General features: G+C 47.3%; 1 protein-coding gene across 1 annotated transcript; it reads right to left on the bottom strand.

The window, feature by feature from the left end:
• Nucleotides 1-31,722: 31,722 nt before the first annotated feature.
• MAFA (MAF bZIP transcription factor A) lies at nt 31,723-35,148 on the bottom strand. The gene has a single exon (XM_069220899.1). The coding sequence runs from the start codon at nt 34,444-34,446 to the stop codon at nt 33,508-33,510; it is 939 nt and encodes a 312-aa protein (XP_069077000.1). The 5' UTR covers nt 34,447-35,148; the 3' UTR covers nt 31,723-33,507.
• Nucleotides 35,149-72,089: the final 36,941 nt, after the last annotated feature.

The following is a 72,089-nucleotide window of genomic DNA, read 5'->3' as shown; positions in this document are numbered from 1 at the left end:
TGGCAGTCAAGATATTCTTCTGACAGTATCTTGTACGGCAATCTGGAGCGAAGGACCTCTCCTGACAAGTGGTTGATTATAGAGCCTTTTATACTATATCTTATTTGAGAATGGAATTTCTGACATAACATTAGGAATGTCTGACATAACCTATGTGCATCAAGATGCTAGTCTTGGAAACATTCTTATAAACAAATAAGGTAAAAACACGTCAATTCAGACAACATAGTTTATTTTGTTATTACTATTTGACCTTGAAATAGAGATAACAAGGCATATGTCCCAGACTAATGTCACATCAGGTGTTCTAGCGTGGTCATTGTCTGCCCATCAGGTGTTTTATCGATGTCACTGTCTGAATGACTGGACACTTTCACAGGTTCTTGGAAAGATAAAGACAGACAACATCTGGGTCAACAGCAGACATATCAATGATTCTGCAAAAAAATAGAGAAAATTGAGTTTCAGTCTGCTCAAGATGGAGTCTGGCCATATGGACTTTACATCAGTCCTAGGCTGAAGAGAGTTCCCTTCGTCAGGCTGATAGTATCCACTGCCTCAGAAATAGTAGTTGCTCATATGAGATAGATGTCCAATTATGGGTATACTATACAGGCCTCGAAAAATCATAAAAATTTTACTAGACCTGCAGATCAAGTAACTTGAATAATCTACACGACCATAACTGTAATGTACTTGACCCGTAAACAAGTCTCAAACTGTGTGATCCTAGGCAAATATTTTAGTTTATAGAGTCACCTTTCTCTTCATTCTCACTTATGAGTGCACCTCAAAAAATGTGAGCTCAGTATTTTGCTGTAGGAAAAAAAAAAAAATGTGTTTGATGAAATAGACTAAACATTTGCTCCATGTACAAAGAGTATCCAGCCCACATTTAGAGGACACATGATCCATGACTTGCCTCTTAGTTTACTAATAGCATTGCTATCAGGGCAGGACTGTTTCTCAGTTTATGTTAAAACACTCACTTTTAATAAATATATTACTAAAGCATGATGTGGAGGCACACTGTCATTTACAGACAGTAAATTTCCAAGAAATGTCGAAAAACCTTCCCACTAACTTGGAGCTCTAATGATAAAACTATATAATGTATTAACAATCTATGCAAATTGGGTTTCAGAAAACATTTATTCTTTGCACATCACCAAGTAAAGTGTCCTGATTTGTTTTCATCTTATTAAAATATTTTTTTCATCACACAGAAGTGCAAACAATGGACTTTCACAACTACTGAAATATATTTGGAAATGTCTGTAGAGCTGACTTAGTTATTTAAATGTCCTGTGTTGGGAAAAACCTGACACCGTATAGCCTTTCATTTCACATTCTTTCTACAGCAGGCCAGCAGTTCACCTTACAAAATCCTGAAACTCTGCAGTCAGAAGGAAAATGAATTGTAAGACAAATTGACTTTTGACCTCTGTCTTTGAACATATAGCAAATGTGACAAGAACAAGATTTAAAGGCGTCTTTATTGCCCCTTCACTTTCTGACTGAAAAGAACACCTGTTTTTTGTCAACTCACCAGAAGGGGGCAAGCAGGTCCTAAAAACCGCTCGACCTAATAAAATTTGACTCGCCATAGCAAATGGGCAAGCAGATTTTTCCAGGCCTGCTATACCTCCTTTTCTACTTATAAAGGCTGCTACTGGTGCCAGGAGTTTGGTGAAAACCCTCTGTGCCGATTTCAGGCCAAAGGTGAGTAAAAGCCTGAATTGGAAGTGGCAATATGCCAACATAAAGTGAGGAGTCTTGTATGTTTCATTCTTCTACAGGGATATTGAACTGAACATCTTCCAGGTCTATGGATGCTAAGAATTCTACTTCCTTAAAGAAAGGCAAAATCTCCTGCAGGGTGATCTCATAAAACCCTTGTGCTTTCATGTACTTGTTGAGATTCCTCAGGTCCAGGAATGGTAGCCAATCCCCCGATCTTTTAAACAAATTTAGAAAAGAATCTTGAGTAAAATCCTTGCATTCTTTCCCCAGTGGGTACCTCTACTTCTGCTCCTTCCTTTATTAATTGTACAATCTCAAACAACAACTGAATGAGGTGTTTGTATGAGCTGAAAAGCTACCAGAGGCTCCTCCAAAGAAAGACAAACTCTAGGGTATGACCATGGCAAACTTTGTGCAGCAACTATTTGTCTGATGTGATATGTTGCCAATTTTCTTTGAACAGTGATATTCTGCCCCCTACTGGCAACTGAGCTAGGCAGCGTACTTTAACTGGGAAGCCATGCTCATACTCTCCTCAAGCATTTATTTAAAGAACTGATTTCCCCTTCTTCTTTGTCATTTGTTGTGAATGTTGCCATTGTTTTGCAGCCTTTTCCATTGCCACTGTGTTCTGTACTGGCTGTACGGGCATAAAAAAGGAGCCTTCATTATACGACCTGCATCCTTGAGTTCTAAAAATTCTGTCAGTTACCTGTTTTACAAGACACCTAATGATCTAGCCACCTCAGTCACTGAATTAATACCTTGTAGGGTGTTGTCAACGTTTTTCCCAAATATGTTCCACCATCAAAAGGCATGCCCATTCCTTGCATATTTGACTGATGGCACAGGTAGACGTGTTAGACTTTTCACCCTTGGCGTGGTCTCCCTTAACTTTTTGCCTCTGTTCCCCAGGTTGTTGATATTATGCTGGACTCTGGTTTTACTGTTTTTGTTACTCTGGGCACTTTACCGCTGCTAACCAGTGCTAAAGTGCAAGTGCTCCTTTACAAAATGTGTATGTAATTGGCTTATCCTTGATTGGCATATTTGATTTATTAGTAAGTCCCTAGTACAGTGCACTAGAGGTGCCCAGGGCCTATAAATCAAATGCTATTAGTGGGCCTGCAGCACTGGTTGTGCCACCCACATAAGTGGCTCTGTAATCATGTCTCAGACCTGCCATTGCAGTGTCTGTGTGTGCAGTTTTAACTGTGAATTCGACTTGGCAAGTGTACCCACTTGCCAGGCCTAAACCTTCCCTTTTCTTACATGTCAGACACCCGTAAGGTAGGCCCTAGGTAGCCCCAAGGGTAGGGTGTAGTGTATGGTTACGGTAGGACATATAGTAATGTGTTTTATATGTCCTGACAGTGACATATTGCTAAATTCGTTTTTCACTGTTGCAAGACCTGTCCCTCTCATAGGTTAACATGCGGGCTACCTTTAAATCTGATTAAAGTGTAGATTCCCTTTGGGAGTGGATGGACATGTGGAGTCTGGGGTCTCTGAGCTCACAACTTAAAAATACATCTTGTAGTAAAGTTGATTTTTGAGATTGTGTGTTTGAAAATGCCACTCTTAGAAAGTGGGCATTTTCTTGCTTATACCATTTCTGTGACACTGCCTGTTTGTGGATTCCCTGTCTGGGTCAGTTTGAAAGTTGGGCTGGTTGCACCTCACACTAGACAGTGACACAAAGGGAGCTGGGGTGTAGCCTGCATATCCTGATGAGCCATCTGTGCTTGGAGGGAGGGGAGGAGTGGTCACTCACACCTGAAAGGGCTGTTCCTGCCCTCACACAATCCAGTATCCAACCCCATGGTGGGTGTCCGAGCCCTGGCCTGGGCAAGGCTGGATTTCACATTCAAAAGAGACTTTACTTTGAAGTAAGCCTACTTCAAAGGAGAAATTGGGTATAAGAAGGGCACCCAAAAGGCACCCAAAACCACAGACTTCAGAAACCCTTCTGGAAACAAGAGGAACCTCTGCCTGGAGAAGAGCTGAAGAACTGTGGAAGAAGATCTGCCCTTTCTGTGACTGTGCTTTGTGGAGCTATCCTGCAGTTGCTGCTTCTGCCAGAGTAAGAGGGCAAAGACTGGACTTTGTGTGCCTTCCATCCTGACAAGAAACCTCCAAGGGCTTGATTTAGAGCTTGCCTCCTGTTGTTTGAAGTCTCAGGGACAGCAAAGACTTCTCTCTGCCAGCACCTGGAGTCTCTGGAGAGACTCCTACTCTGCCCTGCGGTGCCCATCCAGTTCCTGGGACCCTGAAAGGAGAAGCTGGCAGCCTAAAGACAAGGAAATCCACGCACAAAGCGCCATGCGGGGAAAAGATCGATGCGACTCCGATCTGCGGCTGAAGAAACGACGCGCCGCCGGCTCCGCAGCTGAGAAACGACGCTTGCAGGAAACGCGACCGAAGAACCGACGCACTGAGCAGGAGAAACGACGCGCAGCATTGCTGAAGGAGGCTGGGAGATCACCACACGCGCTGCGGGGTTTTCGGATCATCGTGCGGCTGGATTTCAGACTCAAGTACCGCTGTGTGTGGAAAAACAACGCAAGGCCTGTCCAGACCCGAGTGTGCTGACCGGATCGACGAATCGCTCTCCTGCAGAAAGAGGAAACGACGAGCCCGGCCTGGCGAAAAGAGAAACGACGCACGGTCCCTCTCGTGAGTGGAATCAACGCATCGCAAGCCCTTTTTGACACGCACTTGCCCGTGCAGGGTTATTTTTGATGCCCCCAAGGCACTTTTTCACGCTGTCAGCGTTAGTGTGTGTTTAAAACTACTTAAAGACTCATTTTGATTTTTAATTGATAACTTGACTTGTATATTGTGGATTTTTTGTCTTTTTGGTCTTGTTTTGTTTAGATAAATATTGCCTATTTTTCTAAACCAGTGTTGTGTCATTTTGTAGTGTTTTCATTAAGTTACTGTGTGTTTTGGTACAAATACTTTACACCTAGCACTCTGAAGTCAAGCCTAATGCTCTGCCAAGCTACCAAGGGGGTAAGCAAGGGTTAGCTGAGGGTGATTCTCTCTTACCCTGACTAGAGTGAGGGTCCTTGCTTGAACAGGGGGTAACTTGACTGTCAACCAAAGACCCCATTTCTAACAAGAAGCATCTATGGTTACATCAATAACGGGATGCTGAAAGTGGTCACCTGTCTTTTATTAGCGCTTTAGCTTAGGCTTTGTCATCTTCCGATAACTTCTCTAATATTGGAGCTAATTGTCTGTCAAAACATGCCACAATGGCAGCAGCATTGGTAATTTCTACTACATCAGCAGCTAGAACGTTGACCCTTTTTCCCCATTGACTTCCATTTACATCCTTCCCTGTCTGTGGGCGCTGAGCAAGGATGTGTAGGGTTATGTGATATCCCCTGCACGGCAGCAGAGACTTTTCAATACACAAGCTGCTAAAGTTCTGGTAGCCTTGTATTTGTTCTCAATTCTTAACAAATTGACTGTAGCCGTCGCTGGGTACTGCATGGTTATCAGACTATCATCCCATAGATGATCTAATATTGTATAAATCTGTTGCTTCTCTGCATTGCTTCCTTAAAATAAAATAAAAAGCATGATTTTTCAACTGCTAAGTTTGGTAAACTAAAGTGCTGAGACACTTTCACAGCAAGAGCATTACATTTTCCAATATTATTGGGTGGGAAATTTCCAGGTTTTGGAGCAGGACTCGCATCCTCCAGAATCACAAGCCATTTCAATCAGAGTCTCTTGTATGGGTCTCTCGATTGCCCTGACGAGAGGAATCATCATCAATATCCATTCTGTGTAAACATGGAGATTCTCCTCCATCTGTATCATTTAATGCATCTGGGGCATCTGATGGTCCTGGACATTCATCTTCTGAGGAAGATACATCACCATTAGTGTCTAAGGATAATCTACATTTCAGATGGTACTTGTTTTTCCAGAGTTTTGGGTTCTGTAATGTGTTGCTGTCTCGCCTCAGCTGGTGCTGGAACCCCTGGCACCAGGTTCGGTGGTTGAGGCGTAGACAAACCTTCAGATCCTGGGCTTGAATGTGCCGGGGGCCTATTGAAGATGTCTCTGAACATTTCCTGAAAGTCACTGAACATACTCAAAGGTATCTGCACCACCTGTGCTGGAGGTTGTTTCCAACAGCTATTGTAATGGTGATTACTTGATAGTCTTGTCAAATTTAGTTCTCAGATGTGTACCAGAGTAAGGGGTTCATGTTCACTAACAAAGCTTATAGGTTATCAATGTTTGGGTCATCCTGCTCTTCATCTATCTCCGGACCTAATTGTTAGACCTGACAGCCTTAGGGTGGTCACCCCCAACTTTTTGCCTGCCTCCCTCCACTGTTTGACACTGTTTTTGCTGGCTTTAGGACTCTGCACACTTTACCACTGCTAACCAGTGCAAAAGTGCATATGCTCTCTCCCTTAAAAAATGGTAACATTAGCTCATACCCATTTTGCATTTTTAATTTATTTTTAAGTCCCTAGTAAAGTGCACTACATGTGCCCAGGGCCTGTAAATTAAATGCTACTAGTGGGCCTGCAGCACTGATTATGCCACCCACATAAGTAGCCACTTAACCATGTCTCAAGGTCTGCCATGGCAAGGCCTGTGTGTGCAGTTTCACTGCCACTTCGACTTGACATTTAAAAGTATTTGCCAAACCCTAGACTCCTGTATTTCTACATATAGGTCACCTCTAAGGTAGGCCCTAGGTAACCCGGAGGCAGGGTGCTGTGTAGGTAAAAGGCAGGACATATATCTGTGTGTTTTATATGTCCTGGTAGGGGAAAACTCCTAAATTAGTTTTCCACTGCTGGGAGGCCTGCTCCTTTCATAGGATAACATTATGGCTACCCTCTATTTGAGTGGTAGATTCTGATCAGAAAGGAGTAGACAGGTCATATTTAGTATGACCAGAATAGTAATACAAAATCCTGCTGACTGGTGAGGTTGGATCTTAATTTACTATTTTAGAAATGCTACTTTTAGAAAATGCGCATTTCTCTGCACTTAAAATCCTTCTGTGTCTTGCAGCCTGTCTCCAATCCACGTCAGGGCTGGGCTAGTTGACAGCTCCCTTGTGCATTTCACCCAGACAACCACAAACACAGGATGCTTAGTCACACCCGCACACATCTGCATACTGAATGGGTCTTCCTCTGGCTGGAAGAGTGGAGGGCCTGACACATACATTTCAAAGGACAGTGGCCTGCCATAACATATTGGACTGCCAAACCCCCTACTGGGACCCTGGCAGAAAGGGTTGTACTGAAAGGGGACCTTGTGCACTTCAAAACCACTCTTTGAAGTCTCCCCAACATCAAGGGCACATTTGGGTACATAAACTGGGTCCCTGACCCTACCAACTCAGACACGTCCTAGGACAGATACCCTGCACCAAAACCTGCAACCTACCAAGAGAAGCTGCCTGGCTGCCCAAAGGACTCACCTGGACTGCTTTGCTGTAAAGGACTGCTGCCTTGCTGGCCTCTGTCTCTGATAAGAAGTGCTCTTCAAGGGCTTGGATTGAGCTTGCCTCCTGTTTCCTGAATTCTCAGGGCCAAAAAGACTTCATCTCTGCAAAGAAACTCCTTGTGCGGTGAAAATCGACGCACAGCCTGCTGGAATCGACGCACAGCCTGCCAAGAGGTGAGAAAATCACTGCATCGCCAAACCGGAGCGACACAGCCCGGCTCCCCGAGTGGAAATCGACGCAGCACCAGCGCTTCGACCGGAACTTAGACGCACAGCCCACTGGATCTATGCATCGCCGAGCCGGAACTACACAGCCTGACTTCCTGCGAGAAGAATCGACCAAGCACCTGCCGTGCAACAGAAATTTGAACACATTGCCCATCGGATTGACGCATCACCTGTGACTTCGCCTTGCACGCCCAGGATTTACCCACATTGTCCCTGGGTGTCAAAAGACCCCGCATCGCAAAAGAGGATTCAAGCATGCAGGCTGGAATTCGACACAAAGCCCTTGCCGCGTGGAAGGGAATCAGCGCATCGTTTGTATGCGCCCGGAAATCTGATGCACACCTACCTTTTTCCACGCATCTCCTCCTCTGTGGTCCTCGTGGGTGTAATTTTGAAGCAAACCAGGTACTTTGTGCTTACAAGAGACAATTGTTGCTTTTAAGAACTTAAGACTCTTATCTTTACAAAAGTGATATTTCAACTTGTGATTATCAAATCTTGATCATTTTGACCTTAATTTAATCAGATAAATATCTTAGATTTTTCTAAACCTGTACGGTGTCTTTATGTGGTGTCTCACTGTGTTATTGCATGATTTATTGCACAAATAGTTTACACATTGCCTTCTAAGTTAAGCCTGACTGCTCAATGACAAGCTACCAGAGGGTGGGCACAGGATAATTTCGATTGTGTGTGACTTATCCTGACTAGGTTTGTGGTCCCTACTTGGACAAGGGTGTATACCTCTGCCAACTAGAGGCCCCATTTCTAACACTAATGAAACATCCTGAAGTAATATTTTGGCTAGAACTAATGGTACCGAAGACACCCTTACCCTTAAACTGTTATGTTGAATTGGCCTTTACCCAATTGGCTGCGCTAGCTTACCTGTAACTCCCTAGTAAATGCTACCCAGCGTACACAGGGGATTTCAATTAGAGGGTCCCAAATGGGATGGCAGCACTGGTTGTGCCACCCTGGGTGGGACACAAGTAAAACAGGACTCCAGTTGCAGCCTGGAAGAACAGTTTAAATGCTGGCCCAATTCTGCCATGTAAAGCAATGTCAAAGTCAGACTTACCCCTAGTATAATTATAGGTCACCTTATGGCACGCCTAGCGAATCTTAAAGCAGGGTGCAACGTATCTCATAGGCAGAATATGTATTTTGCTTGTGCTGATAGTAAGGTCAGTAAACTGTTGTTTTTACTATGGAAAAGCTTGGTCCCTCAATTGGCGAATGTAGAGTTAGACGCTGACCCCTCAGCTGTGCTAACTCTGGAAAGCTGCGACCAAAGTGGATCATCCAAGATATCAAACAACTTGTTACATTAAGTTCGACTTGATTCCCAGGACTAAATCAGTCTGAAAAGTTGTAGTGTGCAAGATTAGCAAAGTTGCCACTTTGTTGTCTTCAGTCCCCTGTGCCCATACTGGTTGCACATGAGGTTGTGCAGCAAACACAGCTTTCTGCCTTCCTGGGGGAGGCATGCTAACAAATCCCAGGAAAGGATACAATAGGGGCCTGCTCTGGGTGGAGATGTCACCTCTCTCTTGCAGAAAGCCACAAAGGTGTTGGCCCAAAAGTCAAGCTTCAAAGGAGAAGCTGCCTTTGAGGAGAACATTGGTACACTTGGGAGAAAGGCTGTTCCATTGTTCATGCAGTCAGGCTGGCACTAAAGACAGGAGGGGAGAAGCCAGCTGCCAAACCAGTTTTCTAGGGGCGTGTAGCACACTTGATAACCACACCTCTGGGTTGGGTTAGGGAGATCCACCTACAGGGAGAGGGGTCCTGACATACTGGAAGTGGTAGAATAATGCATCCTAAGATGCCCAGATGCCACACTTGGCAGGAAGTGGTCTTCAGGTTGGAGGGAAGCTGGTAGCCCACTGGCTACCTAACGCCTCCTCGTCTGAGGGCATTTTCTGAGCATAAATAAGGCATCCCTGGAACCCCCGAACTCAGATTTCGACTGAACTGGAAGAAGAATGAAGAAAGACTGCACTGCTGCACTGTGCAACCAGCAAAGAGAGGCATCACTGGCGTGGACTACAACTACTGAACCTGGTGAGTAGCAAAGGTCAGGGATTGTGACTGCTGTGTTCTGCATGAGAAGTTGTCTTCAGAGCCCAGCCAAATCCAAGAGACTCCAATGATCAGTAAACTAGCCTTCTGTTCACTGTACAGGGACACAACAGCTGAGACTCCTGCTGGGGCAAGTTGGTAGTCCAAAGTTCTCAACCTGCTGCCAACCTCTGCCATGCAGCACCAGGAACCTGACACACAAAGTTGCACCTTAGTTCACTGAGCCCGGGAGTGTTGTCAGAGTGCAGCTAGGGCCCACAGAGGATAAATGGTCAACCCAGGAAGGATTGGCCTTTGACCGCGAAACTGAGTGACCAGTAGTTCAGTGGCGACTGGTCTTCTGGCAGCACCAAGAGGACTTCAAGGAGAGTCGACCCTGTGACCAGGACCGCCTCACCCCTGTCATGGACTGAGAAGTAGTCGCGGCAAGACCCCTGTCAACCTCATCACATCCACAGCATCTTTTGAGCATCTTCAGCGTCCTTCATCCCTTGCATCAGGACAACTTCCACAGGAAAACCACGCAAAGGATAAAAGTTGCCTGGAACTGACTTAAGACAATTTCTCTTGTTGAAGTATCTGTTTCTGAGGATCCTGCTGGTCCCCTGATTGGCTCCCTACTAGAATTTGTGACCTAAAGTGACTCTAAGTGACTGCATTCCAAGTAGCCCAAACTTTTTGGTGAAACATTTTCCAAGTGTCATATTCAATGCATTCAATGCATTCAATGTGCTTCTTTGTAAAGTGAAATACTCTGGTTTACAAATACCTTACAAATTCTATAGCTCTGAAACTCTGTGGTAGATCTTTTGGTTGTGGTGTCTAAAAATACAGTCTATTTTTATAAACTGGTGTTGAATTTCATTTGGTGTCTTGTCGATTTCTTCTACAACTGTTTTGATGCTGTTTAAATACTTCCCACTTGTTCCTTTATGTAAACCTTGCTGCTCAGAGCCACAGCTACCCAGGGCAGGGATGAATGTTTGCCAAACGAAATTTAAGGATCCTAAAGGGGTTGGTATGTGTATTACACAGTGAAGTCTCACACCCACACCATATAATACACCCCATTTACTCACACTGAGTTGGAGGGTCTTAGAGTGTGCTTGGATGTCTTGCTGACAAACTTCCTTGTGAACAAGAGGGCTCTTACCTTGATTTAAGGGTTTTCCTACTTTTTCCCCTAAAATGAAAAAGGCAAATCTTCCTTCTTGGTCCTTTAGTGTTTTTGAAGTGAATGTGACACAGGTGTCAAATTTCTTCAGGTTATGGATGGGAAAGAGGCATTCTGATAGTGGATCATCCAAGTAGATCTTTTTTACCACAAGCTGTACAAGCCCTGAAGAGTGCTTTCTTCTGTTCCTACTCTGACATGATATAAAAGTGTCTACTTATGAAAAAGCTGTAGAAAAAGGTCCTCTTAGTAGAGACCCTCTTTTGAGGGGTCCTCACTATGATATGCAGTAAGCAATCTAACAGCTGGAAGGTTACTAACGTCTATGGGAAATTTCAATGTTATCGAGTGTAGGGCCTACACTGTCATATTAACATTATTATCAAGCGTTCCCAGATTGGTAGCAGGGAATAATTCAAACTTGTGAATCTATTAAAGTTCAATGCTGGACAACTGGTTCTTCTGATGGATACTTTTAACCCCCAAATCCTCACCTTAGGTTAGATACCTAAGCAGTATCCCGCCAGGTTGAGGGTCTGTGGAGTGGACCAAAGAGTCCTCTAGAAGCAAGGAGGCAGCCTATCTTTCCTACCGGACTTTGCCAACAAGGTAATAGTGCTTTGTGAATGCGTGCACTGATGCATACATCGCAGCCTGGCAGACGTTATAGACATGTACTGCCTGAGCCAACATAGTGGTAGCAATCTAAGCCCTGGAAGAACGGCACTCAAGATCAGGATCTGCTTTCTGGCACGTGCGTAGCAGATATTAATGCAGAAGACTATCCAACTCAACAAGGTCCTCTTCTGCAAAGCTTTCTGTTTCTTCATCCCAGAGAACCCCACAAAAAGCTGATCATCCACACCGTGATCCTAGGTACGATCAATGTAAAAGCTTAATGCCCTTTTGGAGACTAGATAATGGAGCCTCTCCTCATCTTTGGAGGGCTGAGGGAGGAGTAAAGAATGCAGACAAGGTGACGGATTGCCCTACATGAAAGGGAGTCACGACATTTCGCAACAAATGCTGCACAAGCCTTCTCCTCCATCTTGTCTGGAAAAAATTGGTGTATGGCAGGTGCAGTAAAAGTGCCTGGATTTCACTCATGCACCGAGCTGACATAATCATGATGAGGAAGACAGACACAAGTCAGGAGACGCAGCAAACAACTATGCATCAGCTTGAAGGGTATACACCTGAGAAACGTTAAGACTAAGTTGAAGCCCCACTGTAGCATCACAAATGGCTTGGGAGGGAACATGTGTGTCAAACCTTTATTAAATCTTATCACAAGTGATTTAAACAGGGACGGTTAGTCCGGTAAATATGGAAAGACCAAAAGGGATGAGCAATAACCTTTAATAATGCCCACTGCACGGCCATGGTGGACCAAAGATAAATCAAACCATATGACATCCAACAACTTTGCTTATAAGGAATAATCTTATAAGCACTACACCAGGTCACTAATTTGCCCCAGCACCAAGAATAAATTAATTCCGTGGAACAATGCCTGGCAGTAAAGATGATATTCACCACCTCAGGAGGCAGATCAAACACAGTCAGTTGCTTCAACTCAATCTTCACGCCTGGAGGTTTATACCGGCAGATTCAGGGGGAGGACCCTGAACTGTTGCTGCGATAGAGAAATCCTCCTGAATTGGTAGCCTAATGGGAAGACAGTTGCTCATGTCTACAATTTCCAGGTACCACACTCTCATGCCCCAATCTAGAGTGATTAGGATGAATTGGGCACAGTTGTTCTTGATCTTTTTTCAGAATTTGGAGCAGGAGAGACAGGAGCAGAAAGGCATACAGGAGCCCTATGTTTCAGTCCAGCCTGAACAAATCTCCTGAAGAATGCTTTTGTGGAGAATTCAACACACAAAATGTTTTGAGACAATGACAAATGTATATAACCAGAGTTCTCTCCACAGTTGGAAGGTGCCCTGCATCATCTCAGGATGAAGATGCCACTCATGATCTGCCAGACACTACATACTCAACTCATCCGCTCTGGCATCCAGGGACCCTGACAGGTAGCTTATGATCAGGCTAATGCTGTGGTGCTCCAACCAACACCAGAGGCGTAGGGCCTCCTGGCACAGGTCCCAGAACCCCACTCCGCCCTCTTTGCTACAATAGCGCATCGAGGTAGCGTTGTCAATGAGAACCCCCTGATGGACACAGGAAGACCCTGAAAGCCAGACGAATGGCCCACACCTTCAACAGATTGATGTGAGGCATAACTACTGTAGAAGACCAAAGTCTTCTGATCTCCAAGTACCCCAGATGGCATCCCCAGCACAGCAGGGACATGTAAGGCATTATCATCAACTCTAAGTGGGGAAGGTAGAGGGCCTGCCAGTGGACCAATTCCATTCTGACAGCCACCACTGCAAATCATGAGTTGTTGCCCCCGAAATCTGGATAATAGGAGTTTTCCTGGATGCTTGGCCTATTGGAACTTCAGATTCCATTGCAGAACACACCTATGCCACCAGCCACAGCTAACAAGAAGGGTGCAGGATGCAAAGAAGCCTAGAAGTCTCAGAGCTGTTGTCACTGTGATCCAGGACTGAGGCTGAATCACTGAGATCATAATCTGAATGTCCTGGACTCACTGAGGGGAGGGAAGGCCCAGAACTGCACTGTATCCAAGACAGCCATAATGAATGGAAGTCTCTGCTAAGAAGTATGGGGTGGCTTTCGCTGGTTCGAAGTAAACCAAAACGATGTCAGGATGGTCATCATCATATGGAAGTAGACCTCGACTATCAAGAAAGAGGAGTAGATGAGAGGAATTTAGGTCCAGCACACATCCTTCCAAATGGTAAGTGTCCATAAATTAATGTACAGTTCCGTAATGATGGCCCACCAGACCAAAGCACCAGTCCGGTAAAAGGTAGTCTACGAATGACTGTGGCAAGCCTGCCTTAAACAGTCAGTTATCTATGTAGGGGAAGGCTGGTATTCACAACCACTGAAGATGGGCTGCGACCACCACCATCACTTTTGTGAACACATGAGGGGCATTGGTGAGGCCGAAAGAGAGCACAGCAGGCTGAAAATGCTCTATGCCCTTCCTTGAACCTCAGGTAACATCTGTGGGACAGGTATATACAAATATGCATCCTGTAGATCCAAGGACATCACCCAGTCGCCAAGGAACAGAGGAGACATGATCTGAAACAGTGTGAGCATTGTGAATTTATGCTTCTACAGGAAGTCTTTCAGAGGTTGATAGGTTCAAATAGGCCAGAGACCACTGTATTTTTTCTGCACAATGAGAAAACAAGTGAAACAACCTTCTCCTCTTTTCTGACTCAATAACACCCTTAGGAAGTAATGTTTTCACCTTCAGCAGAGGACAGGTGCTTTTCAGAAATTCTCTCTGATGTAGTGGGAATGTCTGGTTGGGAAAAAAGAAAAAGTAGGGCATTGTCATGCTGAATAGTTTCTAAGATCTATTTGTCGGACATGATGGATCATCACGCTGGCAGAAAGATCCTGGACCCTCTCTGTGGGGTGACTGCTGTACTGGTAGGAGAGACTGTCTTTGCCTATACAACAGCCTTCTGGAATTGCCTCTGAACTTTTTGAACTGGTGTAGAAACTGCTTGTAGGGGTCAACAGACCCAGGGGGCATGCTGTGGTTCTACTTTCCTTAAAGCACATATCCATGACAGCGGCATGCACTTTGTTGGAAAATCCTGTGGACTGCACCCACGCATGTCGGTGAAGTACGACACTGGTACCAACTGCCCTCCCAGGCAATAAGTAGTATGTAGGCCAGTGCAGACGACAAATTTGGCCACATCGTCTCCATCACGAATTGTCTGAGCCAGGGAGGTTCTAAGGACCTCCAGCAAGATGTCAATGGCTATATCACACAGGGAATGCATGTAGCTGCCCAGTAGGAAGACAGCATTAACTAAGCGCAATGCTCTACTGGCGGACGAAAACATATGCTTGACAAATCCTCATAGTCTCCATATCTGTAGGAGTTGTGGGTAATGATTTGAATTCACTTTACTAGCTTAAACATGAACCACAAAGCTCACTGGAGTAGGATGATTAGTAAGAAAATCTGAATCCCCAGATGAGCAGAAACAGGGTATTGAACAGGTGACCATCAAGTTACCGGCCTCATTAAGAGAGAGCAAAGGCTCAGTCATGGCTGGCTCATGCTGCAAAATTTCTGTAAGGACAATCGTTTTTGTCTCAACTAAAGGCGGCTGTAAATCTAGGACCTCAATTGTCCTCCAGACCACTCTCTTCCGCTGGTGGACCAAGTGTTCAGTTAATGCTGCCTCAGAAGAGGAGCTAGGGGAGGTGTCAGGCCCTCTTGTGAATCCATGTAAAAATAATCATCAGTGCACTGAAGGGGAAAAAAACCATCCTCATACCCACCATCATCTTCCCCGTCCTGGGGAGTCACTGGCTCAGAGTCAGAGCCAAAAATATAATAAAGCTTCTCCTGGTGAGTCCACCCTACTGGAGGCACGAGGTTGGAGTCAGGATGTATGGCAACTGGTTACACTTTTGTAATCTCGGAGCGTGGCATCAGTCAAGTTCAAGTGGGAGTAGGTTAGCTGTCCAGCATAGTAATCAGCACTAGTTCCTCTTCCAGTGCCGATGCCATCAGTAACAGCATCGATGTGGAAGGACCACCAGTAGTAACCCGACTGGGTGCACCTTCAGTCCCTTGGGGCCCTAAGGTGCACCAAAGGGAGCAGTAAGTACACCAAAGGTCTACAGCAGGTCCTTCTTAAAGTCTTCAACCTGCTGCGGCGTCATCAATGGTCCTGGAAACTCAGGGCGCACAGGGGCCAGTTGAGGAATCATTGTGCAACCAGGAACCTTGAGGATGAACGACTCACATCACAACGCACTTGCACATTCTCTTTCAGTTCAGAGTGTTAAGACAGGGTAAAGTACTGCTTCATTTTTTTTGCACTTGGACTTTGACTTGGACTTTCCAGTTGACAATATGTGCAAAAACTTTCCAGTTGACAATATGTGCAAAGTTGACTGCTCAAGTTGGAAAGGCCATGGGAGCGGAACTGAGTCTGCACCCATGGGTGTCAGAATTTAACAAGGTGCTCATAATGAGGTCATAGAGACTAAACATGATCTCTTTTAAAGGGGTCAACTACTAGGGAGGAAAAAAGGGTTCTCTTCACCAAGTCTTGCATAAAGAAGCATGTAGGAAAGTGCCACTGTTCCTATGGTTACCCCCCACCTTTTGCCTAGCGTTGATGCCAACTTTGACTGAAAGTGTGCTGGGACCCTGCTAACCAGGCCCCAGCACCAGTGTTCTTTCCCTAAAACTGTACCTTTGTTTCCACAATTGGCAAACCCTGGCACACCATTAAGTCCCTTGTAAAAGGTACCCCTTGTACCAAGGGCCCTGTGGCCAGTGAAGGTCTCTAAGAGCTGCAGCATGTATTATGCCACCCTAGGGGACCCCTCGCTCAGCTCATGCCCACTGCCTTGGAGCTTGGGTGTGCTGGGGGAGGAGGAAAAGACAAAGTTGACATGGGACCCCTCTCAGGATGCCATGCCCACAAACCACTGCCCGTAGCATAGGTAAGTCACCCCTCTAGCAGGCCTTACAGCCCTAAGGCAGGGTGCACTATACCAAAGGTGATGGCATAACTGCACAAGCAATATGCCCCTACAATGCTTAAGTCCATTCTTAGACATTATAAGTGCAGTGTAGCCATAGTGAGTATATGCTCTGGGAGTTTGTCATTACGAACTCTACAGCAACATAAAGGCTTCACTGAATACTGGGAAGTTTGGTATCAAACTTCTCAGCACAATAAACCCACACTGATGCCAGTGTGGGATTTATTGAAAAATGCACACAGAGGGCATCTTAGAGTTGCCCCGTGTATGTTAGCCAAACTGCTAGTGTAAGACTGACCAGTCTGTGTCAGCCTGCCACTTTCAGACAAGTTTCTGACTACATGGGGTGAATGCCTTTGTGCACTCTGTGGTAAGAAACAAAGCCTGTACTGGGTTGAGGTGCTTCACACTTCCCCCCGTGCAGGAACGGTAACACCTGGCGGTGAGCCTCGGCCCATGCCTCGGGTTACAGTGCCCCAGGGCACTTCAGCTAGTGGATATACCCACCCCCCGGACAAAGCCCCACTTTTGACGGCAAGTCCAGTGAGAAAATTAGAGAAAACAGGGAGGACTGACCACCCCAGCCAGAACCACCCCTAAGGTGTCCAGAGCTGAGGTGACCTCCCCTCCCTGAAGAATCCTCCATCTTGGTTTGAAGGACAGGGACCAATAGGGATAGGAATGTGCCTCCCTCCCCAAAGGGAGTGGGCACAAGGAGGGTGTATCCACCCTCAGGGACTGTAGCCATTGGCTACTGCCCTCTGACCCCTAACATGCCCCTTAATCTAGGATTTAAGGGCCTCCCTGAGCCCAGCTCACCAGATTCCTGGTGACCTACAAGAAGAAGGACTGCTAAGCTGAGACCCCCAGCAGAGAAAATGGAGGACAACAACTGCTTTGGCCCCAGCCCTACTGGCCTCTCTCCTGCTTCAAAGAACCTGCAAAAAGACCAGCGGCGCGTCCAGCGGGCCCAGCGACCTCTACCAACTCGAAAGGACTGCCCTGCACCCAAAAGGACCAAGAAGTCCAAAGGACAGCGGCTCTGTCTGAAGAAACCTACAACCAAGGACTCCCACCTCATTCCGGATGCATGAGTCTTGACCCCTGTGCACCCGACGCCCATGGCCCATGTCCAGGTGGTCCACCTAGCAAGAGAGGGTCCCAAGCGATTGCGAGCAAGTGTCCACCCTGGGTTGACCTCTCAAACCCTCCATGATGCCTGCAGAGGGAATCCCGAGGACCACCCTGACTGCGAAGCTCTGGACGAGGATATCCGACGCCTAAGAACACACTGCCCCCGAATCTCCCAGACCTTGGAGAAACCGACCCCCGGTGCCTCACTGTTCAGCAGGCAGCCCTCCTCCCTGTCTGACCAGTGGTGTGCCCGAGACATCCCCCTGGACCTTGCCTGCAGCCTCTGAGTGACCCCCGGGGTCTCCTCATAGACCAGCATTGGAAACTTGACGTCCTGTTTGCACCCTGCACCCGGTCGCTCCTGTGCTGCTGAGGGTGTGTGTTTGGTGCCTACTTGTGGCCCCTCCAGTGTTCTTCTAATCCCCCTTGGTCTGCCCTTTGAACCGCGGGTACTTACCTGCAGGAAGGCCTGATTACAAGTACCCCCTGTCTCCATAGGAGCCCATGTTCATTTTGCTCAACTTTGACCTCTGCACCCGGCCGGCCTCATGTTGCTGGTGGTGGGTGTTTGGGGTTAACTTGAACCCCAACCGGTGGACTTCCTAAAACCCAGAGACTGAAACTGTAAGTGCTGTTCTTACCTGTAAACCGACCTAACATTTCTTCCCCCCAGGAACTGTTTCTGAAAACTGCAGTGTGTCCATTTTTAAAATAGCTTATTGCCAATAATTCAAAAACTGTACTACTTACATATTTCAAACAAAGTACTGTTGATTACCTGTGTGAAATACAAAACTTTTAAGGTACTTACCAGCAACTTGAATCCTGTGGTTCTAAAAATAAATTAAGAAAATATACTTTGCAATATAAAAACCATTGGTCTAGAGTTAAGTCATTGAGTGTGTGCTGCTTCTATTTTCTGTGTGTGTACAACAAATGCTTTGCACTACCCTCTGATAAGCCTAAATGCTCGCCCACACTACCACAAAAGAGAGCATTAGTATTATCTACTTTAGCCTCTGTTAAGCCTCTGAGAAACCCCTAGACTCTGTGCACACTATATCTAACTTTGATTTAGTATATACAGAGCCAGCTTACTACAAAGCATGCAAGCAATAGGCATTTCAGAAAGTTCCTTTGATCGATTAAGGGTTTAGAGACCTATTGTAACATACTTCTCGGAATGGCCTCTGCTAGAAAATTTGTCTCGGATAAAAATTCATTTTTTGCATTCTGACCTCGGATATTTAGACCTCTGCTGTGTAGTGATCCGCCCTAATAAAGTCTAACACACCATAAATTCTGGTTAAACTGGAATATGACCTGTAACCGGTAGCGCTCATCTTTTAATATAATAATGCCAGCACCCTGTGGACAGCCAAGCTAAGGGGGTCGCCATAGTTTGCAGAAGACATATATTGAAAGTATGCTTGCAGTGTACACACTGCGTATGTAGATCACGATGAGAAGGAGTACGTCTGTAGTGCTTTACTGCATGGTGACAGAAATCCATTTTGAATTCCCTGTAACTGGTACATAAGCTGCAGGATGAAAGAGGGGATGCAGATTGTAGAACAATCCTGATGTCCTCTGAAGTGGACCAGGCTCTTGTGAAAGGAAGGAAAGCAAGAGAAACAAACCCTTCTGAAGTGTAGGTACAGTCTCTACCCCCTTGTTTTTTTCCCTGAGATTAGTGAATGAATTCCAACAGGGTCAGTCTGGGCTGGATGTTATTCATTGGTGGCTCACAATTTCAGCCCTAATTATTTGTATGCTTTCGGTAATGCACAATGTCGCACAATAATAAAGGCATTGCCCCAGGGCACTGAAAGTAAGTTGCCCATCTGTAAGGTATTCATTTGTGGGGACGTCAAGCTGGAGGCAGATTTCGCAGAGGTCTACGGAGAATGCTGGGTGCGCCGCAGTGTTGTCATACACAATGCAGTAAACACGATACAAGGAACCGAGGCAGGAAGCCGTAGAGAACTTGGTAAGATACCAGTCGCTGCATCGCTGCCTGCGTAGGTCCCAGTGCCGCCTGCACGTCAGTGGTTGGAATCCCAGTGTGCCCGCTCTTCGAGCTCGCGTGCATTCGTCCAGGTAGCAACAAGACGCTTAGATAGCACCTGGGAGCAGGTGACTGTTGGCAGTGAGCACTATTTATTCATTACACGTATTTTATATCACAGACCTATCCACAAGGGCAACAGGGAATTGGTCATTTAATGATATAAAAACACTTTGAACACACAAATGATGTATAGGTTTAGTCCACTGAATATCAAAATGACTGCCCTCGTCAGATATATTTTTATGGGATTCATATGGGCTAATAAAATTCTGCAAAACTAGACCTGCGTCTTAAACCATTTGTGCTGACGGTGTACACAAACACAGCGTGACCGGGCACACTGTGTGCGCAAACACAGGGTCACCGCGCCCACTTGAGCCCCCGGGTACACTTGGTGTACACAAACAGAGGCACACTTTTTGTGTGCGCAAACACAGGGTCACCGTTCACACTTGCAGTCCCCGGGCACACTTGGTGTACGGAAAGCCAGAGTCCCCGAGCACACGTGTGCACAAACACAGAGCCCCCGGGCACACTTGGTGTGCACAAACTGAGGGTCATCTGGCACACTTGTAGTCCCGGGGTACACTTGGTGTACGGAAAGACAGAGTCCTCTGGCACACGTGTGCACAAATACAGAACCCCCAGGACCCCTTGGTGTACGCAAACAAATGGTTACCGGGCACACTTGGTGTACACAAGCACAGGGTCCCCGGGCACACTTGGTGCGCACAACATAAAGCCCCCGGCACACTTGGTGTACACAAGCACAGGGTCACCGGGCACGCTTGGAGACCCCGGGCATACTTAGTGTACGGAAAGATAAAGTGCCCGGGCACACTTTCGCACAAACACAGAGCCCCCGGGCACACTTGGTGGCACAAACATAGGGTCACAAGGCATATTTTAGGAAACGCACTCCCTGGTCCATATTCTGCACCGCGCTAGGGGCGCACCCTAGCAGCCGAGAGGTTAAATATGTACTAGCACCAAATATGCTGAAACGGGACCGGATTCTTCGTGCGCCCCTCTGGCCACTGTGACAAGGCCGTCGGCCATCAGAGCTGCTCTACGTGTACTGTCTCCACTCTCGGCTGGATTTACCTACCTCCGGTCTGCCTTCCTACACCGCCGGGAGGGCCTCGCTTTATTGTTCGGGTCCAAAGACTCGTGTGATGTCTCGGGCGTCACTGCTGCACCGGTGCACAGAGCTTCCGGGCAGCGGGAGATCTTTCCACTGCCTGCTTATTTTAGCAGGGGGTCACTTGCCTGGGTCTGCCCAAAGCTTTTTCCAATTCTGTTCCTAAAGCTGCCCAATAGTTCTGTCGAAGACGGACTTCCTTATACTAATTCGGTGCTACGGATGTCCTAACAAATCACACTGAAAATGTATACTCGGAAAGAGGCTGCAGAACACATTGCCTCGCAGGACGCATTCTGCAAACCTCTTCAGCTGGCTGCGAACATAGGGAGGGAAACCAGTGCAAGCTGACCTCCACCACTGTCTTTGCAACGCCCGGATGTCCTCATTTTTTGTATAGCCCGTGCCCCATTAAAGGGCAGTTGCTAGTTTAAAATAAAAGAGGGTGGGGTCATGAGGTGGCCCCTAGACCACTGTCTACGCCGCCATGCCCACGAGGCCGACGCTGCATTAATCAAAGGGGAGGCTGTCCATTGCGAATCTGTTACTGCCCTAAGTCGGACATCCGTAAGTGGTCTATTTGCGGCCTAATTTGTCACCATAAACCGCTGACACTTTGCATTCTGAATCACAAATGGATGGGATAAGTCACTTTCACTCACCTTCCCAAAAGCAATTCAAACACGTCACAAACGTTGATTTACACGTAGGAACTTACTTTATTTCGCAGTTACTTTACCATGCTGCAACACAGATTTTTCAGGTTGCAATGTTTGGTTCTGTGAAGGCATTGTGACCACAAAAAGCATTTATAGATCAGACCCAAAATAATGAAAACTGCTGTATGCATGGTACATTGGCACCCAGACACTTTACAAACGGTAACTGGCCATGTTCAGCTACTGATTGCTGTAGTAAACCAACTGAAAAGGTAACAATTTGGCTCGGATCACATACCAACTGGATGGAAAACCTTTACGTATTCAATTTAAGTAGGAATGCATATGGAAATGAAAGTAAAACGTTTGGCTATTCCTATTTACATCACATGCACTTCTCTGGAAGCAAGCGCTAGGAGGCCACTCACTGTTCAGAATAATGCGAAACCTGTTGCAGCTCTTTGAAGTCTGATGATTAAGCCTCAAAGAACCTGCTAGCGTGGCCCAAACATTATTAATATGTAATACTTTAAAGTGTTACGAAGAGCTCTTTCTTTATGGGAAGAAGCGTTTCCAGGGCCCTGTAATGTGAACACAGGGTAAACCTGCCACTGAAGATACGTTTTCAAACAGGAGTGACATGCGCGGAATACAAGAGGTGCAGATCTTACTGCAGTAATTGTGCACAAGCAGGCTTGTTTTCTGCTGAGGGCAGAATTGCAGTGCTTTAAACAAACTATTTTCCACATGGAGGTAGAAAGGACAGGGTCAACAAAACACCATTATTTTTCCATGCAAGACAAAATCATTAATGGTTGGTGAATAACATTTCAAGTAGGATGGGCTTGGGTGTGTATAGATTTCTTTCTTTTTTAAATTATATGCTTTCCATAACATATGATCCAGTGCGAAGCCAGATAATGCTGACGCAGAATGTCACATAATGCGTCTTTGACAACATTCCTTGCCTGAGCATGTAGCTTTCTTTATTCCGCTGTGTGAGGAAGTCACACTAGAAGCTTAATTCAAGTTGAGCCACTCATTGCTCACTGCCATGACAAATCACATTTTGGCATTGTGCCTATGGTAAGGCTCGAAGACCCCCTTCGCCAAAATCAGCGACCGTTGTGAACTTGTATATTTTATAGAAGCCATAGGTACTGTTGTTTTTTAATTGCAGCAACCTTTACTCTTTTTACGAACATACACACTGCTCATGTCAGCTGCAGAAAGAAGCAAGTATTGATACATTTGTGAAGCAGTCTGCTGCCTTTCTGGACTGAGTCCGTGAAATATAACCCCACAAAATTAAAACTGAAAAAGACCCAAGGTGTATCCCTCAAGGTCTTTTACAGTGGCAAAAGAAACTAAAGTTGCACAATGTGCCTGCGAGGATTCAGAATTCAGACCAGCACATGGACACAAACGCCACTGCTCAGTGAGCTGCATAAATGCTGTCAGGTGAGGGGGAGCAGACAACTTTTGAACCTCAGACTAAGGAGTGTACTTGAGGACAGACTCAGTCCATACGGTAGGGCCTTCAGCTCTGAACATATCCTCTCCCTACCCTCCACTGCTGCAGTTCAGCTCCCCCAGCAGCCAGGCCGCTTGAATCCTCTCAGCTGCCACACACCTAACTTCAAAGAATCCCCTTTTAACCACTGCATCAATACTCTTACACAGTATATCCATAATCAAGAACTCCTGCTATCTCAAAAGCAGACACCGCACAAAATTGAGAGTGCAGTCCCGTACAAACACCAATCAAATATTGTATGTACTTTCTAAAAGTCTACCGATCTAAAAACAACTACTAGTATCTCTGAAGTAATCAAACAATAAGACATAGCTCTTTATAAACCGTACAAATAACCAGTGATCACTACCAAACCGCAACCAGCAGACAGGCGCAACATTTTCACGATGACACAGACTAGCCTTTCCACGAATAACCAACTGTTGGACCGAGTCAGCAGTCATGAGGAAGGAATACCAGCTTATAGACTTTCAAAATTATTTCAATTTCTTTCCATGACCAGCCATTACACACAGGCAAGTTTATTTTCCCAAGATGCTGTTTGTCCCATTTCATAGGAAAAATAGAAAATTATGTATTGCGAACACCCAATGAGATCAGATAGAAAGGCTGATAGATAATTAGATAGATAGATAGATAGATAGATAGATAGATAGATATGTTGCCAGAACAGGACAAATTCACAACTTCGTAAATGATGTATCCCAGCTCTAGACAGCCAAGAAAACAGAATAATATTTCCCAACATCCAATGACAAAAGTAACTTACCTGAGAATTGACTATTGTCTTCCAATAAAACACGTTGGCTGCCTTTTTCCTTCCACTAGCTCCTCTGCTGTCTGCATCATTGTGTAAAAATGGGTGAGTCGTGTACAGGATGGCACAGCGGATTATTGTCTTTCCATGACAGAACAAACCAAAAGTATCTTGCATTAGAAATTAGCTATATTTGTAGGACGCATGAAACCTGCAATGAAAACCTATCGATAATATTATTGCTACATTCCAGTTGAGACATCACTAAGAAAAATGTACAGCTTCTCCACTGTAATAAGTTACAACCGTTGAGTTGTAACATCACAATACCTGCGAGAGCCAGCAAGACACTGAAAAATTCAACTTCCTGAGGACACTTCACTGCCACTAAAATAGTAAAAAATATGACTAAGCTTTTCAGACTCTTTCCTTCGATGCTTTCTGGTCTGAAAATCCAGTCATTCGATGTTTATGGTAAAAAGTTTAGGTACCAGCAAACCGTAGTCTATATGCATATTAGCCACACACTCTAAATAAGCTTTGGTACAGTCTTACAGTAAACAGCATACAAGTATTTATTTGCAACAAATTACACCTGTTTTTGATATGTTTATTTTAATAGTACACATTCCTAATTTATTATACATTATCTGAAAACAAAAATTGCTTAAGCACATGCAATTGTATACAAAATTCTGAAATTATTTTTCAAATATCAAAGTTCACTAGTGTCGTATGCCCAGTCTTTATTGATCCTTCACCCACTGCCAACACGCTTTTCATCATAGGACATCTTGCCCCTCCACTTATTCTTTTAAGACGTATCTTGCTCTTGTCGTGTATTTCTCATGACCAGGATACCGTCACGAGTCTGGTTTATCACCAATCAAGTAGCTTTAGTAGAATTGAGACAAATCCTTAATCAAGACCGCGCTGAGTCCTTGCGGTTGACTGCGGACAGTGCACATTCCGATCAAGGCCTCCTTCTTGAGCAAGGATTTGTTGTACTAAAGATACGTCTTAAAAGAATAAGCCCTGGTGAATTTGTGGGGAAAAGGATCAATAAAGATGGGACAAATGACACCAATGAGCTTTGACATCTGAAAGATAATTTCATAATTGTGTGTACAATTGTGTGTACTTAAGGATTTTTGCTGTTGTATGAAACCCTAGGGTTTTCTTGAGGGTGTGGGTGAACATCCTCCCTTTTGAGCACTGCAGCAATAACTTGCTTTAACAAATACTGTGTGAATCACATAAGTGAGCACCATAATTTCCCAATCGCACTCTGTATCAACCTCTACATTATCTGAAACCCCAAGATCTGACTGGGAAACGCAAGAGACCAAAGGCTTGACAGAAGAGAAATACCCATACAAGTCAATAAAAAGGACATATAGCAAATGAAGTCAGAGTCTAGGGACCTTATTAAAGGGACTCGGCCTTCTGTCTTGTTCTTCTGTGACTTGCAATACCTTTATGACTTATGGGAGAGGGTACAGTATACAAAATTTAATAACATGTGGCTTTTAAGTTTCTTTAGACTTCGACAAGGTATTTGCTCTGATAGAGTGTCTTATGAAAAGACCAGGTTTACCACAGCCAAGTATATTGTTACTCGACATCGCTGAACTAGGTGAGCGTTCTCCAGAACGTGGCCTTTGGGCCTTTTTGGGTCTTGTTTTCTAGAAAAGAGCTTGTCGAGGTGCCCTTCTCAAGTGGGCTCTGTGCTTTTTGCTGTGAGGATGATTAGTCTAATGTCCCAGAGAGCGGCCGTGGGGTAGTATGGTTTGCTGTGTTGAGGATGGTAGGACGCGTTGGTTGTTCAATCGGCAGGCACAGGAATGTTACCGATGTACAAATTGAGTTTCTTCCTCTATGACTGATCGGGTGCACTAAACCTCTGTATAACAACTTGGGTGAGGACTGGGATGGTTGTGCCACATAAAAAGCCTCTGCATCTGCTCAGGTAGCAGACAGCGGCCCCACCCATGCCACTGCGACAGGCCTCCCTTTCACTGATTGCAGACCTCTTAAAAAGCACCCTGCAGAGCTCACCGCGGTGTTTTCTGGGTCTAGGTTTCCCTCGCAGGTCGCACAGAACCTGGGGTTTGTACTGCGGGACACCTTGCCTCTGTCTGACATTTTTAGGTTCAGGCCTCCGACTGTATAACCTTAATTCTGCATTCGTTCCTATTGTGCATCCAGCTTTCCGCGAAGATTTCCACATAAATACTTGTAATTAACAGTTACAGTGTCAATTTTACTAGTAATAACGTTATAAAACGATGTCATTGTTTGAAAGCACTACGTCGACATCAATATTGTATATTATGTTTTATATCATTTATACAGTACTCTTTGGGGGATCTCGAATTGCGCATTTTAGCAGTCAGAAGTCGCCTTGTGCATCCTAATTTGGAGCAGCAGGCAACAGAAACAAAACACACCGTGGCGTTATCTGCAGACCACAAAGGCCAGTCCGGAATGCACCCGTTTCCCTTCCTTCTCAACTCCATCCCACCCCTGCACTAGACTGTCTGATACTGGACAACTCATGCCATCACCCTGCATCTCCATCCTGGTCTGCAAAGAAGCAAGGCGCTTGGACTCCGGCTTACCCGCAGCACTGGCGATAGCATAGATAGATACTGAGGATAGGGTCTCAAACACACCGTCTGCAATGATGGTGTCATTTCCAAAGAGTTTATGACGTGCTGTTGGCCTGTCACTGACGAAAGCGCTGCACCCCTTACACTGCGCCCAGTACTGATCGGAGGCTGTGGAACTGTTCAGCTGCCGCCTGGGGCCACACCTCTGCAAAACCTACATTTGATAAGTGTATACCGGTTTGTGCACGTAAAGCGCTCCCTTTTACGTTCTCAACTCGGCTCACAGGACATAGCATGTTTCATGGCATGCGGCGCTTCGGACGTGCACGTTAATCCAGTGTTATTGAAGTAGACTTCGACAGACACGAGACTCTAGGCACAAAAATATATTATGCTGTGTGCCTAGGATCACGCACCCTTACCAAGCAGGAGAGCTGGGGCTGGAGCTCATGTCGCTCAGTTGCACAGTCAGTGAACAACCCCTTTCCCAACAGAAACAATACAGCAGTACTTCCGAGAGCACGACCTAGTGTGTGTATCTGCGGTGCACCCCTTGGAGGACCGAGGGGTGCGCCTGCGTGCAGTTCAGCGGAAAGGGGGTGGGGGGCACGCAGTGGTACCTGACAGTCAGTCCCCTGCTCTCTTCCATGGATGATCGGTGCCTAACCCAGGCCAGAAAATACAGCTCCGAACCTTCTCTCTTAGTCCAGCCCCTTGACAACATCCCAACAAACGAACACAATCCAAGGCCACAGGCCCGAAGCCACAGCTCGTTATCGGAAACCACAGCACTGTACCCTGGCCGCAGGGGTACCGCATGGGGCACGCTGCCGCGGCCCAGCTGGCATCTCCCCGCACGTTTTGACCGGTGCCACTTCGAGGCGTCGTACGTTCAGAGAGGAGATGGGCGCTTATTGGAACCAAAGACAACGAAAAAGGCGACGGACAGAGATGGCGTTACAGGACTTTATGGGGCATCGCCCGTCGCCGCCGCACGATCTACAACAGCTTCTTCCGTGCTTGCAAGCAGGTTTATCCCATACTCATGGTGTGATGTGCGCTACACAGATGCCGGTAACAACGGTACGCACTCGTCGAAGGTCCCAAGAGCCCCGTAGGATGTTCCTCGCACAGCTCTCGCCCCAGTGGCAGGACTTCCCTTTCAGAAGTGTCTTGCGCGGCGCCACTCTATGTGGTAAAAGCGGCGTTTGTTACTGGGGAGTTTGGGCGCCTGGGGGCTCGAGCCGCGTGTATAAAGTTAGAGAGTGTTGTCTTTTCAAGGGTAACATCTCTTAAAGTACAACGGCCGCGGCCCGGGCCCGTCCCGCCCCACGGTGCCCGTCGAGCCCGGCCGTGCCCGCCGCGTGCCTCCTGCTCGCACTGTGGCGCGTGGGTCCGCCCGTGCCGCCTTCACAGCCTCTCCCTTGCCCTGAGGCCGCCCTCTAGCCCTGCATAAGCACAGCTGAAGCCCCGCGTGCCGCACCTGTGTCAGCCCCTCACGCGCACAGGCGCAGCTGAAGCCCCTGGTGTTGCGCCTGTATTACCCCTCGCCCTGCATAAGCACACCTGAAGCCCCGCGTGCCGCACCTGTGTCAGCCACTCACGCGCACACCTGAAGCCCCGCGTGCCGCACCTGTGTCAGCCCCTCACGCGCACAGGCGCAGCTGAAGCCCCTGGTGTTGCGCCTGTATTACCCCTCGCCCTGCATAAGCACACCTGAAGCCCCGCGTGCCGCACCTGTGTCAGCCACTGACGCGCACAGGCACAGCTGAAACCCCTGGTGTTGCGCCTGTATTACCCCTCGCCCTGCATAAGCACACCTGAAGCCCCGCGTGCTGCACCTGTTTCAGCCACTCACCGTGCTCACCGTCTACAGGGGCAGCTGAAGCACGGGCCCCACCCAGCTGCATGGTACTCCTTTTACCGACGGAGCCGGATGCATTCCCTTAACTTGCCGGTCTGCAATAAGTTCTTTTTTCATACTGCGCCTGCTACCGTAATGTGGCCATTTGTTGGCACTTTAAACAAAATATGCTGCTAGTTTCAGAAAGTGCTTGCTACTGCGGAGCACCATTTCCTAGGACTGTACATAAATGGCCTTGCAATTACCCAATTCCAAACTATACTACTCAGTTTATCGAGCACTCGAGGTTGAAAGGATCAGAACCTGTGTCTTGCCAGTTACACACAGCTTTGCTACAAGCACTTAACATAATGCAAGGAAAGTGAAACAGGCGAGACGTGGGGCCCACAAAAGCCACTGAGCGTAGTAAATCGAGGATAAAAAGCACCGAGTTTATCTGAAGCTGAAAGGCAAGATTGATACTTTTCCTATGAGTGTTGCAATACGGCAAATTGTCATCAACCACACCCGCTGATCAAGTGGGGTAGCTAGGATTCAAGAGAGCTAATACGGAATCGGCAATGTAGGCGCGGAACCAGGTAAAGCACAAGCTGAATTAAAAAATACATCTGCAGGGGGTGCAGTGTTAGTCCTGTCTGTTACTTCCACGGGTAATCCACAGAATGTGTTCCCCTGAGAGGGACCGGTGTGCTATCACCAAGTTATCCCAAGCAGCATAAACACGGCACTCCAGGCCGGAGGAGGCCAGTGCACAGACCGTGGCACAAGCAAGTGCCCACCACAGAGGCCGGACCCTAAGGCGGGCAGCTCAGACACCCCCCAATCTACCGGCTTACACCCTCACTGTAACCAGCGCCCCAGAGCTGGTAATGAGGAATCCGACTCACACATTTCTACAATACCGTGTCTATTATGTGCTAAGGTGATGTGGCACTATAGAACCCTCCCCCCCTTATACAAGCAGTGCCAGCCAGTCTTAGCAGGGGCACTGATACCCAACAGATAGAAGGAAGCTGACGATGGAGGACAAGTGATCTCGTGACGCACACCACAAACGCAGATGTCTTTAGGTGCCGGGATGAGGTGAGGCTGTAATGTAAACCAATGGTGCCCGTTCACGGTCCCCAGAATGACAAAGGCCGGGCCAGTAAACCATGGAAGGCACTAAGCCGAGTGCGTTACTTACCCGATCCTGCTCCCTGTGATAGCGACGTTTCTATGTCGCACATTCCGTCAGACTAGTGACCTTCACAGCCCTGTCAGTCACATTTTACGGCCATTCGACTAAACTGGGCACTGATGTCCAGCTAGGAAGGTGAACGGCTGAGTGTGTCAAACCTTTAACCCTGCATGTCACACCTAGCAGATCTCATCTGTCTTGCAAAGCAGTTTTACAACCAAAACAGTCTCATGGCGACATAGTAGTGGCCGATGACTGCGACAGCCCGTCGTCTTCCCAGAAGAAAGCACATGTGCGCAGCCTGCAGTGGGTCTGACATTTGTGGAACAGGCGCCAGTCCTTAAACATACAAATGTATTTTTTCTTTTGAACCATCGCAGATGTCTGTGGGCAGTAAAGCAAGTGAGCAGTGAACAGTTCGAAAAGTGCGCTCCACCCCTAAGAAAGGCAAACGCACCCCCATCTTAAAAGAGGTCAGCGTAAAGCTGGCTATAAAAAGCGGATATGGAGAAAGACTTTTTCAAAAAAAAATTCGTCTCCAGTCCCAGGCCCAACAACATGCAGACAGGATGGAACAGAGGCGCGTTCCAACCACTGGGATGCTGCCAAACAAGTGCGGAGAGGCCTCAAAAGCCCAATGATATTTTGCTGCACAAGTTCGGAATGTTAATTGCATTTCCCCCGAAATAATCGCTTTCTGGTCCAAAGTAATTTGTTCACTATCCGAAAAGACGTTCTCGCAGTTTGTCCATCTTCATTGGCGTTACCCTCGTCTCCCTTTCAACCCAGGGCCCTCAATGTTATGATCAATCAATGTATAATGTACTTCTTAGTGTAACTATTACGCACTAACCTGACCCAAAGGCTTCTGGGCGCTGGACACTCGATAGGAGAGAAACATCAACCTTCAATCACCGTTACAAGCTAGAGATGTACCGCTGTCATCATCGCAAGGCGGTTCTGCACATAACGGGCATGGCACTGCCAAGTGCCTCACAATATCTCTACTGCTTTAGGGCCTACGCTTTTGACTGTAGCACCTGGGGGCCTCAGCTCTAATTCCGGCTTCGGCACTGGACCTAAAATCATGTGGTTCTGGGAAATCGCTGCGCCGAAAATTGCAAATACATCCAATGAATGTGTGACTGAAATGTTTAAATCCGTGCAGGATGTACGCAATCTTTACAAATCTCCAGCCCCGCATTAATGTACGATACTCTTCCGTGATACACGGGACGGGTCTTCCCTCCTACACCTGGGAGGAGTGAGCGTCGAACTAAGCGGTTTCTGCGGGAGAGAGAACCGCCAAGTGGCGGACACTTCTGTGAAGTGGGGTAGCCTTAGCATGTTGTGCTACCGCCGACCTTGCATAAAAGTAAGAGGCGAAACTGCTTTCTTACTGGTCAATACCAAGGACAAGTTAATACCCACAGCCATCGTCCTGCAGCTTCGAAGTACTGAAGAGAACAGCTAACAAATAAATCACTGGTCTGAACAGTAAGGCGCCTCGAGAATCACATAAGTGGAGACGAGTTATTCGTCCAAATTAAATGGCAATTAAGAATGGCAGACAAAACGTTGTTTTTCAACCCGCACAACTCGGTCCAGGGAGAAATGCTGCAAACCCCTGAAATTTGGTAGGAAAAATGCAGAAGTCAAGTTACTGGAGACAAACTGCCCCGTTGAGATCCACATTTGGTCACAGAAGAGTACAGAGACACAAACGTTAGACTGAGTTACCCAGGATCACGCAGTTATGCAAACTAGGGAGCGGAGGTTTAGAAGTCTACCAGACACCGCCACCCCGTTTCGAATTAGTTTTACTCCAAGAACTGCACACTCGAAGCAGGCCACACAAGCAAACTGGACTCAAAGCTGTATTTGACAAATGAACATCATTTAGGTTCACACCTCATGTGACAGTTACTACACCTTTCGTTTGACTTTACGAGCCTGTTGCACATTCTCTAGTGGGCTAAGCGACTGTACCCCCTCCTGCAGTTTGGGGTTCGTGAAGTGTCTCAGACCCCGCTGACCAGTCCAATAAAAGTGACGACAAAACACTGACTATTGTTTGCGGACTTCCAGCACCAAATTTCGAAGGAACAAACGCAGGATGCGCCCAATCCTCAGAAACAGGAACACAAACCATTCGAGTTGTCTTTTCGGTTGGCAGTGCACCGCATGCTATACCGTGCTTCCGAAATACTCTCGTGTATTTTACCAAACTCCCGCACAAGATGGTCCTGGGGTAGAACACTGCCACCCCACCCCCAAATAACTGCAGCCCTCTCAGCCCTCCAAGCACCCCTGCTTGCAGACGGACGTCATAAAAGTTCATCACAAATAAAACGTAGGCACTTCTTTGAGCCAAGCACAAAAACAGTGAGTGCAACACCTCCATCTTTCCAAAGAGTTTTTATTTTGTTTATAGCAAACGAAAGCTGAATACGTTCAGTTTTCCTTATGTCTTTTTTGCATTGACGGACAATGCAAAAAGAACGAGAACACGTCATGAGCATCAAAAAAGATATACGGTTTGAGGTTGCAACAGCCCAGTTCTTCGAAAAAAGCAGTTCATACAAAATAAAAACAAAAAGACGACATTTCAACGAGATGCAGTGTTGGCGACCATCGGAAACACTGCGAATACATTGCATAAAAGCCCCAGTGTGCACCAGTTCACAAAGTTAAACTATCTTTCCAATAAAAAATAATAAAAAATATCACTGTTCACCTCTCAGTGAGACTTTAAACTGCACAAGCACACCAGTTGTGCGCCTTTCGTTTACGCTGCATTTGCAGAAATGGTTCCCATTTTCCACTGAAAGGTGCAATTTAAAAATAAAAATGCTGAACAGAAATTAATAAATTAATGTGGTGCATAGAGAATAGCAGCCGGTCTAGTTGAAGTTTATGTTTTTCCCACCAGATGGCTTCAGAATGTAACTGTTCCATGCATTGGGTGTGTTTTCTTTTCCCAACAGCATAGATATCTGTATCATTTAAAAAATCTCTAGAACAAAACAACATTAGGTATCCGTTTGACTCCATTATATAGTGCACGAGGCCCCGTTACCTGCCTCTATTAAATACGATACTTGTTTGAATATTCCTTGCATGCTATTGTTACATACAAACTTTCATTAAGACGTATTCGTTTGTTTTTGTGTTGTTTTTCAATTACCCCCCCAAGTTAAAAAAAAGTAGGCTGGGTTAAGGTAAAAGAAAACAAACCATATAGCTCTACAATATTTACAAAGATGTCACTTTAAATAATGTGAATATTGGCTCAGGTTTTCCAGAAAACATAAATAAGGGAAAGGGGCGCGGAGGTGGGAGGGCGATAAATAACAGGTAAAAGCAAGTAACACTCATCACTTCAGATGGCGCAGCCCCAAAATTGTTCTTTTTAGATTAGGGACGTTTTTATCAAGTCTCCTGGTGTCAGTGTCTTGAAAGCACAAGATTCCAGGTAAAACGTTCAGTTACCAATATATTAGATTTTTAAGACTATTAGGCATATAATTTAAAGATGCGGAAGGAGCAAAAAAAGTGCTTAGTCTGAAGCAAGTTTGAGGAAGAGTGGATGGTGGCAGCGGCTTTAAATAAACTCTGTGACATGCGTGCAGCCCTCCTCGCCTGGTACAAAAACACAATGAATGGAATACCTTACATGTCCCGCATGCAGGGTTGCTAAAAAGTGTCAAATTAAGACCCACAGTAGTTTTTGCAGAACACTTTTAGCATCAGTATCTTTCAGCGTTTTTTGTATTATTATTCTGTGTTGTTTTGTTAAGTGTTCTGTAGTCATGAATAAGCTTTCTTCCTAATATTGCTTGAAAAGTTATTTCCCCAACTTACAATCCTCGGTTCCCTTTTTCGACTTTCCTTTTAATGGAAGTATTCGTGAGCTTAAGAGTTTGTCGTGAGTTCCTGTCTCCGATAACTTTTCCTGTGTCAGGGTCCAGTTGAAGTCCAGATTTGAGGGTTCGCGTGAGGATGGCGACCGGGGGAGCGCGTGGGTTTGTCGCAGTCGGGCGGGCGCCCGAGGGGTGAGGAGCGGGGCCGCGCGAGCGAGGAAGGGCGGCTGTCGCTGTGCACGGCGGACGGGAGTCTCCGGCCCCCGCGGGGCCCGGCGTGTATTTACAGCGCTCCCTCCGAGAGTCCTGTGCGCGGGAGCACGTGCGCGCGTCTACATGAAGAAGTCCGCGGGCGCCTTGCCGGCGTGCGGCGGCGACGGGTCCCTGCCGGCGGCCGTGGAGGTGAAGCTGCGGCCGGCCAGCTTCTCGAACTTGTCCTTGTAGAGGTCGCGCTCCTTGGCCAGCCGCGCCACCTCCTGCTTGAGCTGCTCCACCTGGCCCTGCAGCTGGCACTTCTCGCTCTCCAGGATGTGCCGCTGCTGCACGCGCTTGTAGCGGCAGGACTGCGCGTAGCCGCGGTTCTTCAGCGTGCGCCGCTTCTGCTTCAGCCGGATCACCTCCTCCTTGCTGAAGCCGCGCAGCTGCCGGTTCAGCTCCCGCACCGACATGCTGACCAGCTGGTCGTCGGAGAAGCGCTCCTCCAGCCGGCTGAGGTGGTGGTGGTGGTGGCCGTGCGCCGGGTGGTGGTGGTGCGGCAGGCCGCCGCCGCCGGCGCCGGCCGGGGGCGCCAGCTCCTCGCCCGGGTAGGGCTGGCCGCGGAAGCCCTCGTAGCCCTGGTGGTGGTGGTGCGGGTGGTGGTGGTGCGCGTTGCCGATGAGCGCCTCCACCGCATCCTCGGGCGTGAGGTTCAGCGCCTCGGGGTTGAGGTGGTGCTGGTAGTTGGACATCCAGTACAGGTCCTCCAGCTGCGGCTTGCCGGCCCCGCCGCCGCCGCCGCCGCCCTGGTTGCTGCCGCCGGCTCCCGGGTGGGTGAGGTGTCCCGGCGGGCCCCCCGGGCTGGGAGCGCAGAAGCTGGGCGACGAAGGCACGGACGAGCAGGGGGTGCTGAGCGGCGTGGAGGAGAGCGAGCCGGCGGGCAGGCGGTGGCAGAACCTCTCGGCTTCGGGGGGCTCCTTCTTCACCTCGAACTTCATCAGGTCGAAGTCGTTGACATACTCGATGGCGAGCGGGCTGTTGGGCAGCTCCGCGCTCATGCCCAGCTCCGAGGCCATCTCCAGTCCATACACGGGGCCGGCGGTGTCACTGCTGCTGCTGCTCACGGCTCCGAGCGCCTGCCGCCTCCCCTCCCCGCTCCCCTCTGCACCCTCCCACCGGCCTGGGACAGGCAAACTTGACAGCGCGCACTCCCTCCTCCCCACAGCAGCAGAGGGGGCAGGAGGGGCGCCCCCAGGAGCGGAGAGGGTGTCTCCTCCGGCGGTGGCCCTGAGGTGGGGTACCCTACCCCAGGGCAAAGAGATCCAGTAACTTCACTGATCGGCAGCAGGGGTCGCCGACAGCACCAGAGGGTTCAAAGCATCGACACACCCCCTGCGGCCTGCAAAGTTGCCACGGGGGATCGAGAGCAGTCCGGAGGCCACCCAAAGGGCCCAGCAGCCTCAGTGCTTGTACTTCTTGAAGCTTTTTCTTTTCCCTATATTCTCTGCAAATGTATTCAGATTTTGGCAAAGTCCCGCGCTCCCTGCAGCACTAGTCCAGATGTCAGAGTCTCTGACTGAATACTTGCATGCACAGCATTTGCACGTGTTTTCTCTCCTTTTAAATGTTGATTTTCAGCTGGTCATTCCTTCCGCAGCACATCCTCCAAAGTGTAGCAGACACCCTCGCCTTTCACGTGCACTGCCTGAGAGCGGAGTAGACCTCCCTGGCACTACCCCTCCTCTTCCACAGCCAGCGCCAGGAACCCTCTGCTTAGTATCTGAAGTGCTGAATGGAGGCACCCTGTATCCTTTTACGAGAGGACTCAACCAAGCTCCACCCACCCAGCCGCGAGGATCCAGCTTATGGCCAATGGCACTGCGCCCTGCCTGCTCTTACTTGCATATCCACATGGCAACCAACACCCAGGGACCTGTCAATCTGCGCTCCAAACAGCTGGACGAATACGAGAAAGACAAGCACAACAATGGTCCCTCTGGTGGCCGTTTCTGTGAACTGCGCCCTTGTGCAACACAAGCGCACTGAGCATGTGCTCATTTACTGAGCCAAAGGCAACAGACCAGGCGTTTCAGTGTTTTCTGTATTCGTAGCAAACAACACATCAATTTATAAATGTAACACGACTGTGCACACACGAACTGGGTGTGGAATTATTGTCCGTGATGCAGTTTCTTTTTAAATCACTTTTAACAACGGGGATGCACATAGCTCCAAAACATGATAAAATCCCCTCTTTTGCTGAAACCCCTGCTGCACTACAAATCTTCACACACTGTGACTCAACATTTACGAACGAAACAGTGTAATAATTGTACCTTGCAACATGAGAGCTGCGCAACCTTTCCAATGCCACATGCTAGCCGGCACATTTTGGGGAAAAAACAAATACAAAAATTCACTTTCGAAAAATGCACAGAAAGTGGACCCAATACTTCAGCATAATATAAATACGCATTAGCTTGAAAAGAAAACGATGTCAAATTCTAGGACAAATGTTAAAGAACTATTTGCCGACAGAAATGCGACAAAAGTGAATATTTTTTAATATCAGATTTACAATTCCTCCCTTCTCCATTGACCAATTACAATTATGAAAGATTCCTGCTGGCGAGCTGTGTGCCCCATACCAATACTTCTTGTCACCCCAACCTTAAAAGATAAAAAAGAGAGGGCGAGAGAGAGTGTGTGTGGTGCTATCGATTTCAGATACCTGCCATATCAGATTTAGGGCAAGCCGGCATAATAATCTATTCCTTTGAAGGACTGTCTTGGTCAACCCCGCCTGGTCATATATCTGCCGCGGGGGAGCCAATAGCTGTCAGGAGACGGCGCTGCAGGGCCTGCCTGAGGAGGGCCACACTCGTCTGCTGACGCAGCAAGCACTGACTGCACATCTGGGTTGCACTGTGCCTCCAATACGGATCTGATCGGTCTTTTAATAGAGAAATCCCCTGTTAGCGTTCGGCGCTGGTCCTCACGCAAGCGCAAGTTCAAGTTCTGGTTATGGGGGGGCGGGGGTTCTAAAAGTGGCTAATCCTTTTAAAGACGTTGGCGTAAGTAAAGACGTGGCCTAAAACGTGATATATAATCCATGCGCGACACTGCGCCCCAGGCTCAATATTTGGCTACCTGTGTGATTTCTGTTACAGCAACCAAACACGTCACAGATCGAAGACTTGCACCCAAAACAAGCGAGGCGTGTTGACCTTTACCAATGCTCCGTAGCACCCATTTGTATTCAATATCAGATAAATGGAACTGAATGATACTGGTGTGAATAATTTGTTGTGAAAAATTAGACCTGGAAATGTTTTCATTCTGAACGCAGCAAAAATGAGATTGTGTGGCATATACTGCAGCAGTATTAGCTCTTTATTTTCTTACTTTTATACAATCTGGACAAAGGTTTCAACTCTCTAGTATCAGTTTTACACCTAAATGAACAAGTTACTTACCTTCACTAAAACTCTTTCTGATAGGGAATATTTAGCTGCAGATTCCAACCGAATCCAGAAACTTTTCAGCAGTATCTCTGCTCCCTGGTAAGTGGTGCCACGGGGCTCTGCACTGTCCTCATTCTGCTCCGGAAATGACGGGTGGAAACTATATAGGCGCCATTCAAGCATGCTGACGTCAGTTGCTTTTGAGGTTCTCAGCACCCCCAGAGGCAGACCCCAAAAGCAATTTGGTGTGACCATTCTGTAGATTCCTAGACTTGGGATCTTGTGGGGGGCGTGAATGGAACAATTGGTGTAGAATCCGCAGCTAAATAAGAGTCTCTACCAGAAAGAGCATTACCAAAGGGTAATGTTGTAAATATGTAAATAAAACGGATTCCAGATGGCTTGTTCAGCAGTTCTTTATTCAACGCTTCCCGAACTCGTCTCTCTTTTCTCACACATTGCTTACATTCTTAACATTCTACTGTCAGCTCCTGGGCGTACCACTTCCACTACATTCTAAGGAACTACAGAAGATACCATTCTTAATTCTAATACATCATATACACTATTACTTAAATTGTTATTTTATCTATGTACTTGAGATAACTATTTACAATTCCTTATGAGTCTATATTTTTCCTATGTACCATTTTGTAGATTATAACAGGTAAGTAACTTGTTCTTCTGATAGAGACTTCTAGCCTCAAATTACTCACCTTTTGAAGAGATACCAAAGCAACACCTATTTGGAGGAGGGTCTGTAAATGGACCCAAACCAGAAAGTCCTGTAGGACCCGGCTGGCAAAATGTCCTCTCGGGGAACCTGACTATCCAAGCAATAGTGCTTTGTGAATAAATGGATGGATGACCATGTAGCTGCCTGACAGATGTCTAGGACAAGGATTCCGCATGCTAACATAGTGGTAGCAGCTTTGGCCCTGATAGAGAGAGCACTCAGTCCTTCCACAGGCTGCCTTTTAGCCAGTGCAGAAAAGATCTTAAGGCAGAGCACGACCCAGCAGGAGAGGGTTCTCTTCTGCACAGCCTTGTATGTTTCACTACAGTGAGTCCCACAATGAGCTGATTGTCTACCTTCAGTGCTCTACTGGCATCCTAGCACTGAAGTCTCTACTCCTCCTTACAGGGGTGAGAAGGAGCAAAAAACGCCAGGAAAGGGGATGTTTGACGGATGTCAAACAGCATCACAACCTTAGGCAAGAAAGATGCCAGTGTCCACAAAACCAGTCTGTCTAAGAAGGAGCAGCAAGAAGCAGCTGCAAAGCGCTCAAAGGAAGTGCGCATCAGAAACGTGAGGACCAAGTTAATGTCCTACTGAGGCACAACAAATGGAGAGGCAAACAATAAATGTTGCAAACCTTTCACAAAGCACATACCAACTGGAGACTAAAACAAAGAAGGCTTGTTCGGTAACTGCAAAAAGACTGAAAGAGCTAAAAGGTACCATTGAACTGTGCCCAAAGCAAGGCCTTACGAAGCTCGTGACAAAACAAACAACCAAATGTCAGAGAGTTCGGCCTAGAGGGGGTAAATGTGGCATGTGCTGCACCAAACCACAAACTTCTTCCTACAAAAGGCGTATACAGTTTTTGTCGAGGAGCGCCTGGCTGTCAAGATGACATTATCTACTTCCAGAGGAAGGTCGAGGGGTTCAGCTGTCACAGCTCAATCTCCAAGCATGAAGGTGGAGGAGGAGAAGGCATACAGGAGTCTCGAGTTCCACTCATGGCAGAACACATCTCCAAGCGAGAGGGAACTTGGAAACCTTTAATGTGCAAAAGTGCTCACATTGCACATTCTCAACGGCAACAAAAGATCAAGATAAGTTTCTCCCCATTCTTGGGAGTGATCATGCGCTACCTCCTGGTGTAACTGCCACTCATGATCCGCCATGTGCCGACGGCTGAGCTTGTCCGCCCTAGCATTCAATGTTCCTACCAGGTGGTTCCCCACCCAGAAGATCCCTTGGTGGTCAAACCATTTTCAGGGGTGCAAAGTCTCCTGGCACAGGGTGTGTGATCCCACCAAATCCCGTTTGATGCATTACAACATTTCAATGGTGTTCATGAGCACCTGTACCAGCCTCCCCTAGACGGATAGCAGGAAGGTTTTAAACGTCAGGCGGATGGCCCTCACCTCCAGAAAGTTGATATGGAGCTGGGACTCTTTCTTAAATGGCCACCCCAATCCAGAAGTGATGCATTTGTCACCACTGTCAGCTCCAGAAGGGAAAGGGAGATGGGCCTGCCGCTGACCCAACTGCGCACCAGCAACCACCATCGCAGATCTTTTTCAGTCTGCTCGGAAATCGAAACATGGCTGGAGAGGTCCTCTTGATGTTGGGCCCACTGAGACTTCAGCTCCCACTGCAGATCCAGCATATGCCACCTGGCATGCTGGACTAGCACAATGCAGGAGGCCATCAGTCCCAGCAGCCTCAGAGTTGACCTCCCTGAAATTCAGGACTGAGGTTTAAAGAATGTGATCATAGCATAAATGTTCTGGACTCTCTTTCCCAAGGGAAAGGCACAAATCCGAACCATGTCCAGAAAGGCTGAGATGAAGGGGAGTCTCTGAGGAGTCAGGTGTGACTTTGGCATGTTGATAGTGAACCCCAACGATGACAGGAGGTTGGCCCTACTCTGGTGGTGGTTGACAACTGTCTGGGGCGAGCCCGCCTTTAACAGCCAGTCACTGGGGTAGGGGAAGACTGGCACCTCTGACCTCCAAAGGTGTGTGCTCACCAACATCAATTTCATTAACACCCGAGGGGCACTGGTGAGATCAAAGGGGAGCACAGCAAACTGAAAAAGGCTCCTGCCCCACCTCAACCACATGTAGTGCCAGTGGGTCTGGAGAACAGGAATAAGTAGGTAGGTGCCTTGCACGTCCAACGCTACCAGCCAGTCTCAAGTGTTGACAGCAGACAAGACCTGGGCCGGTGTGCGTATCTTGAATATTGCCTTCTGGAGGAAGGCGTTTAAAGGGCACATGTCTAAAATCAGACAAAGGCTTCCATCCTTTGTGGGCATCAGAAAGTAACAGGAATAGCAACCACAACTTACTTCTGGCACAGACACCCCCTCAATAGCCCCAGTGGTCAAAAGGATAGAATTTTCGGCCGCAAGACAGAAAGACGGTCATCAGTCAATTACCCTCTTGATGCAATCAGTGGTGTCCAAGCCACAATGAATTGTGAACTTGGCCACATCCAAACTGTAAAAAAATGCCTTTTTCATTGAGGATGGGTGAAAACCCTTCTCAAGCTACAACAACAACCCTTTTCAGGGTGTACCACAAAAGTCACTAAATTAACCTGAGCTTAACTCTCTGGTAGCTTGACTCAAATGCTGTCAGGCTTAACTTAGAGGCACTGTGTTAAGTTTTTATACAGCACACAAACACTAATAAGTTGATATCCCATACCAATTTAGAAAAAAAAAGTGAAATTTAATTCATACCATGAGATCAAAACAACAAAAATCCAAACAGTGGGACCGGAGATATGCAATTTAAAATATTTAGGTAAAAATAGTGCCAAAAAGCAGGAAGCGCTATCTGTGGGCATCCGGTCGAACTAGAAAGGGACAGTCACAAGTTCACACTGACCACGACCGAGTGCGGGCCGGATACAGAGACCATGTTAGTCCTGCTCAAAAAGTTATATTCTCAAAGTCTGACACATAGGATTCAAAACTTCAGGATTTCACAGGACAAATTCAACTAATATAAGTCAAGGGTCGAGGACCACTGGAATGCACCTCTTAGGGATCAGGAACAAGAGGTTAGCCAACCAACCCTTGGAGTCACTCAGTTTAGCCTGGGATGAATGGTGCAAGTCAAGTCTTCCTTCTCAGAGAGTAGGGCTGTCTCAAGGAGCAGGGCAGTCCTCTGACAGCAGCAGGGCAGTCCTCCGGGGAACTAGGCAATCCTTCTTCTGCAATGTCCACAAGTCTAGAAGTGTACTGAGTTGCTCAGGAGATCCAATATTTATATCTTGTGCCACCCTTTGAAGTGGGGAAACATGTAGTCCACCCCAACATCTGGTTCTGGAATGTTCCTTCCTTTCCATTCCTTCCCCTGCCCAGGCTTCAGGAGGTCTAAGGTGCCAAAAGGCTGGTGTCAAAATCTTTTGTAAGTGTGCTAGAGGCAGACGTTCAAAATGTAAGTGGGGAAAGAAACAGCTCTGCCCTTACCATCCTTGCAGGATGGCACTCTCCCCGCAACATCTTGTCCCTGTTCTTCCATGTTTGGGCCCAATGTGCATTCCTGATGTGGGAGCCACTAACAGGCCCAAACAGCTGGAAACTCCTTGAAAGTCTCAAAATGTTTAAGACAGGGAAATGGCAACTTTCTAAAAGTGGCATTTTCAAAACTGCAATGTAATATTCAACTTTACCATTAAAGGGGATTTTAAGTTACAATTCATTTGAGTCCAACCATGGCATTTGTGGCTACTCCCAATCCAAAGTTATTACTTATTATGTGTCATCAGGTAAACCAATGTTATCTAATGGGAGATGTAGGCCTTACAGTAGTCAAAACAAATTTAGGAGTTTTTCACTACCAGGAGAAGTAAAACTTAAAAAACACATGTCCTAATTTTTAAACACAATGCATCCGGCCAGAAGGTTGATTAGGGCCTACCTTAGAGGTGACATATCTATTAGAGAGGAAGGTTTAGGCCTGAAAAAAGGTTTAATTTAAAACTGCACAACAGGCTGAAATGGCAGGCTTGAGACATGTTTAAAGGGCTACTGTCGTGTGTAGCACAATGAGGGCTGCAGGTTTACTAGTAGCATTTAATGTACAGCCACTGGATCCATGTAGTACCATATAGTAGAGGCATTTAAGTAAAATGAATGTACCAACCAGGTGTAAGCCAATTTTACCACGTTTAAGGGAGAGAGCACAAGCAATTTAGCACTAGTAAAGTTAACAGAGTCATAATGCCAATAAAAACAAATTCAGAAAAAGGAGGGGTGAAGGCAAAACGTTTGAGGGTTACCCTGCAGAGAGGGTGAAGTCGAACACCAATCGTCCTTGATGGCCTGGGAAAGGACGCATTGGAAATCATCTTGAAAACCAGGGAGGGCTTGAATCACCAAGTCCCAAAGGCATGGGAGTAGCACCCCAGGAGACAGCCAGCATTCACTGAGCGAAAAGCCAGGCTGGTGGAAGAAAACACTTGTTTCTGAAATGTTTATAGTCACTTGGATTAACTATGGGAGAGAGTAGTCGGGAAAGTATTAAGATTAGACCTACTTGTGAGTTCCTGCACAATCAAACATTTGGGGAAATGTTGCTGAGACAGGGGCGCAGGGACAACAAGGGCATGACAACAGTGTCTCACTATTTGCCCATTGACTGGAGGGTCAGAGTAAGGCTTGGCCCAGGCATCCAACAAGGTATCTGTCAGTACCTCATTAAATGGCATAAAGGACACCAAACACGTTTACCTTGGTTGGAGGACTTCCGTCAACATATTCATTTTAACCTCCAGGGTGGGGAGCTGGAGGACAAGAAATTCAGTTGCTCTATGTATCACCATAGTATAGGAAGCAGATTCCTTAGTGGCTGGGCCAGAGGGTGAGAGAAGACCCAATTCAGCTGAAGATCTGAAACAGCTGGCCCCCTGCAAATCGTTGGACCAATTGTCCTCATCACACGAGTGAGCAAATGCATCATCCGTGTCATAGTCGTTGTCCGAGTCCATGACAAAAATGGAATGTATTGTGTGAGCTACCTTGTGGAGAGGGCAAATCAAGTGGGGGAAACTGTGCATCAAAAGTGGTTAAGCGCGGGCTTGGTCGAGGTTGTACTGGCACAGACCTGGAGTCAGAGTGCACTATTCGTATGTCCTTGTCCAGCACTGATGGATTCAGCACAGGTGTCAAAGTACCAGGAACTGTCGTGGACCATGCCACAGGAAGCTGAGCCAGAATCCGAGCCAAAGGCGTTGTAACTGGTGCAGAGGGCCCAATTGGTGACAAGGGCAAACCCGCATGCAGTACTCCAGATGGAAGGCCTCTCGTTCCTCAGTCTCCCAAGGCGTGCCAGAGGAAACCGGCAAGGATCCAAATAAAAGGAGTATGTCCTCATAGAACTCTTAGATTTGTTTAGGTGGTGACTAGGAGTCTAGAACAAGGCTTGGCACATGCATCCGACAAGGTATTTGTCAGTCCCTTATTAAATAGCAGAAAGGATTCCAAAGATGTTTGCCTCAGCTGGAGGACTTCCGTCAACATATTTGTTTTAAACTTCAGAGTGGAGAGCTGAAGGCGTGCATGAGGAATTCAGCAAGGATCCAAATAATCTAAGCATGTCCTCCCAGAACTGTTTAATCTGTTTAGGTGTTGCATACATCCCTGGAAACTCTGGTTGCCCAGAAACCAATCAATGTTGTGAGCTAACCACCTACTTTAAAAAAACAAAACAAATTTGGTTATAGGTATTTCAAATAGTGCATATCTGTTTTCACAAACTGTAAGGAAATGCCTCCTTGGCATGGTTACCCCCTGACTTTTTGCCTTTGCTGATGCCAAGTTATGATTTAGGCTGATGCCTAACCAGGCCCCAGCACCAGTGTTCTATTCCTAACCTGTACCTTTGTCTCCACAATTGGCACGCCCTGGCATCCAGGTAAGTCCCTTGTAACTGGTACCCCGGTACCAAGGGCCGTGATGCCAGGGAAGGTCTCTAAGGGCTGCAGCATGTCTTATGCCACCCTGGGGACCCCTCACTCAACACAGACACACTGCTTGCCAGCTTGTGTGTGCTGATGGGGAAAAAATGACTAAGTCGACATGGCACTCCCCTCAGGGCGCCATGCCAACCTCACACTGCCTATGGCATAGATAAGTCACCCCTCTAGCAGGCCTTACAGCCCTAAGGCAGGGTGCACTATACCATAGGTGAGGGCATAGGTGCATGAGCACTATGCCCCTACAGTGTCTAAGCAAAACCTTAGACTTTGTAAGTGCAGGGTAGCCATAAGAGTATATGGTCTGGGAGTCTGTCATACACAAACTCCACAGCACCATAATGGCTACACTGAAAACTGGGAAGTTTGGTATCAAACTTCTCAGCACAGTAAATGCACACTGATGCTAGTGTACATTTTATTGTGAAATACACCCCAGAGGGCATCTTAGAGATGCCCCCTGAAAACATACCCGACTTCCAGTGTGGGCTGACTAGTTTTGCCAGCCTGCCACACACCAGACATGTTGCTGGCTACATGGGGAGAGTGCCTTTGTCATTCTGTGGCTAGTAACAAACCCTGTACTGGGTGGAGATGCTTCTCACCTCCCCCTGCAGGAGCTGTAACACCTGGCGGTGAGCCTCAAAGGCTCACCCCCTTTGTTACAGCGCCACAGTGCATTCCAGCTAGTGGAGATGCCCTCCCCCTCCGGCCACGGCCCCACTCTTGGCGGCAAGGCCGGAGGAGATAATGAGATAAACAAGGAGGAGTCACTGGCCAGTCAGGACAGCCCCTAAGGTGTCCTGAGACGAGGTGATTATGACTTTTAGAAATCCTCCATCTTGCAGATGGAGGATTCCCCCAATAGGATTAGGGATGTGCCCCCCTCGCCTCAGGGAGGAGGCACAAAGAGGGTGTAGCCACCCTCAGGGCTAGTAGCCATTGGCTACAAACCCCCAGACCTAAAACAGCCCTAAATTGAGTATTTAGGGGCCCCCAGAACCTAGGAAGATAGATTCCTGCAACCTGAAGACAAAGAATGACTGCTGACCTGAAAGCCCTGCAGAGAAGATGGAGACACCAACTGCTTTGGCCCCAGCCCTACCGGCCTGTTTCCCCACTTCGAGAAAAACTGCAACAGCGACACGTCCCCCAGAGTGCAGCGACCTCTGAAGCCTCAGAGGACTATCCTGCATCTAAAAGGACCAAGAACTCCTGAGGACAGCGGCTCTGTTCCAAAGAAGCTACAACTTTGCAACAAAGAAACAACTTTTAAAGGACTGCACGTTTCCTGCCGGAAGCGTGAGACTTTCCACTCTGCACCCGATGCCCCCGGCTCGACCTGCGGAGAACCAACACCACAGGGAGGATTCCCCGGCGACTGCGACCCTGTGAGTAGCCAGAGTTGACCCCCCTGAGCCCCCGCAGCGACGCCTGCAGAGGGAATCCAGAGGCTCCCCCTGATCGCGACTGCCTGCTTCTAAGAACCCGACGCCTGGTAAAGACACTGCACCCGCAGCCCCCAGGACCTGAAGTATCCGACCTCCAGTGCAGAAGCGACCCCCAGGTGGCCCTCTCCCTTGCCCAGGTGGTGGATGCCCCGAGGAGCCCCCCCCCCCTTGCCTGCCTGCTTCGCTGAAGAGACCCCTGGGTCTCCCATTGAAACCTATTGCGAACCCGACGCCTGTTTGCACTCTGCACCCGGCCGCCCCTGTGCCGCTGAGGGTGTACTTTTTGTGCTGACTTGTGTCCCCCCGGTGCCCTACAAAACCCGCCTGGTCTGCCCTCTGAAGTCACGGGTACTTACCTGCTGGCAGACTGGAACCGGGGCACCCCCTTCTCCATTGAAGCCTATGCGTTTTGGGCACCACTTTGACTTCTGCACCTGACCGGCCCGGAGCTGCTGGTGTGGTAACTTTGGGGCTGCCCTGAACCCCCAACGGTGGGCTACCTTGGACCCAACTTTGAACCCTGTAGGTGGTTTACTTACCTGCAAAACTAACCAATACTTACCTCCCCCAGGAACTGTTGAAATTTGCACTGTCTAGTTTTAAAATAGCTTATTGCCATTTTTGCCAAAACTGTACATGCTATTCTGCTGATTCAAAGTTCCTATGATACCTAAGTGAAATACCTTTCATTTGAAGTATTGATTGTAAATCCTGAACCTGTGGTTCTTAAAATAAACGACAAAAATATATGTTTCTATATAAAAACCTATTGGCCTGGAATTGTCTTTGTGTGTGTGTTCCTCATTTATTGCCTGTGTGTGTACAACAAATGCTTAACACTACCCTCTGATAAGCCTACTGCTCGACCACACTACCACAGAATAGAGCATTAGAATTATCTCTTTTTGCCACTATCTTACCTCTAAGGGGAACCCTTGGACTCTGTGCATGCTATTTCTTACTTTGAAATAGTACATACAGAGCCAACTTCCTACACAAAGCCATAGCGTGGTATGTGGGTTTATCATTCACTTTATTGTACATTCTTTAAGTGCCTATTACATGCATTATAATACCACTACCTCAAGGTAACCTTTATTACAGTCATATCCCAACATTTAGAATTGCAATGGCAACATCTTAGGTGTCTCAATTTCTCAGTGGCATGTCTGTAAGAGAGGGAGTCGTTTTCTATCAATCACAACTTTGCAAACCTGTATTTCCGTCTTCTCCTACAGTGTAAACCAATAAAGAAATATGAGTAAACGTACCTAAATACTCAGATAACCTATTAACTTGCCCATACATGTGTAATACATTCATGTAGTGTGTGGTTGCAGTTGTCGGATCGTTGCGCATTGCGCCTCTCTACAGGCCCCTCCACTAATCACCATCCGGTGGGTGCCTCTTCTCAAACAGGGGGGAGTCGGGTAGAGGGAGACCGCCAGGTAGGCTGATTAATGGAGGGGAGGGCCTCTGCCAAGTGTGTATGACAGCTGGGAACAGGCCAGGGGTTAGAGCTCATCCATCTCTGGCTCATATTGGACCGGTGTCCCCTCAGAGTTATCATCTGTGGCAGCATCTAGTGTCTCCCAGGTGTCTATCAACTCTGCCCACATGGGGACTATCGGTCTGCGCCTCAGCCCTCTCATCTCCTCCCTCTTTCCTCTGCCCTCCCCCAGTGTGTAACGCCCACTACCCATGTGGCCAGCCTGGGCCGATGCCTATTTTTCCAGTCCATTGCCACTCTCCTGCATGCCAGCATCAATTCCAAGTCCGCAAACCTGTTCCCCACCTTTTTTATTAAAGGCCTATCGAACAGGCCCAGTAAACATACCACCGGCTCATCGTCTAATTGTTTGCTTAAAATGTTGTTGAGCTGTGCAATGACTCCCCCCATAGTGTCAAAGTGTTGGAAATTCCCAAGTCATATGGCGGAGGTTTGCATCCGTCAACTGACATCGGGGGCATGCTCCTGTCGTCACCCCATATATCCGATCAGTTCTGTGCGGGGAGAGGTAGCTCCTGTGAACGTAGTTGTACTGTAGATACTTCAGGCACATGTTTCGTGAAATCTTGTGTGCAGATGCTAAAGTTTTGGCCCATTCGGTATCCATCATGTTTCTGCCTATTTCTGTGTCCCATTTGAGATGCAGTCCATCTAGAAGTCATTCAATCATCCCATTCAGTGCCCTGTAGATCCATGTGACTAGGTGACCACCGATAACCAGCATAATCTGGAGGACTGCAGTCGTGGGGGGGCCTTCACTGCTGTCACCCCACAACTCCTTCATGGTACATGTGACAGCCTCATAAATTAAGAATTGTCCAGCATGTAACCCCTTTTGTTCCGTTAAATCCCCGAAAGGTACCAGCATCCCCCTTGGTAGCAGTCACCCACTGTATTAATCCCTACCTCTTTCCAGTATTTTAGTTGCCAGGGAGTGAAAGAGGTACAGGGTTCGCCATGTGGAATTCCAATAAGAGGTAGTGCTGGGGCATAGGGGTTAGTCGTGCTTGTTCTCCTACACCATGCAACCATGGCTGTGGATATCAATATGTTTGGTCTTGGGGGTACTTGCCTCCCCTGGAGCATTCGTGCCAAGAATTCCTCCCCCCGCTCAGCTTCTCCGTCCAGGGTGGTCTCTAATAAGTCTATCCCATTTAGCCATCGCACCGGCCACTGAAGTTGAGTCACTAGGTAGTTTAGCTCGAAGTCAGGGACTGCAAGTCCCCTTCTCACTGGTGATAGGGGAGAGTTTCCAGCACTATCCTGTGATGTCCCCCATCCCAGATCAAGTCACACAGTAATGCATCTAGCGTTCGGAACCATGATGCCAGGATGTGCAGCAGCAGGTTGGTAAAATAGTACCGGAGTCTGGGGAGCATCACCATCTTGGAAAGTGTGACCCTGGCCATGGCAGATAACTTTAACAAGCGCCAGAAAGCCACAGCAGCTTTCAGTGCACGATACGCCCCAACCAGGTTGCCCTCTATAAGGTCCCTTCGATCGTGATAGATCTGAATTCCCAGATATCGAAATGTTCGGAGAGCCCAGAGTACATCTTCCAGGCACGAAAGTGGGCGTGCCACAACTTTGATCATCGGAAACACACATCTTCCTTCTGTTGAGTCGTGGGCCCGAGTATCTACCAAAGTCCTCCAGCTTCTGAAGCACCTGGGGTAGTACAGCAGCATCATTTCGTATGTATACAAGGAGGCCGCCTGCGTAAAGAGAGATGATGTGTGGGACCCCTCCGCATAATACGCCTCACTCCCATCCCTTGGCCTTGAAACTCTCCGCTAGTTGTTCTATGGCCCGAGCGAACAGCAAGGGTGAGAGCTGGCAGCCCTGTCTCGTCCCCCTGTAGATGTCGTAACTGTTGGATATTGTGTGCCCGGTCTTGACCCTTGCTGTAGGGTGGGTGTAAAGTAATCTAACCCATCTCCCCAATCAGGTCCAAGGCACATCAGCAACTTCACAGCCTCCAGGTAGTCCCATCGTACTGTGTCAAAGGCCTTTTCCAAGTCTACTGATGCTATCATTGCTGTTAGGTTAGGCGGGTGTTGATCATTATAGAGTAGCGTGTAAGGCTGCAGTAGATTACGTGACGTGTTCAGCGTAGGGATGAACCCATTTTGGTCTTCATGAATGAGGTCCCGCATATGTGGGTGCTATTGGTTCAGAAGCACTTTGCTAAGCACCTTGAAGTCAGTGTTTAGCATTGAGAGTGGGCGGACGTCGGTAACCGTCGCCCGTCCTGTTTTCCTTTGGGAAGGGGTATCACCAATGCCTCTCTATTGGAGGGGGGCAATTCTCCCTTCCCATAGGCCCCCATGTACATTTCTACAAGTCGTGGTGTCAGTGCTCCTACAAATCTTTGATGAAATTCTTGGGGGAGACCGTCAGTCCCGGGGGTTTTCCCCGTCATCAGAGCTTTGACAGCAGTCTGCAACTCTTGAACATCCACCGGTGCCCCAAGTTGTTTCCTACACCAAAACCATTCTCAGGTGTAAGCCCTCCAGGTAGTGTGGAGTGCTCCCACATCCGCAGGTGGTAGTTTGTTGTATAGGGCCATGTAGTAAGAATGAAACTCCTCATTGATGCGTGCCGGCAAGTAAAGCAGAATCACATCCCTAGCCGTTAGGTGAGTGATTGGTGTGCCCATGCTTTCTGGTTTAATCAGCCAAGCCAACAGCCTCCCTGACCTCCCCTCCTCTTCGTGGATCCTGTTCATGTGTGTTTTGCAATCATGACATCGAAGACGCTCCATTGCCTCACTGTGTGCTTCCCATGTTTCTTAGAGCTGTGGGGAGCCTCTGGATGGGTTCCCAATTCCAGTTCCCGCTTGTGTAAGGCTGTCTCTACACAGAGGATGTCAGCCTCCAACTCCCTCCTGATCCCTACTGTTTGACCAAGGCAATGGCCCCTGACCACCACTTTCAATGCCTCCCACTCCACCCTTGAGTAGATGCTGTCCCTGTGTTTAGTGTAAGGTATTCCGCCAGCTTGACCGTTAAGGCACTCTGGAAGACCTCGTCTTCCATGGCTCTGGGATACAGGCGCCATGTCGGAATCGGTGGGGGGTTCTCCAATGTCTGCATCGTTATTAGTAACGGACTCTGATCGGACACCGTGTGGCCCAAATACTCTGACTGGACAAAGGTACCGCTGATGCCAGCTGAGCAAAACATATGGTCAACCCAAGAGTGTAATTGATAGATGTGGGAGTAGTAGGAGAATTCCCTACAGTGGGGGTGCTGAATCCGCCCTATGTCCTCAGTGTTCCACCTAGATCTCCACGTTGTCAAGCCCTTTGCCACTCTTAGTGCTGCGGCCCCCTGCACGGGAGGAGTAAAGCAGTCCAGGTCTGGGCTAGAGACGCTATTGAAGTCTCCCCCCCCAAGAGATAGGGGCCACCTGGGTATCGGGTCAGCCGGCCTGACATAGTGTGGAGGAAGGTGACCTGGTCCTGAATGGGGGCATTTATACTCACCAGCACTATTAATCGTCCATACAGGCGGCCATCTACTAATACATAACGGCCCTCCTTGTCTGTGTCCACCGAGATAGGCTCAAAGGGTACACCTGCCCGCACCCATACCAATGCTCCCTGCATATACGCGGAGTAAGAAATGGCAAGCAGTTGCCCCCGCCAACGTTTATGGAGGTGGTCAGCTTCCACCTTAGTAAGGTGAGACTCCTGTACCACAGCAATGTGGACCCCTATCCTTTTCACGTATGTCAGTGTTTTATAGCGCTTTGATGCAGTGCCCATCCCTCGTATGTTCAAGGACATCAATTTAAGAGCAAAGTCAGTGTGCACCATGGATCTACTATGTCCCCCAACCCGGGTCCCCCAGCACCCTATGTCCCCCAACCCTGGTCCCCCAGGACCCCCCAATTTCCCCTTCTCGATCCCAATCCCACACACCAGTCATATATTTAGGCATCAACAAAAACAATAACAGCTGGAGCAGGGGAGGGAGCAATGCAGGGGGCGTGGTCTGGCCACAGAGGAAGATGGCCGCCTGAAGGGACAGCTCCACGGAGCGGTGGAACTGGAGCAGATTGGAGAGCAATTCAGGGCGTGGGACCCCTTCCGTCGACACCGGAGAAGTGAGCGGAGGACGCCGTTGCAGGGGGAACGATTCCCGGGGGCGAGGCAAGTCTGTGGCCCCGTGAACCCCGGCGCTACGGAGTCGCAGCCAGCGACGCAACCCCTGACTGCGGTCTACCACATTTGAAAGGGCCTGGAGCGGAATCGGCACTGGTTTGTCCGGCCCGGCCCTGCTGCTCTGCCATTAATACGTGGCCATGGCGGGAATTGGAGCAGCACCCTCCCGCGTCTCCTGTACAATTTGCGTCATTTTACCTGGTGCCGCCCGGACTGCTTGGAGTGGGGCTAGTGCCGGGAGCCATAACACTTCCGTGCCTGGTGGAGGGCGCGCGGCGCGGGGAGTCTGGAGGCTGGTCTCTAGTTTTCCTCCATCCGCCCGACTCCTTCTTTCCTCCCCTCGGCGATGCCGGAGTCCTCTGAACCAACCTGTACCACACAGGACAGGCCCGCCTAAAAACGAAGAGGAGAGGGGCGGCGACCAGGCTGATGGGACGACTCTTCTTCTTTTTTCCCCTTCCAGCACGGGGGCCCATCTCATCTCATCAGAGCCAGCATGCTCGCCAGAAAGGACACCCTGTCAGGATACTTCAATTCGATTTCCTCAGAAGCAGAAGATAACTCCTCAGTCCCGACCCAAGCTACTCACAACGAATATTAATCCTTCGTGCTGAGTACCCCGGAGGGGGAAAGGGGAATGGGATGGTAGAGAGACTGCCACAGAGATGATGAATGCCAGTACTCAGTCTGCCTCTTCACATCTAAGATTGGATACAGCACCTGCAAGAGTCACAGTCGCAATTTCTAGGGACATACAACATCAGTTTTTCACTTTCTACTCTCAACACTTAATTCTCTTTAATTCTATTATTTCTTCACTCACCCTGAGTTCTCTGTAGCCTTGCTTCTCTCTATAAATGATAGCTCTTCTTAAAAAATGCTTATTACTGATTCTGGAAGAACTTCTCAACCTTTGTTAGAGATTGGTTTTATGTTGCTAAAGATATATATATAGTTGGTGATAATGCGTTCTTCAAATCAGCTGATGTTATTTAATTTTTCCTGTCTTATTGTGACTTCTGTCAATACTTGTATTTGTAAATGCTTGTTTATTAAAGTTCGTTTCTCCTTCCTTACTTCGACATCTGTCGATAACTTGTAGTTGTAAATGCTTGTTTATTTAAGTTTGTTTCTCTTTTAAACTCTATTTTGGTTTATTACCATTGAATTTGTAAATGCTTATTTGTTAACAGTTTGTTTCGCCTTTAAACTTGGCCTTTGTTTATAACCTTGACATTTGTAGATACTTGCTCTTTTAAAGTTTGTTTTTTCTTTGACTTTAATATCTTAAACAAGAACCTTGTAAACATAAGGTTAATTCATACATTAACTCTGTAGCCTTGCCGACTTCCACGGGAACGGTCTACTATCAAACTCTTCGAATAAATCTTGACAATATTTATCTGTTTTCTGTAATATAACCTTCAAATGTAATTTTACCTCACAGGAGTTTCTGTTCTGAAGCGCGCTCTCTCTCCACACAGCTGATTCCTGTCAGACCTCAGTTGAAGTGCAAGGCTTCCAGCTGGAGAGCTCGTAACCTAGCAACCAACCGATTGAAAGACTAGAACTGTAACTAACCTTCAGGACTCACAGCGGCCATCTTGGATCTTCTCTTCTTTTCTTTTTTTTTTCTCATCTCTGTGAGCACGGACTATGCCACGAGTTCCGCCTGATATGTGACAAACACTAGGTACCTGGCTCAACGGGTGGAGACCCTTCATTTCCTCCCCCCTTCATCTTGGTACGCAGACCCCAACCTACTTTACCCGTGGAGGAAGACTGTTTGCGTCCCTGGCTTCTTTCGCCATCGCATCTAGGTTCATCGGCGAGGCCAGAGATGCCAGGCGGCAGGTCGTCAGCCAAGAACTCAGGCAAACCAGCGAGGCAGTTGCTCTTTTCTGAGGCCTTACTTCACTCAAAGACATCATCCCCCTCTCGGGTGGCCCAACAGCCTGCCCGGAACCATACTATGTCGGACACAGCTCAGGAGTCCACCATGGACGTATCCTCCAGGAGATATCAGCGGTGGGCCGTAGGTCGGAGGGGGTGGACAATGCAATGGCCTCATTGATAGTGGAAACAAAATCCATCCGTCTGGACATCGCAGGCTTCCAGTCCCGCGTGATGGGGCTCGAACAAAGGGTGACCATGGTGGAAGCCCAAGCTGCCACTTCCCAGGATCGGGACCAGGAACTCCTATCTTCGCAGCAAGCTGACTGACTTAGAAGACAGGAGCCGGAGGGACAATGTTCGATTCCTAGGGTTTCCCGAAGCAATCGAGGGTGAGGATATGCATTTGTTCTTACGGGAGACGCTGCCCAAACTCACGGGCATAACCTTCGACCCTTCCCCTGGAGTTCCAAAGGGCTCACAGGCTTGGTTCCAAGAGACCTGACGCGACCGTTCGCCCCCGGCCGATCATAGCGTGCCTCCTCCGCCACACGCAAGCCCGACAGCTCATACAAAGAGCAAGCACGCATGAGCCCTGTCAGATGGACGGTCAGGAGATCCAGATATCAGCGGACTTCTCCAAGGAAACCAGTGAGCGCAAGAGGGCATTCGTGGCCCTCCGACCCAGGGGACGCCAGATGGAGGTGAAATATGGCCTGTTCGAACCACTGAGAATGTGGGACACGAAAAATAGTGTGTCCCAAGACTTCTATGACCTGGAGCACCTACGATCTTTTCTGGATGGCCTGCTACCTATGGACACATCTGCCCCGGCCCCACCTCGAGACTCACCTGCAATGGACCAGATTGCACAGCCTCAAGGTCCTGCCCCAGGAGGGTCGGGGTCAGACCGTGACCCTAGAGCCTCCCACCCCAGAGGAAGAGACCTGGAACGACTCATGAACTGCTATGATGACAGAGGGCAGGTGCTGCATACGGTGGCACTCCACACACAAGTGGCGGACAGAGACAAGTCTTGCTCCCCTCTGAAGCCCCCTGCGGACACATCTTGATCTTGCTGTTTCTGCTGGGCCATTGGATGGTACGGGGACAGAGGCTCCTGACACTCCCGGATCTTGACCAACAGACACTTCGCTGCTTTGATGACCGGATGAGTATCGATTCACTTTGCTGTATAATGTTGGTTGTGTATTTGTAATAGTGCCGCAACGTTCTTCTGTGGGCCTCATAGATACACCAAGTAAGTTTATAGGGTTGCCCAGTCCCAGTTGGGACAGTTGGCACTCTAGACCTTGTGCCCTCTGTGGTCTTGGTAACCCCTCGGTTTGTTAGTTAAGCTGTCAGCCTATCTTGCATTAATAATTGCCTTTTCGTTTGATTGTTTGCCACATGCATATACCATGAGTGATTAAGGGATGCGTGCTAATGTGGCAATGCTTATTTGTTCATGCTATGTACTTCTCCTTTGCGGCCTCTCTACGCCCGTGCTCTGCTTTGCTCCGTCCCCCCTCTTTTCTCCTCCCCCGGAGCACATGCGGCGGCATTGTCGCCATAGTGGCACCTTGGCGCTCCTTCCCTCCTTCTCCCCCCTGCCCCCGGGAGGCCTGCTGGGCTCGCCGCGGCCTTCTCCTACACGCTAGCCCTCCCGTGGCATCGAGCGGCACTGACTCTTATTGAAGGTTATCGTGTAGAGGGACTCTGCTCAGATGGCCCTGGGACGTTCACGTTCACAGGCGGGGATGGTTCCGTGCCGCGCTCCCACCTCCCCTGGCTCGGGTCCTGCTGGTCAGGCGTAGGGGCTCTTAGGGTTCAGGCATAGACCCGCAGATTACAGTTTAGGACCTTGGGGCTCTTGTTTTACTGCAACCTTTTCTTCCTCTTTCCCTTCTTCCCTCCACATTTATCCCCTCTCCCCCCTACACTGGGACTAGCTCTGCTATTACTGTTATATAAGTTTCATCTCGTTTGTCTCTCCTCTCCTCTGTCCTCCCCTCTTCTGTATCTTCTCTTCTCTTCTCCTTTCCTTCTCTCTTTCTCCTCCCGCTCTTCTTCCCTTCTCTTATTCTCTGTCTACCACCCTCTTATTCCCCTACCTCCTGGTGTCTTCCTAAACCGCATCCCCTTCTACCTCTACCCCCTTTCCTTTCCTTTCTACCCCCTTCTCTTTTCCTACCTTCCCAACTCTCACATGCTAATCCTCCCTTTCCCCCTCTCTTCTCGACGGCTGGAACCCCTGGGACTCTACGCCACCTTCTCGCCTCACACCACCTCGCATTTCCCTCCCACCCGTTATTCCTTCGGCCTTTTATTACAGATGTCTCAATCCCCCCCTCCATCTGCTCCTCCATTTCCTACATACCCCCTAGCCCAGCTACTTCCTTTAGCCCTCCTCTATAGCTGGGCACTCGCCCTCTTCCCCCAACCCGCTAAGGGTTATCTCTTGGAACGTCCACGGCCTCACCCATTTTATCCAAAGGAAGAAAATACTCTCATACCTCAGCACTAAGCGGGCTGATATCGCTCTCCTCCAAGAGACCCATCTGAACAGCATTGAATCCGACAAACTGAGGCAGGACTGGGTGGGGACAGTGTTGCTAGTTGCAGCCCTGTCATGACCACACAAACTTGCCAAGTCAAATCAAAGTGCATGAGAAAAGCAAAGAGATATCCTCAGTGGAGACAGCAAAGCCCAAACTGGAAGGTTTGCAGAGTAATCTTGCACTTATTTCAAAGGAAGAATCAAGAAGAGAAGATCCAAGATGGCCGCTGTGAGTCCTGAAGGTTAGTTACAGTTCTAGTCTTGCAATCGGTTGGTTGCTAGGTTACGAGCTCTCCAGCTGGAAGCCTTGCACTTCAACTGAGGTCTGACAGGAATCAGCTGTGTGGAGAGAGAGCGCGCTTCAGAACAGAAACTCCTGTGAGGTAAAATTACATTTGAAGATTATATTACAGAAAACGGATAAATATTGTCAAGATTTATTCGAAGAGTTTGATAGTAGACCTTTCCCGTGGAAGTCGGCAAGGCTACAGAGTTAATGTCTGAATTAACCTTATGTTTACAAGGTTCTTGTTTAAGATATTAAAGTCAAAGAAAAAACGAACTTTAAAAGAGCAAGTATCTACAAATGTCAAGGTTATAAACAAAGGCCAAGTTTAAAGGAGAAACGAACTGTTAACAAATAAGCATTTACAAATTCAATGGTAATAAACCAAAATAGAGTTTAAAAGAGAAACAAACTTAAATAAACAAGCATTTACAACTACAAGTTATCGACAGATGTCGAAGTAAGGAAGGAGAAACTAACTAATAAACAAGCATTTACAAATACAAGTTATCAACAAATGTCGAAGTAAGAAAGGAGAAACGAACTTTAATAAACAAGCATTTACAAATACAAGTATTGACAAAAGTCACAATAAGACAGGAGAAATTAAATAACATCAGCTGATTTGAAAAACGCATTATCACCAACTATATATATATATATAGCAACATAAAACCAATCTCTAACAAAGGTTGAGAAGTTCTTCCAGAATCAGTAATAAGCATTTTTTTAAGAAGAGCTATCATTTATAGAGAGAAGCAAGGCTACAGAGAACTCAGGGTGAGTGAAGAAATAATAGAATTAAAGAGAATTAAGTGTTGAGAGTAGAAAGTGAAAAACTGATGTTGTATGTCCCTAGTAATTGCGACTGTGACTCTTGCAGGTGCTGTATCCAATCTTAGATGTTAAGAGGCAGACTGAGTACTGGCGTTCATCATCTCTGTGGCAGTCTCTCTACCATCCCATTCCCCTTTCCCCCTCCGGGGTACTCAGCACGAAGGATTAATATTCGTTGTGAGTAGCTCGGGTCGGGACTGAGGAGTTATCTTCTGCTTCCGAGGAAATCGAATTGAAGTATCCTGACAGATTGAAGTGCCCACACCCTAATTTTAGGGAAAAAACTGATTTCCTCCTGAGCAGAATGGCAGAAGGAATTGATATAAAAGCATTAGCCACCGTTTTGGAAGGGTTACAGAAACAATTAAATAACACCATAGAAGAACAGTCCAAATAAAACAGCGAATAAATGAGTTAGGGAACACCGCTAAATCAAATGAATCTGTGTTTTCACAAATCCCTAGCCCTTCACAGTCTGCAGGTATATCCACTCAAGTAATTCATGCGGTTTCCCCTATTATTCCTTTGGCTCAACCCGAGCGCTTCGGTGGGGATCCAAATAAGGCGCAGATTTTTCTAACCCAATGCTCATTGCATTTTTTATGTAGATCAGTCATTTTTTCCGAAGACCAGTCCAAAGTGGCATTTATATTGTCTTATCTGACAGGAGACCATGCGGCCGCATGGTCCATGCCAATAATTTCCAGAAATGATCCTGTTTTATATAATTTCCAAAATTTCAAGGAAGAGTTCTTAAGAATATTTGATCGGTGAACTGCAGCTCAAGCCACTGACAATGAACTACTGGAAATCAGGCAAGGTAATAAAGATCTAGTAGCCTAACTGGCTCATTTCAATAAACTCATTGTAGAGACTGCCTGGCCGGAGTCAAAAAGAGCCGCCATATTTTATCGTGGACTGAGAGATGAATTGAAAGATGCCTTAGCACAAGTTCCAAATAGACCCACCGAAATTTCGGAGTTAATTGATCTTGTGTTACAGATTGACCACCGGTTAACTGAACAAAGAGCAGAAAAGAGAAGAGAGTATCGACCATTTCCCCTGAGAATTGATCGTGTAAGAAATGATCATACGAGAGCCGGAGAAGGGATAACGATAGAAGAACCAATGCAAATTGGTTTCATCCGAGGTCCTTTATCTAAGGAAGAAAAAGAGAAAAGAAGAGTGAATCAACTATGTTTATATTGCGGTGCATCTGGGCATTTTGTTAAAAACTGTCCCAAGAAACCCAAAGCTCTTCAGTCGGGAAAAGGCCAGCTTCATCAGTAGAGGGAGTTGCCCTGATGAAAGCAGAACCCAAGACAACTCCTTTAGATCAACGAGTGGCCAATACCTTACAAACCGCAGCGCCACATTTGGTACAAACAGTATCAGTTAAGACCCTTGAGAAGGAAATCCAAGGGATCTCAGTTATGATAGACCTTGGAGCTACGGGCAACTTCTGTGATATCAAATACGCTCGTAAAATGGGTATTCGATTTATCAAGAAATCTACTTTGGAAGTAGTAAGAGCTGTGGATGGAACCAATCTTTCTTCAGGACCCATTTCCCATGAGACCGAACCAATTCAGATGCAAGGTTTTGGTGGACATCAGAAGCAGATAATCTTTAATTTGATAGATGCTCCACAATTTCAACTCATTTTGGGTCTGCCCTGGCTTACAGAACATAATCCACAAATTGATTGGAGCAAAAGAACAATCAAGATGAATTCCTCTTACTGCAAAGAGAATTGCTTTCATGATGGAGTGGAAGTGTCCACCAAGTCCCAAGCGGCCTGTTTATCATCACACTCTTCAATGATCTGTGCACTAAAGACAGCAGAAATCCCAAAAGAATATGAGGATTTAGTCGCCGTTTTTGATGAAAAGGAGGCGGAGAAATTGCCACCACATCGACCCTACGACTACAAAATTGCACTGGAGCCAGGTGCGATATTGCCATGTAGCAGAATATACGCATTGACCGAAGCAGAGAATCAACATTTAAAGGAGTATTTGGATCAATATCTTGCTAATGGTTTTATTCGTCCTTCTGAATCTCCAGTGTCATCCCCACTATTTTTCATACCAAAGAAGGATGGGAGTCTTCGAACTTGCATTGATTATCGAGCCCTCAATCAGGTTACCATCAAGAATCGGTACCCACTGCCTTTAGTGTCAGTTTTATTAGATCAAGTAAAGAATGCTAGAATCTACACCAAATTGGACCTGCGAGGAGCATATCATTTGATTCGAGTGGCTTCAGGGGATGAATGGAAAACCGCTTTTCGAACTCGATACGGATTATATGAATATCAAGTGATGCCTTATGGGTTATGCAATGCTCCCGCTGCCTTCCAGCATTTCGTTAATGATATATTACGAGAATTCCTCGACCGGATTGCCGTGATTTGTATAGATGACATTTTAATCTTTTCCGACAATCTACAGGAGAACATTTCCCATGTTCGATCCATCATCACAAGGTTGCAAGAAAACCATCTCTATGTAAAATTGGAGAAGTGTGCATTTCATGTGGAACGAGTTGAGTTCTTAGGATTCATTTTGTCACCAGAAGGAGTTAGTATGGATCCTGCCAAGATAAAGACAGTGCAACATTGGCCTTCTCCTTGCAATGTCAAAGAGATCCAGAGTTTCTTGGGGTTCGCTACTTTTTATCGAAGATTCATATCCAATTTTTCTCAAACAGTTACACCCATTACTCGATTGTTGAAGAAAGGAGTGAAGTTTGAGTGGACAAAAGAAGCTGAAAATGCTTTTAATTTTTTGAAGAATTCCTTCGTCTCAGCTCCAATCTTGCTCCACCCCAATCCAGATGTGCCATATTATGTGGAGGCAGATGCTTCAGATGTTGCCATAGGAGGTATCCTTTCCCAGCGTCATAAAGATACAGGTCAATTACATCCAGTGGCCTATTTCTCGAAAATTAACACCACCAGAGATAAATTCAATTGCGGATAAGGAGCTATTGGCAGTCAAAGAAACTTTTCGTGAGTGGAGGCATTACATTTTGGGAGCTAAACATAAAGTGACCGTTTACACGGACCACCGAAATTTACAGTTTTTAAATTCAGCTCGAACTCTAACAGCTAGACAACTGCGTTGGTCCCTATATTTTGCAGACTTTGATTTTGTTATCACTTTCAGACCAGGAAAAGTAAATGGGAAGGCAGATGCTCTATCTCGAATTGATACCGGTGCAGTTAAAGAGCCTCCAGAAAAAGAATTGATTATTCCACAAGAGAAGTTCATATCTGCCATATTGTATGAAAATTTAACCAAAGAAATTCAAGAAAACTTAACATTCGAAGGAATGCTGAAGTGGTCCAAAGAAGGCCAACGAAGAGAAATCAAAAAAGGTTTGCCATACTTTAAAGGTGCACTGTATGTTCCGACTGTGGAGCTGCAAGAAAGAATTCTTCAGGCTCATCATGACGATTAATTGGCTGGACACAAAGGAATTCAAAAGACTCAAAATCTAATACAACGAGAATTTTGGTGGCCAAAAATGAAAACTCAGATAAGACAATATGTGTCAATTTGTGACAAATGTCAAAGAGGGAAATCAAATAGAACAGCTTCACAAGGTCTGTTAAGACCTTTGCCCACTGCACCCCATGCCTGGCATACTGTTACTATGGATCTTATAGTGGACCTCCCTAGTAGCCAAGGTTTTAACACTATCCTAGTTTTTTTAGACACTTTCACTAAAATGGCGCATTTCACTCCTTTTGAAAAAAATCCCTCGAGCCCCACAGGTTGCACAGTTGTTTACACAACACATAGTACGCGCCCATGGTATCCCCAAAATTCTAGTTTCAGACAGGGGGTCCCAATTTGTTTCTCGCTTTTGGAAGGCCTTTAGTAAAAGATTAGGAATTGATTCTCGTTACTCTACCAGTTACCATCCTGAAACCGATGGGCAAACAGAGAGAGTGAATCAAGAGTTAGAACAGTATTTAAGACTCAATTTATTCGATAAAGAGAAGGAATGGCCCGAGTTGATGTGGGCAGCTGAATTTGCTTACAATAATGCTGTTCATTCCACCACTGGGTTCACCCCCTTTTATCTGAAGCATGGTAGACATCCTAATGTAATGTTGGGTAAAGAAGATAATTCAGTGCCTGCAGTAGAAGAGATGGTGAGGGATTTGCAGACCACGTTAGTTAGGGCTAGAAAAAACATCCTTCAAGCAAAAGACTCATATAAGACTCAGGCTGATAGAAAAAGAAGAGAGAGCCCCATTTATTCGAAAGGAGACAAAGTTTGGTTATCCACTCGTCATTTACGTCTCAAAGGAAATCGCAAATTTCAGCCACGATTTATAGGCCCATTCAAAGTTGACAAGATGATCAATCCAGTGGCAGTTAAATTGCAGTTGCCAGCTCATCTAAAGATACATCCTGTTTTCCATGTCTCCTTGTTAAAGAACAGTCCTCCAAATTTACGTCAAAACTCCCCTCCAATTCCTATCCAGATTAGTTCTGCAGAAGAGTATGAGGTCAATCAAATCTTAGATTCCAAAATCCGTAATGGCCAGCTTTATTATCTAATTGATTGGAAAGGTCATGGTCCAGAGGAACGATCCTGGGAGCCGCACGAGTATGTACATGCTTCAAGATTAGTGAGAAGATGAGTTACTTACCTGTAACTGTGGTTCTCCAGTATCGGTATCTTTCATAGATTCACATGCTTGAATCATTCCCCGTCGTCGAAGTGGGAGTCCCACGGTACATAGAAAGCAATAAATAGAGATTTTTTTGTTTTTGTTTTTTTTCATTGAAGTCAATACGAAAAAACACCTTCAATTGTAGAACTATCAGCCTCTTTAGAAAGAGCCCAAAATTCAGCCAATCAGGCGTGACCACCCCTTTAGAACCCTCAGCACCAAGGTGCAGGAATCTATCTTCCTCGGTTCTGGGGGCCCCTAAATACTCAATTTAGGGGTATGTTTAGGTCTGGGGGGTTAGTAGCCAATGGCTACTAGCCTTGAGGGTGGCTACACCCTCTTTGTGCCTCCTCCCTGAGGGGAGGGGGGCACATCCCTAATTCTATTGGGGGAATCCTCCATCTGCAAGATGGAGGATTTCTAAAAGTCAGAGTCACCTCAGCTCAGGACACCTTAGGGGCTGTCCTGACTGGCCAGTGACTCCTGGTTTTTTCTCATTATCTCCTCGGGCCTTGCCGCCAAAAGTGGGGCAGTGGCCGGAGGGGGCGGGCATCTCCATTAGCTTGGATGCCCTGTGGCTCTGTAACAAAGGGGGTGAGCCTTTGAGGCTCACCGCCAGGTGTTACAGTACAGGCTTTGTTCCTGGCCACAGAGTGACAAAGGCACTCTCCCCATGTGGCCAGCAACATGTCTGGTGTGTGGCAGGCTGGTAAACTAGTCAGCCCACACTGGAAGTCGGGTATGTTTTCAGGGGGCATCTCTAAGATGCCCTCTGGGGTGTATTTCACAATGAAATGTACACTGGCATCAGTGTGCATTTATTGTGCTGAGAAGTTTGATACCAAATTACCCAGTTTTCAGTGTAGCCATTATGGTGCTGTAGAGTTCGTTTATGACAGACTCCCAGACCATATACTCTTATGGCTACCCTGCACTTACAATGTCCAAGGTTTTGCTTAGACACTGTAGGGGCATAGTGCTCATGCACCTATGCCCTCACCTATGGTATAGTGCACCCTGCCTTAGGGCTGTAAGGCCTGCTAGAGGGGTGACTTATCTATGCCATAGGCAGTGTGAGGTTGGCATGGCACCCTGAGGGGAGTGCCATGTCGACTTAGTCATTTTCTCCCCACCAGCACACACAAGCTGGCAAGCAGTGTGTCTGTGCTGAGTGAGGGGTCCCCAGGGTGGCATAAGACATGCTGCAGCCCTTAGAGACCTTCCCTGGCATCAGGGCCCTTGGTACCAGGGGTACCAGTTACAAGGGACTTACCTGGATGCCAGGGTGTGCCAATTGTGGAGACAAAGGTACAGTTTTAGGGAAAGAACACTGGTGCTGGGGCCTGGTTAGCAGGCCTCAGCACACTTTCAAATCATAACTTGGCATCAGCAAAGGCAAAAAGTCAGGGGGTAACCATGCCAAGGAGGCATTTCCTTACACAACCCCGGCCCCCCCAAACAAAAGAGGATGAGACTAACCTTTACCAAGAGAGTCTTCATTTTCTAAGTGGAAGAACCTGGAAAGGCCATCTGCATTGGCATGGGCAGTCCCAGGTCTATGTTCCACTATAAAGTCCATTCCCTGTAGGCAGATGGACCACCTCAACAGTTTTGGATTTTGACCGTACATTTGCATTAGCCACCTGAGAGGTCTGTGGTCAGTTTGAACTACAAAGTGAGTACCAAAGAGGTATGGTCTCAGCTTCTTCAGGGACCAAACCACAGCAAAGGCCTCCCTCTCAATGGCACGCCAACGCTGCTCCCTGGGGAGCAACCTCCTGCTAATGAAAGCAACAGGCTGGTCAAGGCCATCATCATTTGTTTGGGACAAAACTGCCCCTATCCCATGTTCAGAGGCATCAGTCTGCACAATGAACTGCTTGGAGTAATCTGGAACTTTTAGAACTGGTGCTGTGCACATAGCTTGTTTCAGGGTGTCAAAGGCCTGTTGGCATTCTACAGTCCAGTTTACCTTCTTGGGCATTTTCCTGGAGGTAAGTTCTGTGAGGGGTGTCACTATTGACACATATCCCTTCACAAACCTCCTGTAGTACCCAGTCAAACCGAGTCTTGACTTGAGTGTGGGTTTTTGGAGCTACCCAGTCCAGAATAGTCTGGATCTTGGGTTGGAGTGGCTGAACTTGGCCTCCACCTACAAGGTGTCCCAAGTAAACCACAGTTCCCTGCCCTATCTGACATTTGGATGCCTTCATAGAGAGGCCTGCTGCTTGCAGGGCCTTCAAAACCTTCTTCAGGTGGACCAGGTGATCCTGCCAGCTGGAGCTAAAGACAGCAATATTGTCAAGATAAGCTGCACTAAAGGACTCCAAGCCAGCAAGGACTTGATTCACCAACCTTTGGAAGGTGGCAGGGGCATTCTTTAAACCAAAGGGCATAACAGTAAACTGATAGTGCCCATCAGGTGTGGAGAATGCTGTCTTTTCTTTTGCTCCTGGTGCCATTTTGATTTGCCAGTACCCTGCTGTCAAGTCAAAGGTACTTAAGTATTTAGCAGCACCTAGTTTGTCAATCAATTCATCTGCCCTTGGAATGGGATGGGCATCTGTCTTGGTGACAGAATTAAGTCCTCTGTGGTCCACACAAAACCTCATCTCTCTCTTTCCATCCTTGGTGTGAGGTTTGGGGACTAAGATCACTGGGCTGGCCCAGGGGCTGTCAGAGTGCTCAATGACTCCCAGTTCCAGCATCTTGTGGACTTCCACCTTCATGCTTTCCTTAACTTGGTCAGACTGTCTGAAAATTTTGTTTTTGACAGGCATGCTGTCTCCTGTGTCCACATCATGGGTACACAGGTGTGTCTGACCAGGGGTTTGGGAAAAGAGCTCAGCAAACTGTTGTAAGACTTTCTTACAGTCAGATTGCTGTTGGCCAGAGAGGGTGTCTGAGTAGATCACTCCATCTACTGAGCCATCTTTAGGGTCTGTGGAGAGGAGATCAGGGAGAGGTTCACTCTCAGCTTCCTGGTCCTCATCCGTTACCATCAACAGATTCACATCTGCCCTGTCATGAAAGAGTTTGAGGCGGTTCACATGGATCACCCTTTTGGGGGTCCTGCTAGTGCCTAGGTCTACCAGGTAGGTGACCTGACTCTTTCTCTCTAGCACTGGGTAAGGGCCACTCCATCTGTCCTGAAGTGCCCTGGGAGCCACAGGCTCCAGAACCCAGACTTTCTGCCCTGGCTGAAATTCAACCATAGCAGCCTTTTGGTCATACCACATCTTCTGGAGTTGTTGGCTGGCCTCAAGGTTTTTGCTTGCCTTTTCCATGTACTCTGCCATCCTGGAACGTAGGCCTAGTACATAGTCCACTATATCTTGTTTAGGCTCATGAAGAGGTCTCTCCCAGCCTTCTTTTACAAGCGCTAATGGTCCCCTTACAGGATGCCCAAACAGAAGTTCAAAGGGTGAGAACCCTACTCCCTTCTGAGGCACCTCTCTGTAGGCGAAGAGCAGACACGGCAAGTGGACATCCCATCTCCTTTTGAGTTTTTCAGGGAACCCCATGATCATGGCTTTCAATGTCTTGTTAAATCTTTCTACAAGACCATTGGTTTGTGGATGGTATGGTGTGGTGAATTTGTAAGTCACCCCACACTCATTCCACATATGCTTCAGGTATGCTGACATTAAGTTGGTACCCCTGTCAAACACCACCTCCTTAGAAAATCCCACTCTGGTAACGATACCAATGAGTGCTTTGGCTACTGCAGGGGCAGTAGTGGACCTAAGGGGAATTGCTTCAGGGTACCTAGTGGCATGATCCACTACCACTAGGATATACTGATTCCTTGAGGCTGTGGGAGGTTCAAGTGGACCCACTATGTCCACACCCACTCTTTCAAAGGGGACCCCCACCACTGGAAGTGGAATGAGGGGGGGCCTTTGGGTGTCCACCTGTCGTACCAATGGCTTGACAGGTGGCACAGGAGACACAAAACTCCCAGGGATGTGGAATTCCTATCACCCAACACTTGTTTGGGGTCAAGGGCAACAAGTTATTATGTTTACTTTGTCCTTGGGACAAGTAGGCCCAACCCTCTGCAGGACAAACCCTTTGGCTGCCTGTTTACAGAGAGTGGAACTCTCTGCAGTTGAGGTAATGCCTTTCCAAAAGATAATGCTGTTCGAACTTGTATTTATGGTTCATTATTTGAAAGCCTTCATTATTAGGGTGAGTGCTGTAAATAAATGTTTTAAGGTCACACTTCACTACTGACGTTGGTTCCAGTACAAAAAAAAAAATGTATATACACATGTTTGAAATGTTTAGGCTATGAGGCTAAGTATAATGCTCCCAGAATGCTCTCTGATTAGATGCAAATAAAGTGTCATTTAGTAAAATGTGTTGATGCATGCTAGTATTTCCCAAAAATATTTCTAACGGAAAATCAGTATAACCATTTTCAACACGATTATGGGAAGCATGAAAATAAACAAACACTGACAAAGCCAACTGATCTGACATATTTTTATAAGTCTTTTAGTTTCATCAATGCGTGTCTTGTTTTGACATGGCTTTTGTAACACTTTATTGTTGTGGGAGCTACCAGGCCCTCAACATTGTAACAAACACTGGCAAAACCCCCCCAAAAAGTTTTTGAACTCTAAAAGCACACGTTGCCACCAGTGGCATAACAAAGGCCCCGCAGCCGCCCTCCAGGGGGCCCCTTCAGCACAGCACCTGCCCTGAGTGAGTCTGGAGAGGGGGCTCCTCCATGTTCTTTGCAAAGGGGCACCCTCCAGTTTTGTTACGTCACTGATTGCCACTGTAGTTCCTGACACTGAACAAAACTACTTTGTGTGCCAATATGCTCCTTGTGGAAGAGCAGAATGCGATCACTCAGAGTAAAGCCAGCCAAAAGAGAGAGAAATAGAAGTTTAATAAAAACAAAATGTCTTTGTTAACACCAGACCTAATTAGGGACCAAGACCCACATGTAGGTAGCTTTTTGCATGTCGCAAACAGCGACTTTCGCTGTTTGCGACGTGCAAAAAGCACATTGCGATGCACAAACCCAGTTTTGCGATTCGGTAACCTGGTTACCGAATTGCAAAACGGGTTTGCGACTTGCAATTAGGAAGGGGTGTTCCCTTCCTAACTGCGACTCGCAGTGCAATGTAGGATTGTTTTGTGACCGCGGGAGCAAACCAATCGCAGTTTGCATCCATTTCAAATGGGTGCTAACACTTTCGCAAAAGGGAAGGCGTCCCCATGGGACCCCTTCCCCATTGTGAATGTCACTGTAAACATTTTTTCAGAGCAGGCAGTGGTCCTGCGGACCACTGCCTGCTCTGAAAAAATGAAACGAAAACGTTTCATTTTTCGTTTTTGTAATGCATCTCGTTTTCCTTTAAGGAAAACGGGCTGCATTACAAAAAAAAAAAAAACAGCTTTATTGAAAAGCAGTCACAGACATGGTGGTCTGCTGTCTCCAGCAGGCCACCATCCCTGTGAGGGCCGCCATTCGCAAGGGGGTCGCAAATTGCGACCCACCTCATGATTATTCATGAGGTGGGCATTTGCGAAGCCCCTGCGAATCACAGATGGTGTCAGGGACACCATCCTACATTCGGATTTGCGACTCGCAAATTGCGAGTCGCTCTGACTCGCAATTTGCGGGTCGCAAATCTGAACCTACCTACATGTGGCCCCAAATTCTTAAAGAAAGTCACAAAAGTGCACCCGTGGTATATGTCGTACCCCTATAAAATATTTGTGAACTGTATTTTAGCATGGTTAAATACAACCACTGCCTGCTCTGAAAAAATGAAACGAAAACGTTTCATTTTTCGTTTTTGTAATGCATCTCGTTTTCCTTTAAGGAAAACGGGCTGCATTACAAAAAAAAAAAAAAAAACTGCTTTATTGAAAAGCAGTCACAGACATGGTGGTCTGCTGTCTCCAGCAGGCCACCATCCCTGTGAGGGCCGCCATTCGCAAGGGGGTCGCAAATTGCGACCCACTTCATGATTATTCATGAGGTGGGCATTTGCGAAGCCCCTGCGAATCACAGATGGTGTCAGGGACACCATCCTACATTCAGATTTGCGACTCGCAAATTGCGAGTCGCTCTGACTCGCAATTTGCGGGTCGCAAATCTGAACCTACCTACATGTGGCCCCAAATTCTTAAAGAAAGTCACATAAGTGCCCCCGTGGTATATGTTGTACCCCTATAAAATATTTGTGAACTGTATTTTAGCATGGGTAAATACGATGTATAGATTTGCTCATGTGAAAATCTATTGAGCATTTGCAAGTTAATTTTCCCTCCAGCCACTTTCTTCCCAACCCTGGAAGAAGTTCTAATTCTGCCATTGTCAGGAGTAAATGTCCAACCTTTCTTATTATGGGAAAATATTAGAGAGAAGCTGGTGAAAATCTTTAAAACATGCAGGTTAGTGGGTTTGCAGACTCAAAGGCATTCCAGCCCTGGAACTATTGCTTACTGTTTCCTCCAGCCCCAGTATGCGTATCTGCAGAAAGGTGGCAAAATAAGGAAATTGCTACAGTAGGGATTGAAACTGCAAGTATTCAAGCCCTACTATGGTAGTAGCCCTGGCATAATCAGAGAGGCTATTTTCAGAGCTCTTACATAATTTAGATTGCTGCCATAATTTGTCGCCACACTACATGGCACCAAAGGGACAAGTAGATCTTTTTACAGGACAAGTAGATTTGAGAAGCAACCAGTCCCCTGGACAAGTAGATATTTTAATAAATTCCACACCCCTGAACTCCTTTACTTTCTGGGACATGTTGGGCCAATAGAAATGGTTAACTAACCTTTCCCAAGTCTTGGTTTGTCCCAAATGCCCAGCAAGTGGAATCTCATGAGCTAAGGTCAGAATGAACTTCCTAAACTCCTGAGGCACTACCACTCGCCTAGTGGCACCAGGTTTAGGATCTCTTGCCTCAGTGTAGAGGAGTGCATCTTCCCAATAGACTCTATGTGTTCCAGTGATTTTTCCTTTGGTCTCTTCAGCAGCTTGCTGCCTAAGGCCTTCAAGAGAGGGACATGTTTCTTGCCCCTTACACAACTGTTCCCTTGTGGGTCTCCCTGGGCCCAAGAGTTCAACCTGATAAGGTTCTAACTCCATAGGCTAAGTTCCCTCAGAGGGCAAAACTTCTTCCTGGGAAGAGAGGTTCCCTTTCTTTTGTTGTGTTGAAGCTGGTTCCCCAGTATTCTTTCCATTTCTCTTGGAGGGTTGGGCCATTTTTCCAGGCTCCAACACCACTTTTTCACCATGAGCCTTGCACTGGGCCCTTGTCTTGACACACACCAGTTCAGGGATACCCAGCATGGCTGCATGGGTTTTGAGTTATACCTCAGCCCATGCTGAGGACTACAGGTCATTTCCAAGCAAACAGTCTACAGGGATATTTGAGGAGACCACTATCTGTTTCAGGCCATTGACCCCTCCCCATTTTAAAGTTACCATAGCCATGGGATGTACTTTAGTCTGATTGTCAGCGTTGGTGACTTGATAAGTTTGTCCAGCCAGGTACTGACCAGGGGAAACCAGTTTCTCTGTCACCATGGTGACACTGGCACCTGTATCCCTCAGGCCTTCTACACTAATCCCATTAATTAAGAGTTGCTGCCTGTATTTTTGCATATTAAGAGGCCAGGCAGCCAGTGTGGCTAAGTCTACCCCACCCTCAGAGACTAATGTAGCTTCAGTGTGAACCCTGATTTGCTCTGGGTACACTGTTGATCCCACCTGGAGACTGGCTATTCCAGTGCTAACTGGAGTAGAGTTTGAAGTGGAACCTTTCTTGGGACAGGCCTTGTCTCCAGTTTGGTGTCACTGCTGATTACAGCTACGACACCAGGCCTTCTTGGGATCAAAGTGTTTACCCTTGTACCCAAAATTGGATTGTGAAGAGGCTTTGGACCCTCCCTCCTGAGCAGGTTTTTGGGGCCCTGTAGAAGCCTCTTTACTTTTTCCCTTGGATGTCTCAACACTCTTCCCCTGGGGAGTCTTTGTGACCCCTTTCTTTTGGTCACCCCCTGTGGAAGTCTTGGTCACCCTAGTCTTGACCCAATGGTCCCCCTTCTTTCCCAATTCTTGGGGAGAAATTGGTCCTAGGTCTACCAGATGCTGATGCAGTTTATCACTGAAACAATTACTTAACAGGTGTTCTTTCACAAATAAATTGTACAGCCCATCCTAATCATTTACACCACAGCCATGAATCCAACCATCCAGTGTTTTGACTGAGAAGTGCCATAGGCATAGGCAGTGTGAGGTTGGCATGGCACCCTGAGGGGAGTGCCATGTCGACTTAGTCATTTTCTCCCCACCAGCACACACAAGCTGGCAAGCAGTGTGTCTGTGCTGAGTGAGGGGTCCCCAGGGTGGCATAAGACATGCTGCAGCCCTTAGACACCTTCCCTGGCATCAGGGCCCTTGGTACCAGGGGTACCAGTTACAAGGGACTTACCTGGATACCAGGGTGTGCCAATTGTGGAGACAAAGGAACAGTTTTAGGGAAAGAACACTGGTTCTAAATTGAGTATTTAGGGGCCCCCAGAACCGAGGAAAATAGATTCCTGCAACCTGAAGACGAAGAAGGACTGCTGACCTGAAGCCCTGCAGAGAAGACGGAGACACCATCTGCTTTGGCCCCAGCCCTACCGGCCTGTCTCCCCACTTCGAGAAAAACTGCAACAGCGACGCGCTCCCCAGGGCCCAGCGACCTCTGAAGCCTCAGAGGACTACCCTGCATCTAAACGGACCAAGAACTCCTGAGGACAGCGGCCCTGTTCCAAAGAAACCGAAACTTGCAACAAAGGAGCCCCCCCCTTGCCTGCCTGCATCGCTGAAGAGACCCCTGGGTCTCCCATTGAAACCTATTGCGAACCCGACGCCTGTTTGCACACTGCACCCAGCCGCCCCTGAGCCGCTGAGGGTGTACATTCTGTGCTGACTTGTGTGTCCCCCGGTGCCCTACAAAACCCCCCTGGTCTGCCCTCCGAAGTTGTGGGTACTGACCTGCTGGCAGACTGGAACCGGGGCACCCCTATTTCCATTGAAGCCTATGTGTTTTGGGCACCACTTTGACCTCTGCACCTGACCGGTCCTGAGCTGCTGGTGTGGTAGCTTTGGGGTTGCCCTGAACCCCCAACGGTGGGCTACCTTGGACCCAACTTTGAACCCTGTAAGTGCTTTACTTACCCATGAAACTAACAAATACTTACCTCCCCCAGGAGCTGTTGAATTTTGCACTGTGTCCAATTTTAAAATAGCTTATTGCCATTTTTGCCAAAACTGTACATGCTATTGTGAATATTCAAAGTTCCTAAGATACCCGAGTGAAATACCTTTGATTTAAAGTATTGTTTGTAAATCTTGAACCTGTGGTTCTTAAAATAAACTAAGAAAATATATTTTTCTGGATAAAAATCTATTGGCCTGGAATTGTCTTTGAGTGTGCGTTCCTCATTTATTGCCTGTGTGTGTACAACAAATGCTTAACACTTCCCTCTAATAAGCATACTGCTCGACCACACTACCACAAAATAGAGCATTAGAATTATCTCTATTTGCCACTATCTTACCTCTAAGGGGAACCCTTGGACTCTGTGCATGCTATTTCTTACTTTGAAATAGTACATACAGAGCCAACTTCCTACACTATACAAAACCCGACGTCTGCTTTGCATACTGCACCCGGCAGCCCCTGTGCCGCTGAGGGTGTGTTTTGTGTGCCTACTTGTGTCCCCCCAGTGCTCTACAAAACCCCCCTGGTCTGCCCCCCGAGGACGCGGCTACTTACTTACTGGCAGACTGGAACCGGAGCACCCCTGTTCTCTGCAGGCGCCTATGTGTTTTGGGCACCTCTTTGACCTCTACACCTGACCGGCCCTGAGCTGCTGGTGTGGTAACTTTGGGGTTGCCTTGAACCCCCAACGGTGGGCTGCCTATGCCCAGGAACTGAGACATGTAAGTGTCTTACTTACCTCATAATCTAACCAATACTTACCTCCCCCAGGAACTGTTGATTTTTGTACTGTCTACTTTTAAAATAGCTTATTGCCCTTTTAACAAAAACTGTATATGTTATTGCTCTAATTTAAAGTTCCTAACTTACCTGTGTGGAGTTCCTTGCATTTTATGTATTTACTTCAAATCTTGAACTTGTTGTTCTAAAAATAAATTAAGAAAATATATTTTTCTATATAAAAACCTATTGGCCTGGAGTAAGTCTTCTGAGTGTGTGTTCCTCATTTACAGATCACCCCTCCCTCTCCATCCATAGGCAACTTGAGAGAGCCCGAACGGTTTTGAACGAACTCTTTACTTCTCAGGCCGAATATGCTCTGCAACGCCTACGGGGTGACATTATGAGCAGGGGGAATAGGCTAGACGCTTGCTGGCAGCCTAGCTCAGCCAGAGAGCTTTACCAGCCATCAAGGCAGGTACGGGGGAGATCCTCACACATCCTCAAGAGATAGTCAACAAATCTGCAACCTTTTACCGACACCTCTACGCACCAGAATCGAAGTCCTCTCCTGCCCAGATAGAGGCTTTTCTTGACAACATTGCTCTTCCCTCGCTCTCCGAGGAGGGCCACAGACTGCTAGAAGGGGAGGTCACCAGGCAGGAGCTTTTACAGGCTGTTTCCAATCTCCCCTATCACAAGTCTTCCGGAGAGGACAGATTCCCTGTGGAATTTTATAAATGGGCAATGGAAGAAGCACTAGATGTCCTTCACGAAGCGCTGAGGCGTGTCAGGAGGACTCTTTAGATGTGATCTCCAATACCGCCATCATCGCGGTAATACCTAAACCCGGCCAAGACCCATTGCTCTGTGGCAGCTACCGACCCATATCTCTCCTGAACGGAGACATCAAGATTCTGGCCAGTATTCTGGCGCCTGCGTAATGTCATACCGTCTCTTATACACCAGACGTAGGTGGGGTTCGTACTGGGCTGAACCTCACGTAGTCATCTCTGTACCCTCTGCCATACTCTCTGGAGGGCCCAGGCCATGCCGGAGGCTGCGCTAGCATTGTCCTTAGACGCGGAAAAGGCGTTCGATCGAATAGAATGGCCGTATCTGTTTGCAACTTTGAAGAAATTCGGGTTGGGTGACCAATTTATATCCA

The sequence above is a fragment of the Pleurodeles waltl genome, chromosome 2_2 (genome assembly GCF_031143425.1).
Source record: "Pleurodeles waltl isolate 20211129_DDA chromosome 2_2, aPleWal1.hap1.20221129, whole genome shotgun sequence".
Classification (NCBI taxonomy): Eukaryota; Metazoa; Chordata; class Amphibia; order Caudata; family Salamandridae; genus Pleurodeles; species Pleurodeles waltl.
The sequence above is the reverse complement of the archived record's forward strand: the minus strand, read 5'-3'. Positions and strand labels throughout refer to the sequence as shown.

Coding starts and splice junctions, on each gene's coding strand:
- MAFA (XM_069220899.1), bottom strand. CDS start 34,446: ATGGCCTCGGAGCTGGGCATGAGCGCGGAGCTGCCCAACAGCCCGCTC.